Source organism: Carex rostrata, chromosome 4, assembly GCF_964058835.1.
Source record: "Carex rostrata chromosome 4, lpCarRost1.2, whole genome shotgun sequence".
Classification (NCBI taxonomy): domain Eukaryota; kingdom Viridiplantae; phylum Streptophyta; class Magnoliopsida; order Poales; family Cyperaceae; genus Carex; species Carex rostrata.
The window spans coordinates 9,397,636-9,469,724 of record NC_135921.1 but is presented as its reverse complement, the minus strand read 5'-3'; the positions used below and the strand labels follow the sequence as shown (position 1 = coordinate 9,469,724).

The window sequence follows — 72,089 nt, the reverse complement described above, 5'->3', positions numbered from 1 at the left end:
GGTTTGGAGTATCTGTTATATTCCGAAATTTTAAAACGTGATTAATATCTAAAATGATATTTACACTGAATAAAAAAAATTTCTAACTAAATTAATGATTGATTAGATGGTCTGATTTAATTTTAATCGAATCTAAAAATTTCGAAATATAAACAAACCATGAATTAGGTACATTCGAATTATAGGAGTTAGAAGTAAAACGATTTAAAAATATAAACTAAAAATTGGAGATATAAATGATTTATGAAATTATGGAACGAAAATGAGAATCTGAAAATAAAATAAAATGAATTCATGTGAAGGAATAAATAAATAGAGTTGGAATTAGTAGATTAAATGTACAAATTTTCTTATGAATAATTTTATATATAAGTTACAAATTCTATTTAGGTATTACAAAGATGTGATTTGATAATTATATGTATATATATGTATATATATTATTTGATATTTAGTTATTTGGATTTTAAATATCGAATTATAAACACGTACTAATATTCGTATGACATTATAATATTTTTTATGAACCTTCGATTCGAAATTTGGACGGAAACATATTTTTAAATAAATTAAATGAGTACATATTGATTTCTGGATTGTTTGAACCATTTGATTTCATCCCAACACGAATTTTGAAGCAACCATCCCCTCTTTACAAGTCTTGTAATCAGATACGTTTTTCAATTCAATTAGATAATAGAAATTTTGCAACATAATTATAAGTAAGAAATTATTTAAAATAATAATAATAATAATAATAATAATAATAATAATAATAATAATAATAATTTTATCAAAGACGTTGATGGAGTTTGTAAATAAAATTTTTGTGAGTTAAGAACAAGGAACATTCCAAAGACTTGTATATATATATTTTGTTATAAGCAAACCTCGTTAGTCTGATTAGGGCTGGCAAAAAAATTCGAGGTTCGTAATTCGATTCGGGTTTGATTCGGGTTTGATTCGAGTTTAATTCGATTCGAAATGGGTTCGAATTGAAACGAACCAAATCAAGTTCGGTTCGGAATTAATTCAAATCAAACTCAATCCTAGCCTGGTTCGATCGAAATAGGATTCGTGATTTTTTTGTGGTTCGAATCTCATAAAATCACCGGCCATTCATATAAAAATATATAAGTTAGAAAATAAAAATAAAAAATAATTGTCTCCAATCATATGAAAATTGAGTTTCATATTTGGTTATAGGCCCAAAACTTCAGCCCATTTCAATGAAAGTGCTGAATGTTGATCACGTGGTGGCTGCACGCAGTGCAGGTAGGGGTGAAAACGGAGCGGATACAGAGCGGATAATGCTGATACCATATCCGCATCCGTCGGATAATGAGCGGATACGAATACAGATACGGATAGTAAACAGATATCAAAATTCAAAACCAAATCCGCCTTAAACGGATACGGATACGGAACGAATAGTACACGGATACGGATTCGAATACGGATATAAAACAAATAATGGTCGGATAATTAAGATATATAAACTTCTAAGATACAAATATTAATTAAAAAATTAAATATTAATATTAATGATAACTATAAGTTGAAGGAGATGGGGAAATAATGTATTGATATAATATATAGACAAAATAAAGGAATCATAACACAAGATTGATGTGGTGTAGTGGTTAATCCTTAGTCTTTAAAGCTCTTTAGAAAGAGGGAGAGAGTTCAAACCCGGTTGGGAGCAATTTTGACAAAGATGTGCAAATTTATTTTCAGTTTACATCTTTGATCCGGGTCTGGCCCAATATTACTTTAATAGTTAAATATAAATATTAATCCGTAGACTGGGCTTGGCCCCATTGTCTGGTATATCAAGTAGTATTGAATAGTCCCACAAAGAGTATTGTTCAAAGCAACATATCATATATAAACAAAGGCATGCAGAGCTGTTTCACGGTAGCGCGAAGAGAGGAAAATTGAAATTGGGTTTGGTTTCGGATAGTGCGGATGTCCGTTTTGTTTAGCCAATCCGGATTTTATCCGTATCCGAATCCGCGGAATTTATCCATCTTAATAAATTATCCGGATTCGTATCCGGAACTATCCGCTCCGTTTAAATACGGATTCTAATCGGATTCGGAGCGGATATCCGTCGGATAATCCGACTCCGTTTTCACCCCTAAGTGCAGGGCACAACTGTCAACAGCACATGCGGACGCGGTCCGGTATGTAGTTCAGTTATTTAGTCCCACATCTTGAAATCAACAAAAACAAACTGCTTGGGAGCCTATAAAACAAGTGGAGACTGTTTCAATAATTCACTTGACTGGATTCACTCCGGATGAGTAACTGGAATGGATTTCGTATTATAACGGATATCCGATCCATACTGCAAAATTATTTGGATCCAAATTAAATATATTTGCTATAATTCGAATCATTTTCGAACCAAACCAAACCAGTTCGAATTTGTACCGAACCAAACCCGAACTAGTCTATTCAGTTTGAAATCCAGTTTCAATTTCGAACCCGAACTCGAACCTGGGGTAGGTTTCGTTTGGTTGGGTTCGTTGCCAGCCCTAAGTCTGATAGGTTAAAAAGATTGTTTCATTTAAATATCACTAAATTAAATTAAATCCTTTTTATTTGCTTGAGAGATCCCAAACCGTTCAATTACATTAGCACTAATCTCAAAGCCTCCCTCTATAATTCCTGCCTTGACAGCTAGCCTCCATTCATGCCTTTTTTTTTTTTTTTTTTCATTTATTTTTGGCGAACCGTATCCCTATCTCTACTCTATTTTGAATTATATTTTCTATTTCTTTGATTGTCTTCTTTCCATATTTGTTTGACAACCGGACCCCACCCAAATTAATACCTCCTCCTTTTCCTTCCTGGCGAAGGAACCATCTCCCTCTCTTCGCTATTTTCCTCCTCTGCACGACCCTCCCACGTTGCCTATCACATCGCCATTAAGACCCGACCCCCTCTTGTACTCTCTTGACCAAGGCTCGTCTTTCACTCTCTCTCTCTCTTTTTCCCCCCACTGTTTCTCAACTCTTCCAATCCGGTTAGGATTTTCTTGTTGCAAATTATTTCGGAGCTTGTCCCCATACTCAACTTTCCTTGCTGCTGCCTTATGCGCGAAGCTTGAGGCGAGGTCGAAAGCAAAGGAGGAGACGACTTCAACCACTGTCATGGTATCGACATTCGCCACAACGTGAGTCGGAAGCACGATTCGAATCAGAAATCTCTGTGCTTGGTTGTACGCTCGTGTGGATCTCGAGACCGGTTGGGAAGCGAGGGGAGAAGGCAAAAACCGACTACGACTGCCGACTCTCACCACGACACGGATTTGGAAGCAAAGCCGGTAACTTGCTTGTACCATTCTTGTCATCCCTCTTTACATTTTGTTTTGCCTTGTGATGGCACGAGGGCATCGACCCTTTTTGACTTGACTTGTATATATGCTGTGCCATGTTATCTCTCGTGTTTGTAATTTTTCTCTTAAGCCGTGTGTGACTTTGATTTGAAGAATCGATTTTGATTCTTGGTGTCAATCTTGACTTGGGCTCTTCTTATGCCTTCTTCATCTAATTTGTCCGTGTATTCTTTGCTTTAACTGTGGGTGTGCTACTGATCTCGGTACCAGTGAATTCACATTACTGGTACACCCTTTCTAAAACTGTCAGGGGCCCTTTCACAAATTTATTTAATTGAGGGGCTGAATTGTTAAAAATATGGTCCTTTGTCATAACACTCTATCCTAAGGACTTAAAGATAGATTTGGGAGTTTGAATTGTTGGACCCGGCCTTAATTTGCCCAAACCGAAAATAAATCGAAATGGGTTTGAGCTCTGTTTTGTACCAAAAATTTATATAAAAATGACAAAAAGTATAGAATAGAAAATTTTCAAATATGGTTTGAGGCGTTAGTTGTAGGTAAGATATTTTATGAAAAGAAGAAACTGAAATTTTGTGACTTGATGTAATTACCCTAAATTAGAGGGGCCGAATTGTAAATGGGGATTTTTAAATTTGTGAAGAGGTGTTCGGCCGAATAAGTTATATTTTGAATTGGGCCTTGGGGCCACTTAAATGCTTAATTAAAGGTTCATAAAATAATTAGCAAATGATGACATTAGCTATAATAAGTAATTTGTACTTATTAAGATGCGAATATAAAATGTAATATGAGGTGTGTAATTATCATGACAAATAAATAAGATCATTATAACTCTTTATGTAAGGAATTGTATTTAATTAATAAAAGTATTATACAACATGAGAGTTGTAACTTATATATATAAGAAAAATTTAATTAAATAAAGACATGGCAATTATATTGATAAAGCTTAACTCTAGATAATGAATTTAAACCAAATTAAAACACTCAACACATTAAACTAAAATAAAAGGTTTTTAAAGTTAAAATGATTCTTTTTAAACATTTTTCGAACTTGTACAAAAATTCGTTGCTAATTAATAAAGAACAATTACTTGGCAACGAAAAATATTCGTTATGGACTTAGATTCAAAACGGCTAATTAAACGTAGAAATTAAATTAGTTATAAAAATAACGAACTACGCGACTTAGAAATAAATTAATTAGAAACACGCAAACTAATTAAGGGTTCCGTTTTTAATTTTATAAAATGAATTATACATCTAAAATATTAAATAGTTTAACTATATTAAAACGGATTATAAAATTTGCAATAACCATTTAATTAGTATATTTTATTAAATATTAGCATTAGGGATTTTAGTTATAAATTAACTTTCGAAACTGAAATTCGATCAATTAAAATTAATTGTAATTCGTTTAAAATAAACCAAAGTAGATAGGCAATTAGAATATGTTAACTAAGTAAATTCCGTTAACTAACCGTAACTCTCGAGCAATTATTTTTAATTGCGAGTAATTCGACATATGAATTTCCATAAGCAATATATCTTCAAATTAAATTATTAAAAATATAAATTAATTTAGGATTAAATTAGATTAATTTAGATCAAAGTGAATAATCAATATTCGACGAACTCATAAGGAAATTAAGATTAATGCTAAGCTCAATGGCATGAAAGTAAAAAATTAATATATATGCCTAACCAGATCAGTTAGACTGACTGAATCGGTAATTTTATAAAATTGAAATAATCGAGAATTTAACTTGCACATTAACTGGGATGAGGGTTAGAATAAAATTAGTGCAGATTTTAATTAGTTAAAATTACGTGATCACAGATCAGTCGACTCCGTACAAGTCCGACCCGTGGACAGATCCGACTGACCCACAGTTCGGAGCATACGCGGAGCACGCTGATTTTTAGCGACAGAGACTCCAGCCCCCTCAGGTGTGGGATATCTGAATTATTTTCTTTCGTGGGCGTACTCTTACCAGTTGATCCATCTGACCTGACATCCGCACTTTATTTTAAGTAGTTGCATTAAAACTGTAAAGACTGTTTATCCTTTTCTGCACTATAGGTAGAATTGCATAAGCCCTGAAAAACCTGAATTTACTGTATTATAAGAGTAGAGTAATTAAATAATACTATATTTATATTATTAGAATATTAGGATACTAGTTTGTCTTCTTCTCGTGGAGACTATATTATTATTATATTACGTGCATACGCATGCATTGGTGAGAGCTGAGCAGAACCGAGTGACTTCGTTCCGTCTTGGTGTCACTTGGCATGGGACGGCCCGACAACCATTGAGCTGAGGGTCACTTGATCCTTGGATGGCTTTAGGATTTATATTATATGTATAAACTTGATTATGTATCATTTTCGATCATTTTACTATTTGACGTGAGCAGTTCCGTTCTCGAGTTTTGTGGCACGATACGATTCGGGAATTTATTCCTTCCCTGCATTAGGAGCTACTTTGCCTAGAACGGAAGTTCCCAAGGTCCAATGCGGGTCTCGAGGAATGAAGTGCAAGTGCACAAGGTCGACGAGCCTTGGTGAACGGGGTTTAGCTCGAGTCGAGCCCCTGATTCCTATTGGTCTGGCCGGACGGTAGAGTTCTCTCCTGCTCATGAGGGAAGAGATTAACTTTTTACGACTTGCATTGTATGATTTCTCCTATTTGATATGTTTGGGTGATGAATCGTTAGACGAGATGACACACCGAATTTTGATATAACCATCGGCTAGTGTGCTGTTCTTGTGGGGCAATGCTCGATATCACTAGGCAACGTGTATCATTGTACTCTGATCACAGTCCTTGGATTATATTGTTGGATCTTGTGATCCTATTGGCACGGCATGGGGTGATTTACTATATCCATATTACTATTATTATTATTGTATTTGGGCACACAGTGCAAGGAGTACTGGACTTCGACTTGATTATTATCCGTTATGATATTTTGACTTTGGGTTTATTCCGCATGTTGGCATAATAGAATAATCGCATCATGACATCATTCAAAGGTATTATAAATTATATTAGATATTAATATAGGTTCACACATGTGCATATTTTAATTGTATTCATTTTATAAATAAGAGTGCTTTGACCGTAGAGGATCCCTGAGGGGGATAATTCTGGGTCACATACTGGACGATTCGTCGCTCACCCATAAGTTGTTTCGTGGGTTTTAGGTACAGGTTCTGGCGGTCCGCAGCAGGAGATGTCAAGAGCTGTCCCTGAGGGCCACACCACTTGACCTAGTTAGGGTTAGGCTTTTGATTAGGTTTACGAGTCTCGTATTTCCTGTGTTATATATACGGGCTCGATAGATCATGTATCCCCTTCTATAGATGGTGTTATTTGGATTCGAGATTGATTGAATTATATGTTATGTATGTGTATGTTTATTTATTTGCTATGTGACTGATGTTTGATATTTATATTATATTGCTTCCGCTGCTGTTTGATTTATTATTTATGATTAGCCTTGCGTGCTTAATGATTAATTAAGCACAATGCGAGGTTGACCACATCTTAATCCAGAATTCCTAGTTTGGGGTGTGACAGTATCACTCTAGCCGCCTCCAACTATAATATTTTCTATTTACAGATCTAGAGAAAGCCGTTGTTGTTTGTGCACTCCAACTTTGTTAGGGTTTCGACGAAGGAGAGGCAAAAAATAAGATAAACAATATTATGAGGAAGCTTAATTGTATTATTTGAACTTCATTCTTACATAAAGTACAAATGACATAATTTATAGCAACATAAATCTCTAAAAAGAGATACTATAAATGACATATCCTAAAATATCCTATACTAAAATACTAATTCTTCCTCCTTAATATAGCTTGCCAAATATAGCCTACTATTTCTAACATTCTGCTAAATCAAGCTTGATGAAAATATATGATGAGATGAGAGGCATACATAACAATCCTCCCCTTGACTTGAAATCTCATCCTGAAACAAAACCCCAAAATAAACCCCTAAAGCACATCATCAACTTGAATTTCAACTGAATTAGCATAGCCTGAAGAACTATCACCTTTGTCCGCCTTCTGTTTATTCTTGAGCTTGCAACAGTCGGCCTTGATGTGTCCTTTCTTCCTGCAATAGTTGCAAATTAGGTTCTTGTGCTTAGAGCTCGAATAGGTCGATGATGAAGTCAAGTTCTCCCCCTTTTCTCTTCTCTTCTCGACAATCAAGCCAACATCTTGATGGCCATTCTCGGCCCTTAACAAATCACTATCGATGTTGGACTTGACCAACAGATTATTATTCACATCCTCAAAGGCGATTGATTCCTTGCTATAAAGCATGGTTTCCTTAAACCCTTGATAAGACTTAGTCAGTGAACACAATAGAACCATAGCTTTATCCTCATCGTCCACCTTGATACCAATTCTCTCCATGTCATTGAGAAGTGTAGTATATTCTGAAATATGGACCTTAACGGATGTACCTTCTGCCATCTTGAAAGAATGAAACCTTTGCTTCAAACGCAACTGGTTAGTGACCGATTTTCGCATATAGATCCCCTCTAACTTCTTCCATGCATCAGCTACTGTAGTCTCTGAAAGGATTTCTTGAAGAGTTGAATCACACAAACACAATTGGATTTGTCATTCATAATCTCCCAATCTTTATCTTTAGCCTCCTCTTCCAACTCTTTAGGCCTACCCGAAATTGCGGCCTTTACGCCTAAATTGGACAATATCGCCTTCATCCGAACTTGCCAAAGCGCAAAACTACTTGTGCCATCGAATTTCTCAATATCAAATTTGGTCGACATCTCAATTCAAAATTTCAACCCCGAATCAACAAATCTCCGAATTATTAGAATTGCCAAACCACAACAAAAACCAAATATTTCTAATTTATCCAAATTAGAATTACCAAAAACTATGCTCTCCGACCCAATTATATCAAAGACCAACCAAATTTGAATAAAATAACAAAATCAAACCTTGGTCACAAATATTGGTTTCGGAAAAGCAGTCAAGTTCAGAGTTGCGGCTCACGAGAGATTTTGGCGTGGTCCACCAAATGAAAGTTGCGCACCAGATCAGAGGAATTATCGCGGCTCACAAATTCACCAAATGATGGAGGTAGAACGACAGAACTTGGAGTGGCGATCAACAAACCCTAAGCGGCAGCGGAACAAAGAACCCTGAAAATCACCGATCGATTGCCGGCAACGAAGATGGCTCTGATACCAATTTGTTAGGGTTTCGACGAAGGAGAGGCAATAAATAAAAGAAACAATATTATGAGAAAACTTAATTGTTTTCTTTGAACTTCATTCTTACATAGAGTACAAATGATATAATTCATAGCAACATAAATCTCTAAAATGAGATACTATAAATGACATATCCTAAAATATCCTATACTAAAATACTAATTCTTCCTCCTTAATATAGCCTGCCAAACATAGCCTGTTATTCCTAACATCATGCTAAATCAAGCCTGATGAAAATATATGATGAGATGAGAGGCATACATAACAAACTTCAATATACACAATCAATCTCAAGCTTATTCAAACAATCAACCAACTCCTAGAGTGATTTTGCGTGATCGAATCATTTACTATTTCCAGCCTTGTGCTCATCTTGCAATCCTTTAAGTCCTTGCGACTTGGGTTATTCTGTTAGGGCCGTGTGATTTCCCATAAGAATTATAAGGTTTCACCGGTTCCACCTTGTACTCCTTTCTCATTGGGTAAAGAAAGGCGCGCCATCAAGAAGGTCGCGAGCCCCAGAGACGTAGGCGTTAGTGCCGAATTCCGTAAACAACTCTCGTATTAACTGTCTCTAAACTCTACTATTTACTTTACATTTAGTTTAAGACAGTTATTCTAGTTTCCGCCAATAATAACTTATAGACACGCTAGATTATTATTACTTAGACCAAAAATATAGAAAAGCCTATTCACCCCCCCTATAAGTGCCTTTGGGACCAATAATACCTGGTCTTCTATTGATGATGTGTTAGTGCTTATTCACTGCCCAAAATTTCTAGATAAGCATTTTTAATTGTAGTTAGTGCAGTAGTGTGGTGTATCTTGGAAAAAGAGGAATGATATTTGCTTTAATAATTCATTAACCCACCCTTGTAGGAGTACTGTAATGACTATTGTTTCTTGGACAGGTACTCAAAGTGAGAACATTCAAACTGCAGCTAACAAGTGGATGCCTCAGGACCTGGACGAAGTGCCCATCCAAATTGTTCCAATGGAGAATGACAGGCTGGTGGAGATGATTTCTGATGCTTCTGATTAAGCGTGTTTTGTTAATCATAGCTTTCTATGACTAGTTTAGCCCTTGAGGGGGCTTTGACATTAGTTCTTTTACATTTATCCTTTTGGCGATGCAGTGTATGCTTTTGTAGACCTGGTTGCTGTGTTTTGTGCTAGGAAACTGTTCCTATGCTTTGTTGGTGTGTTAAACGTTTTCTGATCTTTTTTATGCTTTGTAAAACTCATGTTTCATGATAATGAAACAGGCTAAGACCTTTATTAAAAAAAAAGAAAAAAAAGCAAGGCACAATCACATACTGGGTGCAATATATGCTTTCATAACAACTATACAGGTTGCTTGCTTTTAACCAAGGCACAATCACGTGAAGCAAGCCTTAATTACACAAACAAGGCACAAGTCGGTCATAATATCAATTATCAAATTGAACGTCATAATTTCGGGTAATTTGCACAACAACAAACATCAACCGAGACGAAAGAGAATTCAAGCACAACAGTGCACGGCACAAGGAAAAACAACCCAACAAATTGCCTCCAGGAAAATCAACACCCCAGTGAGGTCAATCAAATCTGCCATAAACCCGATACGACATCAATCAAACAATAAAACAAGAAATTAAAGGAATACCTCGACTAGAAATTAAAGGAATACCTCAACTTGATTTTCCAATCTCAGATTCGTTGCTATCCTCTAATCTCCTCGACTTTGCAACAGTAATGACCACGAAGAAAATAGAAAAGCCGACGACTAGCTGTGAGCGGTGGCGACAGAAAGAGAAGGGTGGCGCGGGAAGAGAGGCGGTGATGACGGGAAGAGAGGGGTGGCAACGAGAAGAGGGCGAGAAGAAGGGAGATGCAGAGTGGATAAGAAGAAGGCGAGAAGAAGGGAGAGGTAGGGTAGACGGGTGTAGGGTTTGGGTCTGGACTCGGGAGGGAGACAGAGACGAAGGGTTTGAGGTTCGCGCGGAGACGAAGGATTTGGGGTTCGCGCAGGGACGAAGGGTTTGGGTTTGGGGTTCTGGCGCCTTATTTTTTTTTACCCTAAAATTTCAGCGATAAAAAAAACAACTTTCTACGACCGGTCGTATCGCCAGTCGCAGAATCTCCTGGTCTCCAGAGAAGTAATTTTTTTTTTTGGAAAAAATAGACTTTTTGCAACCGGCGTCAGCACTGGTTGCTGATACCGGTCGTAGAAAATATGTTCTGCTATAGCGATTTAAATTGTACATTTTAAGTTACTATAATTCTACAATGTAATTCTAAAAATGAATACATAAAAATAGAGATATTTGAACCCTCCTATATACTATATATTATCATATTTATCAGTTATAAATTAAAATTTTCATATTAATATGATAATCAAATTAATTAAATTAAATTACAGTTCAGATTAATAAATTCGGTTGATCGAACTATTCTGTTAGTCGATTTATATTTTTAAAAATTGAATAAACTTTTAGTTAAACAAATTACAATTCGTTGAACTGAGCCAACCATGAAGTCATGATTCATGAACACCTCTCTACAAAGTACAATTCTCCACGGCATGTCAGCAACGCTTTATAATTTAAAAAAAAAAAGGGGGGATGTTGACAATGTAACGGTTACATAATAGTTGATGATACAAGGTATTATACTTAAATAGTTTCGCACTAAACTTAAAATATTAGGTATTTAAATTTGCCTATCATGTGTTTATAATTGAATTGTTAGGGTTTTATATAGTCCATCAAAATATAATAAAATATAAACCAACAAACATTAACGTATAAAGTTCTAGAAATAACAATATTTATGCTTTAACTAACAATAAGGACATGATTTATTAAACAACAATATAGTTATAATAATAAATGAACAAAATATTTTTAAGCAAAACAAAAGATAAACAAATCCAACAATACAAAAGTATGATTCATTTTCAATAGTATGTTACTCAAAACATAATTTAGATTTGTTCTAAAAAATTATGAGAATTGCAATTTTGATTATATCAGGTTTTAACTGGCATATATTTAAAATCCATAACCGATATGTTCTAACACCCTGTTTGGATGGAGAGTAGAGGAAGGAATGAGAGGTAAAGAATAGAAGGGAATGTAATGTAATAGAAAGGAAGATTAACATATTTAATTTCTTCGTGTTTGGATGATTAATGAGAGCAAATAAATTTAACTTTCATTTCTGTTTTATTTATTGTTTGGTTGATTAAAATTTAGAATGTTAATGAGAAATTCGATGACTGTTATAGATTTTAGGAAAAAATCTTGTATAAGAATTATATATATCAGATATAGGGTTGGGCATTTGTGTTATTTTTTTTTTTAAATATTTGTAACAAATTTATTTCCATTCGTTACACCCCAATTTGGAGGAGAAACCAATTCTATTAATTATAATGATATAAGGTTAAACCTTTCATCTTCCGTACCCTTTACCTCCAACATAATTTTATCAACCAAACACGATTCAACGGAAAGTTTTTGTTCCTTTCCATTCCCTCCCTCCCTCCACTCTCCATCCAAACAAGGTGTAATGAGTTTCCTATCTTGATTTCAGCATGTTTTAATGTTTAACATGGGGGTTTTCGACAGCTTACCCACTTCTCTTGTTTCTACCTTCATTTTCTGCGACTCAGACATATTATATATAGTTTTTCTATGATCATTTGTTACTCTTTTCATTTTTTTGACTTGCATAAGAGAACTTTCCTATGACCTCAAATTCTTACTGTGCAGAAACTAGAAAAAAAAATCATTTTAATAGAACCAAAGTGATATTGCAATCAACAAAATGTTCTATCAGATTTTTATTTTTCTTTTGAGAAAACTTTTATTTGAACAGCCGGAGGTAAACATAGAAAGCATATTCTCTGGGGTATTACATGGTAGAATAAGTTCCCAGCCAAGCCGAGATAATTTCAATAAGGGGTCCGTTTTAAGATTCATGTTAGGTTAACGATGCATATCTCATTCTACATGGTAGGGTACCCCAGTGGGTCTGAATTTGATCCGGGACGATATGACGATAAAACAATTAATAACTGTCTGTACTAATTTTAGATTTATGTTTTACTAATTTAAGATAGTTTGTTTCAAGTCCAGTGAAAATGTATGGACGAAAGAAATTGTAAGCCTCCTATATAAAGGAGCAAAAATGTAAGAGAGAGAGAGAGAAAAACCAAAAAGAAAAACAATCCTGCCTCCTATTTTTGGAGAGAGAAAAGAAATATTCAAATATAGTGATTTGTGTGAAAGTTATTAAATTCTTATTACTCTCATACGGATCAAGTTTGGTATCAGAGCAGGTTCTTACCTGTGTATGGTATTCACAAGAAGTGATTACAAGGCGACCGGCGAATCTTTCAAAGAATTAAAAATTCACCGATGACCCCGAAAAACAACATCTCCATCTGTTACAATGTCAGAAGAAACTACAATAGCAGATTTAGCTAAAGCTGTAGTTGCATTGTCAGAACAGATGAAAACTGTTCTTGACTGGATTGCCCGGCAAGATGAAGAGGATTCCACAGAAACAATAAAGAGCCCTGAAACGGGTCCAAAACACAAAAATAAGAAGCCTCATCAACGAAATGAAGATGAGTCTACACAGCTAAAACCTTTCAAGGTGGAGGCTAGAATTGATATTCCGACCTATGATGGATCGATAGATGCTGAAAAACTTGACTCTTGGTTAAGTCAACTTGAGACTTACTTTGACCTCTATGGTTATAGTAGTGAAGCCAAAGTCTCATTTGCAAGACTAAAACTGACGAATCATGCCTTGACATGGTGGAACTCTTTTCTCGCTTCTCATTCTGATGAGAAGGTGTCATGGGAAAACTTCACTCAACTCATCCGTAAAGAATTCTATCCGATGGGTTTTGAAGAAGATCGTTGGAGTCGTTGGCACAGCCTTCGACAAAGACGAGATCAATCCGTGCAAGACTACACCACAGAATTTAGGCGTCTGGCCATAGTGTCTCATTAAATGAATCATCAGCATTGATGAAATACATCTCCGGCCTACAACAACAAATAGGCACAGAGTTACGTCTATTTCCCGTGAAAGATGTGTCCAGTGCAAGTTCAATTGCCATGACTCTCGAGAAGAAGAATAGTCGTGGAGATCGAGCCTTTGGTAACACAAAAATTGGCTCGTCAAAGCAAAAAATGAAGAATGTGGTTGCCTCATCTTCAACAACAAAACATGAACAATATTGTGATTACTGTAAAATCAAGGGCCATACTAAAGAAAAATGCTGGAAGGTGCATCCTGAATTGTTTCCAAAGAAGTGGCAGAAAGGTAAAGCTACTGCTACAATTGTTCAAAACAATGAGCCAATCATTGTTGATTAAGTCCAACATGCGGATCCTAGCCTATCTTTGATGGCAATGCCGAAAAAGATAGACTCGGAATCGTCAGACGAGATTGACAAAAGGGAATAGCTCTTTATTTTGAAGATTCAGGTGAAACAAGAGGTGATCAGTGCCATTATTGACACTGGAAGCCAAAATAATCTCATCTCTGAACAACTAGTCCAAAAGTTGGGATTAACAACAACACCACATCCAAAGCCTTACCCATTGGTCTGGATACACATGGAGAATGAATTACAAATCAGGCGACAGTGTACATTTAAGTTCGCTGTTACAAGTCAGTACATTGATGAGGTGACATGTGAAGTGGTACCTCTCGAAATATGCCAGGTCATACTTGGGAGCCCATATTTGTGGGATCGAGATGCTATATTCTATAGAAGACGACAACAATACCAGTTCACGAAAGATGGTAAAAATTACATATTCTCTCGTGAAAAAATAAACCAAGGCTGATTTGATCACAGCTTGTCAAGCAAAGAGGATAGTTAATGCCTCGCAAATGTTCGTATTACTTTTAATTCGGCCCTTTGAAAATGAATCTAAAGCCGAAGTTCCAATGAAGCGGGACTTACAAATGTTGTGTGGGAAATTTTCAAGCATTTTTAATGGTTTGCAAGGTCTTCCACACAAAAGAGAAGTGGAACACGAGATCAATCTCATCGCCGACTCAACTCTGCCAAATCTTGGTATGTATCGGTATTCAGTAATTGAAAATGATGAGATTAAAAAGCAGGTGTCCGAGTTACTTGAGAATGGAGTACTCAAGCCAAGCAATTCTCCATGTGGCTCACCTGTGGTTCTAGTTCCAAGGAAAGATGGAATTTGGAGGATGTGCATCAATTATCGTGCACTCAATAAAATTACGGTGAAGAATCGATACCCACTTCCTCGAATTGATGATCTACTCGACCAATTAAAACATGCACGCTACTTCACCAAGTTGGATTTGAAGTCCGGCTACCACCAAGTTCGAATTCGAGAAGACGACACATGGAAAACAGCATTTAAGACAAGACAAGGTCTATTTGAATGACTAGTCATGCCGTTTGGACTTTGCAATGCCCCTGCCACCTTTATGAGGCTTATGAATGACATATTGAGACCTTACATTGATAACTTCGTCATTGTTTATCTTGACGATATTCTTATTTACAGTCCTACTTGGGAGGAGCACCTTGAACATGTTCAAAAGGTGTTCGAGCTGCTACAAAGTCATCAACTTTGTTTGAATGAGAAAAAGTGTGAGTTTGGGCAACAATCATTGATGTACCTCGGATTCATTGTTGGGAATGGAGAATTGAAGATTGACCCAAATAAGGTGAAGGCGATACAAGACTGGCCTAGACCTTCAAATGTGACAGAGGTCAGAAGCTTTATGGGAGCTTGTCAATATGTCCGAAAATTCATACGAAATTTTTCGGTCATTGCTGCTCCTTTACATGGCTTAACAAAGGCAAATCGACAGTTTGAGTGAACACAACAACATGATGATACATTTTGCCTTTTAAAGGAGAATATATGTAAAGCACCAGTTTTAGCTTTACCAAATTTGCAAAAACCTTTTGAATTGGAGGCTGATGCATCAGGATATGCAATGGGAGCAGTTTTAATGCAGGAAAAACGTCTTGTTGCTTACTACTCTGAAATGTTTCAAGGATCGCAGAAGAACTACCCGACTTATGATAAAGAAATGTATGCTCTACATCAAACTATCAAACATTGGCGTGTTTATTTGTTGGGCAAAGAAACAGTGGTCTATACTGATCATCGTCCTCTCCAATATCTCCAAACTCAATCGAAGTTACAACAAGCTCGTCATATGAAGTGGATGACATATCTACAACAATTCAATTTGGTCATAAGGTATAAAAAAAAGTGCACAAAATAAACTGGCTGATATGCTTTCACGTCCACCAGTTGCATCTATTTGCCTATCTATAGTAATGGAGATTCAACCAAGCATGCATGATGACTACAAGCAATTATATGCTGAAGATCCTGACTTTAGTGAAGTCATTAAAATTATCAAAGCCGACAAACCTTCAGAGTTTACCTTTCGAGGTGAATTGCTGTACAAAGGTTCACAATTATGTGTTCCTAAAGATGCAGATCGACTCAGATGGTTACGTGAAGCTCATACTTCAAAAGTGGCAGGACACTTTGGGGTCAACAAGACTATACAAAACCTACAACGTTATGTCTATTGGCCACAAATGCAAAATAATGTTGCTCGTTTCATAAGAGGATGTGTACTATGTAGTACTTCAAAAGCATCCAACCGAAAGCTTGGACTCTACGCACCATTGCCTGTTCCAAGTCGACCATGGGAAAGCATTTCGATGGACTTCTTAGGAGGTCTACCGAAAACAAGACGAGGACATGACTACATATTTGTGGTAGTTGATCGTTTCTCCAAAATGATATGTTTGATTCCATGTAAGAAAACAATAACTGGCGAAGAAGCTGCGAAACTCTTCTTTCGACATATTTGGATACACTTTGGACTACCAAGTTCCATTGTGTCTGACCGGGATAGTCGTTTTCTCAGCAAATTTTGGCGATCACTCTGGTCTATGATGGACACAAAATTGCAAAGAAGCACTGCTTTTCACCCCCAGACGGATGGACAAACAGAAGTTGTCAATCGAACTGTTGTGCATCTACTACGAGGTTACAATGCCCGACACCCCACTAATTGGGACGAAAGTTTACCATACTTACAATTTGCTTTCAATAGAGCAATCCATAGCTCTACTAATCGATCACCATTTGAAGTGAGTTTGGGATACTTGCCGCAAAGCCCTTTTGACATTGAATTTACTCTCAAGTCAAATTCGGAGACGACTCGTGAAAATGACGAGTTGAAGGCTCAAAAGTATCTTGAAAGCATACGACGAGTACATAATGAAGTTGAAAAACAATTACAGAAGACACAGCAAAAATACAAAACTCGACATGATCGACATCGTACAAAGGCTGATTTTCAAGTTGGTGATCTCATATGGTTGCACTTGGGAAAAAGACTAAAAGGGGAAGGTAAGAAACTGAAGCCAATTCGCTACGACCCTTTCAAAGTCATTCGTAAAATTGGTGATAATGCTTGTCAACTTGATCTACCACAATACATGGAAATGTATTCGGTGGTCAATGTTGAGAATCTGAAGTCTTTTGAGCCATCAATGTTAGATGACGAGTCAGAAGAAAATTTGCCTTCAGTAGAAGATCTGGTGATAAGTCCAGAAACAAAATTATTGAAGGACACCATTCTTGAAAAGAAGACCACTGAAACACGTTGAGGAGTTCGAGTTGCATACCGTATTGGTAAAAAAGACCACAAACCATCAGTGTCTAAGTGGTACTCAAGAGAAAAAGGAGAAACTGAATTTCCTCATCTTCAATTTTAGCTTCATCAGAAGCTGAATCCTATGAAAGGGGAAGTATTAATTCGAGACGATATGACGATAAAACAATTAATAACTGTCTGTACTAATTTTAGATTTATGTTTTACTAATTTAAGAGTAGAACTAGGGTGCTCTCAAGCTCACCAAAGTGTTTGGTGAGCTTGACTCTAAAATCCATCAAATCGATTTCAAATGACGAATCCGAACCGTTGAAACCCGCCTACCTTACGTGTGATGCGTCTACATGTGAAATTTTTAAACATTCGAATTAGTTTAGTATAAAGTCAATCGGTCAAAATTAGATAGTTAATAAATTAATTTTAGTGCATTCATTTTTTGAATGTTTTTTGACCGCTTGACTTTATACTAAATTAATTTGAATATTTAAAAATTTTACATGTAGACACATCACACGTAAGGTAGGCGAGTTTCAACGGTTCAGATTTGTCATTTGAAATCGATTTGATGGGTTTTAGAGTCAAGCTCACCAAACACTTTGGTGAGCTTGAGAGCACCCTAGTTCTACTCAATTTAAGATGGTTTGTTTCAAGTCCAGTGAAATGTATGGACGAAAGAAATTGTAAGCCTCCTATATAAAGGAGCGAAAATGTAAAAGAGAGAGAAAAACCAAAAAGAAAAACAATCGTACCTCCTATTTTTGGAGAGAGAAAAGAAATATTCAAATATAGTGATTTGTGTGAAAGTTATTAAATTCTTATTACTCTCATACGGATCAGAATTCATCAAAAGTAATAGACAATTAATCAACATTGTCGATTTTAATCGGAGTGATATCATCAGCAACATTAAAGTGGCCAACTAATCGTGCAAAGAACACCATTTGCTGCTCCAGTGTAAATTTAATATTCTCAGCCTGTTCCAAGACAGAAGGAATTGTCATCAGTTCAGTAACCCATCTAAAAGAAATCTAAACCTGTAAAAAAAATAGTTAACACAGTATAATTTGCACATTTCTTCAAGTACCTTACGAAATCCATGTTGTTCCCCTTCATACTCGATCAAAGCAACAGGCACTCCTTTATCTTTCAATGCCTTGTGAATCTTACGGGCCTGATCTGGTGGAACAACCTGATTAACACCATTTGCAACCGATCAAAGTATAGAAATTAATGAAACATCCACTGCCAGGAAGAACTTTTATTTGGTTGATTTTGTCAGAATGAATTGTTCATGTATTCATACCTTGTCATCGAGTCCTTGGAACAAAATCACTGGACATGAAAATTTATCAACGGAGTTGATAGGAGACCTCTCAAAATATTCTTTTTCACTCCCTGGAATAATCCAAGGAGAACTTAGAAATGTTGAAAAATTGAGCAAAGCGCATTAACGTGCATCACAAAAGTTTTGTGGAAATATACTACTATTGCGTACCTACAAGGATGTCAATATAGCATGATTCAAACTTGTGTGTTTCAGCTCTCAACAAAGACAAGTCCGCCACCTGCTCTTTTTGCAAAAGAGAAGAGTGTGTAAACCAGAAAATAATAGAATATAAAAGGTTACATTTTTTAAGATTATTTTTCACATGTTAAAAGATTACATTGGATGGTAACTTACACCATACAAAGAAGCACCGGCCTTGAATATATCCTTGAAGGCAAGACAAGCAAGAGTTGTGTATCCCCCAGCCGACCTGCCCATTATACACAGTCTTTCTCCGTCAACTTTTCCTTGTTCGACCTTAAAAAGAAGCACGAGTTGACTGTTCAAATTCAGATTTCAGTACTGAGATTCACACTCTACAAAGAAGCTTTATACAAAGCCTACCAAAAATTTAGCACAACTGCAGCAATCATTCACATCCACAATGCCCCATTTGCCCAAGAGTCTTTCCCGGTACTCTCTCCCATAACCTTCATAAATGCAATGCATTTATCAACAATTAGAAATCTTGTAAAACAGGTGACGTAAACGATACAATGCTAACCTGTGCTTCCGCCATAGTTAACATCCACAAATGCCCAACCTCTGCTAGTCCAGTACTGGATATTTAGGTCTAACGTACTACGTGCTTCTCCAGTAGGTCCTCCTGTAAAATGTTTTAAATATCAAAAACATGAACAAATGTACAAAAACAAAATTATTACAAGAATTAACTTATTGAAAGAGTATGGTAAATTACCATGGGTTTTGACCAACAATGGTGGTTTTTCATCCGACGGAGCTTGAAAGTCACCATTAGTAGGGGGGTAGAAGTAAGCATAGGCATTTTGACCGGCGATTTCTGTAGGGAACTCAATGATTTCAGGGGTACTAAAGTACAGTTTGTATTTGGTTAAATCAGGCGAGGATGACCAAACAATGGAGAATTCTTTTAATTTCGATAGCTTCTCATCCAAAGTCACCTATCAAGGATAAAATACAATTTTCAGCACAGTTAACCAAAGTTGCACATTACTCTACCTCCTAATGATTGTTGTACCTCACAAGTAACATTAATTTGCAGACCAACAGTATCTTGACCCTTAACTACCAAAGCATTATAGATATTAGGTATATTCCCCAAGGAACAGGTAAATATCAGGATCTGGGTCAAACATTTGAGCAATATGCTTATTATTTTTTAGTGGAAACCACAGAATTATACGTAGTAGGTTTCATAAATGTAAAATTTGCAAACTTTTTCTTATCTTTTGCATAGGACCCAAGCAAAAAGCAATGTTCGATAGCAATCTAATCAATTTTAATAAAAAATAAATAAAAAAGATGAAGAGAAAATAACATTTTGTTTAGTTATTAGTTAGTCCCATCTAACTGACTGAACTCTTATTCAATCTTTTATTCATTCAATTTCAATGAGTTCAGTCAAACTTTCTTTATTTTTTTCATATAGATCTATTTTTATATTCTGAAGGAAGAGATTCAACATTAAGTTCATATCAGAGAAAAGTAATCAGTTCTTGATATTGGCAAATGCAACTGAGAGAGAATTGGCCACAGGGTCCATTTTAGACAAAAAAGAAAGAAAAGAACAGTTGATACAAACAAATGCCCTGCTATTTGGCATTTAAGGAATGTAACAAATAAAGTCAAAATTTGAGCAGGGCACTAAACAATAAAAATGCAAATGAGTTGAAAATTGGCATTGACATTTACTAAAAAAACAAGAATAAGAACATTAATTTTCACTCAAAAAGAGCTATTGCAACTTGTGCAATCTAAGGAGTCAAAGTTTAAAATAAACCTAACCTTAGCAATGGACAAGGGGTAACTTGCAGATGCACCTTCCACATAAAAACAGTCCTTTCCAGAGACCTAAATGAAATAAAGTTGCGGTAGCTGAACAATATAGGACATTAACTGATTTATAAAATACATGCACAATGTCCCAAGAAAATTAAAAAGTTCAGGAACATACAATGTTGGAGACATCAGAGAAGAGAATGTCGAGCAATGAAAAGGAACTGGATTCATGATCCAGAATCCCAAGGTATGATCGACCGTGTTGCCTGCACAAGATTTTTCACAATTCATGGATAATATACCCCAAGAAATGCAAAAGGCAAAGAAAAGAAAATTGGAACAAACAGTTCTCAATACCTGTAACTGCACACTATACGATTTACACCACCATTCTCGAGAAAATCATAAGAGCTAATACCAAATACCCAAAGGGGCCGAGTGAACTCAGCATTCAGCGAATATACTGGAACCGCCTCATTTTTGTCTTCAACCTATCCCCAAAACAAGCACAGGAAAAACTACTTACATATTGTTCTCTTCTAACATCACTAAGTCTTATTATAGAGTGGCAATGAATAGGCTCAAAACTTTCCAAAATAAGGCGGAACCGATCCAACCTGCCCAGGATTACAATGATTCCAGATACACCCAACCTGACCTGACTAAACTAAAAAAATTAGATATTGTACTTTGGTCATCGCTATTGGCACAAGTTGTGAGTCATAGTTGGCCTTGGGCCCAGTTAAAATACGAAACAGTTCAAATCCCAGTGCGGAAAAAGAGGTGGTTTTCTTATATTCTCCCTCCAGTTCATACAATAGACCTAACCTTAAAATTGCTTTTCTTTCCAGTCTACAAACATCCTTATTTTTAGTTTCCCTTCTACATCTATACAGGCAAAAGGTAAAACAGGTTCATACGGATGATGACCTATTAAACCATACTGAAATGTGTCAACTCAGGAAAGACCTGACTCAGACCCAACTGACTAGTCCATTGGGCCAACCATAAAGAGGCTGAGTCAGGTTAGGGTCAAGAATCACCATCTTTATGATGATCAGGAAATGGTAGTTTATTATATACTATCAGAAACTTTTACCCATTTGTATATGTTCCAAAAACCACTGCTTCTGTCAGAAATGAAGAACAGCTCTCCTACAAGTTTACATGTATCAATCAGAACTCTCACATTACATATGCCAGACAAAATGGAAAAGGTTTTCTGTTATATGATAGCACCCACCGTTTGGTGACCATTTGGGCTCAGTAGGAGACTCCACTACAGTAGGATGAGCACCAGCAACGCAGACCCGTTTGCTTATTTCTCTGTAAAGAGAAGATTGAAAAAGAAAAGAAAATCAAAATTGGTAATTGTATGCAACTCAAAGCTAGACAAGGGTCATGCTTATGGTGGTGCTTTGAGTTTAATAAGATGAATTAGTTCCAATACTAAGTCACAGAGAATTAAATCCAGTAGCTAGTTAAAGTACCCGTTTTCAGAGAAGTAACCAACCCAAATTTGTGATCTATCCCAAGGCATGTTCGGGTGGCTCCATTCCATCCACACTATTCGTTTTCCTCTCGGATCAATACGTGGAAAAGCATAGAAATCATTGCCACCAATGAGTTGCTTCGGTTCTTTCAAATCCACACACACACAAAAATACAAAAAAAAAAAACAAACAAACAAACAAAAGAAACGAATAATGAAGTCAACCACAAGTTTTCCTTTAATTATTCAGGTAAAAAGAATCTATGTACTGTAATTTAGTCTCACCTTGAATGCCTCCATCTGCAAATGGTATAGCAGAAATTGCAGTAACTGGGTTCAAGGTGCTCTCTCGACAATCTGAAATTTTTTGAACATCAGATGCTACAATTGACGATTGTAAGCAGAAACGAAACTATGTAATTTCATACATTTACTCACCTTCCATTATAGTAACATATCGATTGAAATGAGGATCAAAGACCCCATCAGCATAGTGCACTAAAGGTCCTCCATAATCTGGAGTAAGAGGTACCGGAGATGAGCCTGTTGACAAAAGCATTTCAAGAAATTAAACTCCTTTGAAATTTTGCTGTTGCTTGGAAGCAAATTAATCCATAAGGAAATTTATATCCCCTCTACCTCCAATCGAATGCTTGTACAGACGTTGATCTTTATAATTTGAGAATACCAAAGTGCTATCTTTGATTGCAAGAGCGCCCCCACCATACTCTTGCGCCAGAGTCCGAGCTGCAAAATTTTCGGGTATAAGATCCACAGGCCCGTTTTCTGACTCTCCTGGTTCCTTAACTACAACTGCACGCCTGTAGCATTCCGAATATCAACAAGGTTACTGAGTTTATATATTTGACTGACAAAAATGATGCCAAGTTTTAAGAAGCTGCTATGCTAAAAAAAAAAAATTATCAAAATCTTTGCTCGGAGAATAGAAAGCATCTCAGTAATGGACCCAATAGTCCATACTATATTACAAAGTAGCTAAGGACTGGAAACATCCAAAGTATCATTTTAAACATTTTCACAACTTCAAAATTGCCCATTCTAGAACAATTGTGATTAGCTTTCTTCAAAATGAAAAACTTATACTGTATTATAAAGTAGTTGTTGTTTATCTTTCTAATCAAACACCAACAAGGCTTATAATATTAGTTGGCACAAGGATTTCCCAAGGTGGCATTCACACATTTCTGACAAGCATATATTAGAATTGAGATTAGTATATGCTGCTATGTTTTCGTCATCTTCACTTGTATCTTATAAATGCGTGTTTCCTAAATTATTCTACTAATGCTGACAGGTCTAACTTGCTGTTCTTAAGCTAATTGGTAATAAGGGGTTTAGACAGAAATTTTGGTTCTTCATTTAAAACTTTGTTAAGTTGTAGATATAGTCATATATGCCTTTACGGGACTAACTACATGGAGAGATCTTAATAAATTATGTTTCCAGAGGGGTATTTGCAAAAGTTTGACATCTTGAGGCTCTCTTATTATCTCTGTTTCCAATCAACCGGGACCATTGCCAACTGGTCCGGTGCTACTACAGTATCAACAACAACTCGAACTCAAACTTGGAGTAGCAGGAGGATGGCTCTGTGCCTGATTTTAATCATTGCTTTTGAGTTTTAGGTGGTTAATGCAATTGACGGGCGGGGGGGAATGCTTGGTCTAGTGGGGGAATTCGCATCCTATCTCATATTTTGCGTGACTTTTTGGAAAATCTCAACCGTTCAAATACAATATGCATGAATATCAAACCTCAAATAATACTGGCCCCCAGCGCTATCGCCGAATAGGCACCGGACACGTCAGTCACGCAAAATATGATATCTCAGAGGATACGCACTCCCAGTGGGGCTGGCTTCATACTCCGGTATTAGTGGGGTTGAGAACCAGTTAGGTTAAGGATTAATGGTAGCTAGTTAGACATTTCATAAGTAGAATAGGATGGTAATATTTCTTTCTTTTTCCTGTATACGAGAAAGTATCAGTTTCCTTTGTCAGCATAAGAGATAAGCCTTTATAAATAAAAACGATAGCTAGTTAGACATTTCATAAGTAGAATAGGATGGTAATATTTCTTTCTTTCTTTTTCCTGTATGTACTACTAGAAAGTATCAGTTTCCTTTGTCAGCATAAGAGATAAGCCATTATAAATAAAAAAGATATGCATTTCTAAGAGTGTCAATTTATTTCCTTCCCCTGAAAACTATATATCAGTATTGATAATTCATTTACTGTTACAATTTTTGCAGCTTGGTGACTTACTTTTTGTACAGCAAGTACCAAGATATGGAAAGGGTAGCATATAACTTCTCCAATAAGGTTAATTTAGTTCCACAAATAGCCTATCCAAGTCTGGTATTAATTCTTCTGTAGTTGTACTTAAAAGAGATGCACGGAGAATTACAAACACTTCCATAAGTTGATGCATGGGCATCTGTTCTTTCCCTTTTTTCAAAAGCTAGGGTTTAAATGCTGCAGTTTGCCCCAAAAAGCATTTGGAAATTATATAGCCTTGCTGAGTTGGGAACGAGGTCAACGTAGGTATTATCTTCGCTCTTTAATACTACAGAATGATTTTGCATGTAGGGACCTTACAAGTATATTTGGTAGAGGAAAAGATATGGTTTTCCTAGCAGCTTGTGCAGTTATAAAGCAGATGGAGTACTTATTCCCCCGTAAGTTGGTGTGGTACTGGTTTGGGCTAACGGTACGTGCACAGAGCTTGATCATATTATAAGTTGTCCATGGCTTTGGTAACTTGTATATGATAATGTAGCTCAAAATGTGTTATAAATTATTGCATATTCCTTTATATAAAACTTAGACCATTTTGAGCCCACTAATTTCCAAAATAATAAATAAAGAAAAAGAAAAGTGTTCAACAGCAAGGAATTTTGCTTGAACAAGTGTTCAATATTAGTTTCTTAATATTGTTACTTATACTCAAGTATGCCAAATATCACGTTTATATGTTGTTATTTTCAAAGGAACACGGACCCACCCATCAGGGAGTTCATATCCTCTGAGATAACTGAAGATTTCAGTTTATCTAAAGCCGGGCCATATTTAATTCGGTGCCTATTCAGAATGCACGGGGCAGTATTATTGTTGCTTTGAGACTCAGGCAGAAAAGATATGACTAGATTTTCCACATATCAACTCAAAATTTTGAGATATCTCAGGGGATGCGAACTTCCCCTCAGGCAAGTTTCTTTAGTGCTATAAAGGAGGTTCAAATTGATAAGACTTATTTTCTTTTTTTGATGGTTGGATAAGACTTAATTTCATTGACCTGATAATAGCATCGACTAAAATTTAGATGACTCAAAAGTTGACAATCCACAAGGACAAGGGTCGCCATTGTTTTGACCCCGAACAACATTTGGAAAACAAGAAAAATATAAAAATAACACAGTGGGTACCCTTTCTCCTCCGGGCGTGACTCGATCCAGACTAAGCGGCCATCTCCAGCTAAGGCGAACCCACCGAGACGCTTCTCGGCGCCGGACACCACATCGGCGGTGATCGGAGACTTCCACGATCCGTACGGGGCCGTCATTTTCCCGGCGCCGGTGTTCTCCACAGATGAAGACATCTCGGAGAGGGAAGAGATGCAGCGCAGTCGTTTGATTAGGAATGGACGGTGGATACGCAAGAGAGAGGGGCGGAGAGTGGATGTCAGAGTCAGAGTCAGAGTGGTCCACCGAGATATGGCTAATGCCATTTATTTGACTTGACTGTCACTTGAGTGGGGTTTTGGATGGGTTTTTCTGATTATAATATTTGTCGGAGAATTGTTTTGGAGGTTGGGCCTCGTTATCTATCTAATGAGGCCTGTTGTGATTCAAACTGCCTTACATGGACCTAGTGTATTGAAAAAAATCCGAGGGTCCAGACCGGAAACGGCCGAACTGTGGATCGGACCGATCCTTGCTAGACTTTCAGATCGGACCGGACCAGACTAATTCAAGGGATGGATCTAGCAAGAGTTTGGGCAGGATTTTTTCATTAGACCTGCTCAAACCCGTCCCGCACTAATCTAAGATCTGCCTAGACCCGGACTGGACTAATCCAAGACCCGCCTAGACCTGGATCGGACTAATTCGGGCCGGACTGGACTAAACAGAAACATACCTGTTTCGGCCAGAAACAAACCTATTTACAGTCCACTACTTTTTTTTTTTTAAAAAGATCCAGACCGGACCAGACCAGACTGATCCGTGTGAATTTGGACCATGGATCTAGCACGAGTTTGGACCAACTCCTTCAAATTAGACCCGCCGAATTCGGTCCGTGCTAACCCGTAGACCCGTGCGACCCTCGGACCGATCGGGTCCGAACTGAACCAATCGGACCCGACCCATTTTCAATTCACTACATGGACTAGAACACGATCTATCACTCTGAATTGATTAAATAAAGCATATTTGAATTGAATTGAAATTTTTATAAGAAGGTTAATGTGATGAGGAAAATTCGGTCTATTATTACTTAAAATATCCCATAAATTAATTTGTAATTAGTAATTGAGCCGTAGCATCGTAGTCCTCTATGCAACCCATAACACCGTAGCCTTACTCAAAATTGATAAGATGAGAAATTGTATGTCTTTTGTTACAAGTAAGATGTTGAATTTTGCTTTTATTTGCATGTTTGTTTAATTTTCATATTAGTAATGTGATTATATATGTGACAAATAAATGTGTCTTAGTGTTTTATTTAATAAATAATAAAAATAATTATTATGTAAGCATTAACTGTTATTTACCCGCTACCGTTTCGTTATCCGACAACTACAACAGATAAGAGTAGGGTACAGATAAGACAATTTGTAACGGGTGAGGGTAGAGTACGGGTAAGAATAATTTGTGATGAGTACGGATATGAAAATGCTTTTACCCGATCTTTACCGTACCCATTGACACCCCTAAACTAGGAGGAGAAGAAATTGATGATGGTATCGGAAGTTCTCAAAAGTTTCGTTGATGCTGTTGTCGATTTTTTTTTTTTTTTTTTTTTGGATCAAAGCCCTTAGGCGAATTTTATTGCATCAGAACGGTTACAAGTGTAGCTTTAAAGACACAAATTCCTTCTTGCAACAAGCTGAAACAAAGGAGAAGGAGAGAACAAAAAGGAATCTATTGATCTTGTAAATGTTGGAAAAAACTTCCTAAGCTACATTTGCAAACAAAGGGTAGGTGTAACCAGAGAATGCGAATTGTTCAATTCGCGCCCTATTCGACAATAAGTGGGCCTTCTGATTTCCTTCTCTGGGAGTGTAGATGCATACATATTTTTCTCGAGATGCCAAAAGATAAGCCATGTCCGTCAGTTGATTGTACGATCGCCAGTCAGCCGCATGCAACGGCTGGAAGTTTCTACCTTTGCTCAAAGTTTCCACCAGGAGTTCAGAGTCTGAAAGAAAAATGCATTCATCCACCTGAAGTTGCACTGCCGCTTGAATTGCCATTTGTAGTGCACATGCTTCCATGTGAAACGGAGAAATTCCATTTGAATAGCTTTTCATCTCATACATGATAAGAGTATCATCTTTATGCAGAATGAAAGCTACCCCCCCTTTACCAGAGTCATCAAAGGAACCATCAACATGCGCTCTAAAACCTGTTAGGTTAGCCTGGAGATTTGTTAGAGTGTTACGGACAGGGGGTTGTCTTCCAGGGTAGAGAACAGCACCTAAGACTTGACTGTATTCGTATGCTTCTGAAGCCTTAATTGTACTTCTCGGTGAACAGCTCTTTTGTTGGAAGATCGCTTCACACCTGGATTTCCATATGCACCAGGCTAAAATCATGAAGGCGGCGGTTTGGTCCTCGTCCAAGTTCTCCCATAAAACCGAGAGTAGACCCTTGAGGCTCTCACTCTGGCTATGATCTGCACGTAGACCCAAAGCCGAGCTAAACCAGGTAGCTCTGGCGTGCTGACGGAGGAAAATCGTGTGATGCGTATCCTCTCTTTCTGCTCCGCAAAGTTGACACCCAGGCTCAATGGAGGAGATCCTTCTCGACAGGGATGCCGCTGTTGGTAATGCGCCTTGAAGTATTTTCCAGAAGAACATTCTGACTTTGGGTGGTATTGCTGAAGTTTTCCACACCTTTTTCCAAAGTTTTTTCTCTGACTCTGTTACCTGTTTGTTAAAACCCGGTTGTATGGTTGTGAGAAGGTGATATGCTGCCTTGACTGAAAAGATCCCATTATTTGACCAGGTAAACATCAACCTGTCCTTTGCCCCTGGTCTCAGAATAACTTCCTGGTGCTCGCTAGCAATTTGGTTGGCAAAATCCACACCCCCACACAAAGCCAGCATAGGTTCATTCCATGTCAAAGTTTGATGGTTGAAAAGGGCTGCCACCTTAATCTGATGCAAATTCCTTGTCGTAGGTACCGTATTCTCCCATCCTGAGAACCAAGGTTGTGCGAAGGCATCGCATGTCTGCCCGTCCCCCAGAGCCCAATGCGAGAAGTTTCGCATTATGCATTTATTCTGGACTATAGCTTTCCAAAGTCTAGTGCTACCTGAGGTTCTTTGCGTCACCCAGAAAGGAGATGTTGGATGGTATTTTTCCTTAAAAATCCGAACCCATAGAGCATTAGAGCCAGATGCAATTTTCCAGATAATTTTCAGAATCAAGGCTTTGTTTGTATCCTCCGGGTTGCGTAGGCCTAGGCCTCCTTCCAATTTCGGGGTTGCCAGGACACGCCATTTTACAAAACAGATTGATTTTTTGTCACCTTTACCCCAGAAAAATTGTACACACTTAGACCGGATCTTTTCCAAAACCGATTTATGCATGAGTGTAGAACTCATATGATAAATGGATAGGGATTCAAGCACTGATTTAAGTAATACAATTTTCCCTGCAGGGGAGAGTAGTCGTGCCTTCCACGAGTGCAATCGGTTATCGATTTTTTGCAGCAATGGGTTGAAAGATGCTGTTGTCGATTTTGAACACCAAGAAAGAACGACCTTAGGAATTTTGTATCCTCTGCATTAACTTAAATTTTGGGTTAATGCATAATAAATCTGGACATTAATGTTGGCACTAATATTAAAAGTGTCATGTGTGTTATTGGTTCGAATTTTGGTTAGAAAATCGAGATGTTAAATTCAAAATTTGAGTTAATGCATAGGATACGAATCTCGTTCTCAGTACCGTCAATTCGTTTATAGCCAAATCTGATCTCTTTTATAAGAATTTGACCACGTGACTTTTTCCTCTTCAAACTATGTCATCTCCATCTTATTACTGATTAGAGAATTTGCGTTTTTCCAAATTCCATTTCATGTTAGACAGTAAAAATCGATGTTCTGCTGGTGAAAGTGTATTTGGCTTGTTCAAATGCGAAATGAAATTTAGTATTAATTCCACCCTTTTTGTGATCAGAGAGTAGGAGTGTCAATGATACATTGATACCCTTTTAACAGTTTACCCTAGAGTAGGAGTGTCAATGATATATTGATACCATCTTAACAGTTTACCCTACTCGTATTATATAGGATAAGGTGAGTGTGAATAAGATTTTTTTTCATTAGCTTATAGGATATGAGAATAGATAAGAATTTTTTTTCGTTAGTTAAACTGGTAATGATACTGGTAAAAACTATTTCGCACCTATTACCCTATAGGGTAATTATATAAAATAAAATTATATGATAATGTTTGGACAATAATTAGTGATAGAAACAATTCAGTTGAAATTGATTATATAGTAATGTGATTTCATATGTGTGAAATGAATAAGTTTTGATGTTATATTTGTAAAATATATTAAAATTAATTATATATTAGTATTATTCGATATCCACTCTATAATTTAACGAGTAAAGGTAGGATAGAGATCAATTTTTAATGGATAAAAACAGGTATCAATAAAGTCAATTTTTAATGAATATAGGTATGAGAATGTTTTCACTCTATTCATATTGTATCTATTGACACTCTTAGGTTATGGGAGGGGGGAAAATATAGCAAACTCGAAATTTGAAATTGACAAATTTTTTACGGATTAAGATCAGACATGATATCCTCATCAAAATGAAGATGATTATGAAAATCTGCAAAAGCTCATTTCCTCCGTTATCATCGTTGAGTAGAGTAATAAAATATTTCAACCAACATTAATGGCCCCGACTATTCAAAACGGTTGAAGAGCTTGCACATGAGGCGATAGTTCAATGGAGTTACTCAAATCACAGAAGATAAGTCTTCATTGAGGAGAACACATAAGATTTGTTTTTTTTTTTTTGCTACCTTTTAATTTAATTTTGATTTTCATTTCTTGACATCTTTCTTCATCTATTTTCTTTTTCTTTTTCCTCACTAATCTATCTAACTCCACTTTGAAAATATGTAACAAATTACCGTTAATAAAATTGAAACATAACTCCTATTTTCATTCAAAAGAATAAATAAAAAAGGCTCCGACTAAAAATTCAATTTCTTCTCCACTTCCTTCCAATGAGATTTCTATCTTTTCTCCTTCCTTTTGACTAAAAATTCAATTTCTTCTCCACTTCCTTCCAATTAGATTTATATCTTTTCTACTTCTTTTTATCTTTTATTTTTTAAAATTTTTTCCTTGCATAAAAACTTAGTTCGAATTTTAATAACATCAGACGGTAAATGATATGAAGTGTAAGGAGTATGTTATAGAGATGTATAGTAAATTCTTCTTCCTACACAGATCAATTTGATCATGAAAATTTAATTTTAGATGTCAAGAGTATTATATTCTTTGCTATTGAATTGAAATCAATTCCTAATAAATTTCTTTCGGATTTTTTTTTTAATAAAAACACAAAGAAAAATCACCGGACTGTTCTCAAATATGTCGTTTCCCTACTAAAAGCATATTGATTTCTAATGTAAAAAAAATATCATTTTTATTGACACCAATAATTTTATACAATTATCACTCAATAAATTTATGGCTCTACTATACATTTTTGGATAGATAGATGGTGTTCTGAATTTACTCTAGCATCTCTATATCCATATCTTTTTAGTATTACTTCAGATCATCATTTATTAGTTATTGAGACTTTTAGAGATAATTGTTTACATATATCCTTTACACGACAATTAACTGATATTCTATTGGGTGAGTGGCATAATCTGCCCACTTAGCTCATTGATTATCACTCAAATCCAAGTTTGAATGATACATTATTGTGGAGATGGTCTACAGTTGGTAAATTTTATGTACATTCATATTATGTTTGGCTTAAATATGTATACCAAATAATGAGTTTACATCTATTTGGTCTTCAAAAATTCCTTAAATTTTTTTTTCTTTATCTCCTTAAGAAAAATAAGATTGTTACAAAAGAAAATCTTATTAATAAAGAATGGTGTTACATTTTGAAATTTTAAAACTTGTTTAAAATTGATAAATCGATCATTTGACTTAAATAAAAAGTTTAATTAATTTAACGATCGTTCAGAAATTTTCTGACCGACTAAAACGAAACTAAAATTTCGTAATATAAATAATGTATAAAATAATGTATAATAAAATTTAGAGATTTAGAAATAAAATAAAATATAGCACTATATAGTAAATTATAATTATTCGGTAAATTGGAAACTTAGAAAATCCGTTACAATTCCTTTGAATTTTTAGAAAAGAAGAAATTGATTTAATTGGATTCGTGTAAATAAATAAGTAATTGAATTTCAAATAAAAGTATAATTATACGAAATTATTCGTACAAATAAATTATATAAATTATAATTCTCGTTCATTTAGAATTTATAGAGAACTAATGGAATATATATAATTATATAAAAAGAGATCGAATTATTCGAATCTTAAATTGAGAGATAAATATACGAATTATATGTACAAATATAGTTACAAAAAATATTATGAAACTTCGACTCGAATTTATAAAAGAAACGGACCATAAATCAATTAAATGAGACTATACTTGAATTTCAGAATTTTGTGAACCCTTAGATTTATTTCAACACGGATCTTAAATGTTGTAAATTAAATGTTGGAATTTTATTAACCACCCATCCCACCTAGCACGAATCTTGAAGCACCCCATTAAACCCCTCCCCACTCTCCTTCCTCTCTTTCCCTCTCTGTTGGCGAACCCCGCACAACAGACCCCCCCAGCCCCTCTCTTCTACACCAAAAAAACAGGGGGCTCCGCCCCCTCCCCTTCCGCCGCTGCCACGGCCAGCCCGCCGCCCGCCGCCCCATCTCACTCTCCTTCTCTTCTCGGTCTGACCCGCCAGACCCGCCAGAAACCGCCTAGGATCCGAAACCCTAGAAATGAGGGTGTGCTCCGTCCAGGTGCTGCCTCGGTGTTTGCTTGGTGCCGTGCTGGTGGTTGTGCTCTCTCGATCCTCTCGTGTGTTGAGAATTTCTGCCATTGCTCCTCTTTTTCCATTCTCCATTGGTTATTGTTAATTACCCGACCCGTTAAGGATTCGGTGGTACATTCCGGCACTGCCTCTGTGGTGCTTCTGATTTCTCGGTGCTTGCTGAATTTTGGTGTGACGGCTAAGAAGCAAGGTGCTTCTTTGGTGCCGACCAGTTTCCACCTCCCTCTTTATTTCTTGCTATTCCGGGTAATCGTTTCAAACTCGACTCTAAATTGCCGATCTTGTGTCTTGATTGAGTGTGTTGACTTGTTGAAATTTCCGTTGCTCGGGTTGTTTTTTTTCCCGGCAAAGGCACTGCCTTGTTGAGACCTCCCCTATTCTGACCTGTTGCCCTTGTTGGTTAGCTATACGATGCTAATTACCCAAATTAATGAATTGTTGTGATGGTTTTATGTGTGGCCGAATCCCCTGTTGAGTGTTGCTGTGACTTAGCTGTCTAGCCCGTCTTGTATGTTTACCATAATATTAAACTGACAGGGCCTATAAATAAATTAACTAAAATGAAAGGTTGAATTTCAAAGGATATGCTATTGTGTGAAATTATATTGATTGAGGACCAATATGAAAAAGATGTGAATTTATATGAATGATGGCCGTGACTTTGCGGTTGGGATATACTAGAATTGAATTGAAATGATTATAAATGAGCCGAAAGGTATAAAAGAATTGACGAATTTAAAAGACGGCTTTTGAAATTTAAGTTTTAATAATGTAACCGAATTAAACCAAGTATACGTATAATATAGGTGTAGGCTCAGTCGAGCAAGATATCGCGAGGCAATTCGAGACGCCTGATCTTTAAATTAAGCGGTACGCTCGTCATACTAAGGTGCGGGATTCTTGGACTTGTTTGATACTTTATTTTCAGGAATTAAACTGTTTATTCATTTGTCATGTTGAATGCTTAATTGTTGCATATTTTGGAATTCATGATGTATATTGATTCTTGCATAAATGAGAATGATTTGAATTGTTCGGTTAAGATTAATTGGCATGTTGGTATGGTTATTATTTGATTAGTTCTATTAATTGTTCTTGATGTGAATGAATCTGCCAGGCCGACCTGTTTAGGTGGCTGGATAAGGTAACGGTGACCTATCCGTTGACCTGTGTTTATGAATCTGCCAGGCCGACCTGTTTAGGTGGCTGGATAAGGTAACGGTGACCTATCCGTTGACCTGTTTAGGTGGCTGGATTAAGGTGACGCTGCTGACTTATGCGTTGACCTGTTATGAATTTGCCAGACCGACCTGTTTAGGTGGCTGGATTAAGGTGACGCTGCTGACTTATGCGTTGACCTGTTAGAATTTGCCAGACCGACCTGTTTAGGTGGCTGGATTAAGGTGACGCTGCTGACTTATGCGTTGACCTGTTAGAATTGGCCAGACCGACCTGTTTAGGTGGCTGGATAAGGTGACGGTGACCTATCCGTTGACCTGTTTAATGAATTGTGCAAAGCTGATAGCTGATTGTGATTCTATTTGAATGAAATTGCAAAGTTGAGCGGTATGGCTAACTTTGATTCCGTGTGATTGTATTTGTGTCAAGTTGACCTGTATTGGTGACTTGTAACCGGACCTTAGGAAATGGTTAAGCCAAACAGCAATTGCAGATGGGTGTCTGATAAAGGGTCCAGCTTGGTTGGCCATCTGTAGGCGTCTGTAACCCTACAGATGTGGGTTTGATAACGGTTCAGCTCGAAAGAACATCTGTGGTTGCTACCAGTCATAATGAAATGAGTTAAGCCAAAATATATGTTGTGTTTTGAAATCCATCTTGGAAATTCCGTAAACTGTGTTTCAGGTTGAATTAACTGTTGTCGAGCATTGGCATTCTGTTATTTATGATTATACATATATCTGTTTGCATTGTTATTGTTTGGGTTTCATTTTTTGAATATAGAGTTTGATTGCAAGTCCAATAATCTAAACTGTGGCAAATTTCGCACTGAGGATTTATTCTCACCCCCTCTCCCCGATTATTTTCAGGTTCATTACACGGACGCAGCAAATGAGGATATTGGTAATGCATATAAAAGATCCACTGCCTTGCGTGTATATGTGACACTAGATAAATACACGCGGCAGGCTGTCAGACCCGGTGGATTTGGGGTGTGACAAATGGCAAGGGAATACATCATGCCCTTTTTGTGGTGCTTTTGAATCAACTGATAATCTATTCGTATCTTGTCCATTTACTTACTGATTATGGCTTTGGATTAGCAACAATTTTATTTTTGATGGTTCTACCATGGATGATATATGGTGTCTAAATGCCCCTATACCTCTTAAAGATAAGCCATTGGTTGAACTTGTTCGCGAAGCTATCTTGTGGTGTATTTGGCTTGAACGAAATAAAATGTGCTTTCAACAGACTCATATGCCTATTTTGAAGGGTGTGGGTACTAAAATTATCTCATGTTAGCCACATTTTGGTGTCAGACTTTAAATAATGGGTCATTACTCAATTTGTCTTTAATTTTACCATTAGACACTAATGACATGCTTTGCCATGATTTGAGTCTAATAGGAACCTAAGGGGTCAATCAGGCATGTGGATCAAAGGAAGAGAATGGGGCCATGCCAGCATTGATGGATCAAGGAGATTCATCCCTACGCATGGGACAGAATTATTGGATGATTTACTTGCTTGAGTTACTTGCATTGCTTTTCTGATAGTTACTATTATGTTTGATGTGCTATGTGTGTAGCTGTTTGGTTTTATGCATATGTTGTTTTGTTTAAATGGTTTAGCCTGTGTGGCTTTGTTATTTTGGTTTAGGTGTTGTATTGGCATGATCCAATTTTTGTGTTTCTGGATTATACCAGTAAGTTTGTAAAAGTTTCTTCCTCCAGTTATTTGGAGTTGGGAGCAACATACTTGATTTCTAATGGTTACTATTATGTTTGATGTGCCACCTTTTAATTTTATTTTGATTTTCAATTCTTCAAATCTTTCTTCTTCTTTTTTTCGTTTTTCGTTTTTCCTAATCTATCTGACCCAATCTAAAAATATATAACCAATTACAATTAATAAAATAGAAACATAATTCCTATTTTTACTCAAAAAAATAAATAAAAAATGGCCCCAACTAAAAATTCAATTTCTTCTCCACTTCCTTCCAATTAGATTTCTATCTTTTCTCCTTCTTTTTGCCTTTTTTTTATTTTCTCCTTGCATAAAAACTTAGTTCGAATTTTATTAACGAGTATGGCTAATATAACATCAGTGTCATTTCAGTCTATATAACACAAACTCCAAAACCTATCAAATTGAGTTCAAATGGTGAATCCAAACCGTTCAAACCAATTTACTTTATGAGTGGTCCGTTTACATATAAATTTTTTATATTTTCAAGTTAGTTTAGTATCAAATCAAGCGGCAAAAAAATTGAAAAATGAATGTATTAAAATTAACTTAAAAAGTCAAACATTTGACCGCTTGACTTGATATCAAATAAACTAAAAAACTTATAAATTTTACATGTAAACGCACAACTAATGAAGTAGATCGGTTTGAACGGTTTGGATTCACCATTTGAACTCGATTTGATAGGTTTTGAAATTGGTATTATATAGGTTGAAATGGCACTGATGTTATATTAGTCATACTCTTTATTAACATCAGATGGTAAATAATATGAAGTGTACGGAGTATGTACATAGATCAATTTGATCATAAAAATTTAATTTTAGATGTCAGAGTATTATATTATTTTCTATTGAATTGAAATCAATTCTTAATAAGTTTCTTTCAATCAGAGGTTAATTTTTTTTTATATAAAAATAGAAAAAAAAATCGCCGGACTGTTCTCAAATATGTCGTTTCACCTACTAGAAGCATATTGATTTCTTAAATGTAAAAAAATATCATTTTTGTTGACACTAGTAATTATCCACCAAGGCTATGACTGTCATGCAGGTCTCTATCTTTCCTGAAATCTGCAGGGTTAATAATTATCACTCAATAAATTTATATTATATTCATTTCTGCAATTAATTCTAAATTTTTTGTACTTCATAGTTTCAAATTTCAAATTTTATGTCCATGCAATTGTCAACTACAAAATAATTAAAAGCTAATGTGACATTTTTAGCTAGATTTTATTAAAATTAGTAATTGTTTTTCATTAATACAATTAAAATTGCAATTTTAGTATTTGCAATTGCTTTCGGAGTAGGATAGAAGTGCTTGAGCTCGAATTTGTTCCTCCATCTTATGCTTAATTAATTAATAATGATTAAATTACAGTTTCAAGCAGCAGTCCTATATTAATTGAATGCCTGGAAGTGGCTCCCAAACATTCCATTAAATCTCAACTTCCCAATTGTTTGCTTCCATACTTCACATAAATAAATATACAGAGAGATCAAGAATAAATATATATATATAGCAGCAAATTCATGATCTGCAATCAAGGATTAGGTTCTCTCCATGCTGAGGTCTAACCCCGGCAGGGCCGCCTCGGAGTAATTACAAACTTCATGAGGCCAATTGTGCAGTGAATTCCGTTGCGTTCACCGCATGCAAAGTAGTGAGGCTTTCTCTTTTTGAACACGAACTCAAATCCACTACCTCCGCCTTGAATCACGTTGCCGACCATCCTCGACTTATTAAGATTGCACGCTTGATAGCTTCGGAGATTGTTCATCAGGTAGACGCTGTGCGGGTGGGTGACGTTGGTTGGAGGATCATACATGAACACTGCGATTCATTACAAGTCATCGTATTATATCAGTAATTTGCATCTTGCTTGAGCAAACAATATGGATCTTTTTTTTTTTTTTTGCACTCTGTGCTCTCTTTTCTCTTCAATATGTTGAGTTTAAGAGAACAATTATATCATGTATTGGCAGAGGGATTCTGACTCAAAGAAAATATATAAATTGTTTGTATTTCAATATGATATGTTTTGGGAAAAAAAATAGAAATATGCATGTAATAAAAAAACAATGTAAATCTATGTTCCATCCTAAAAAAATGAGATATGTTTTATATATACATTCATTTATAATCCTTATGCAAAAATTTATATAATTACATGTGCATTTCTTTACATGGGAGGAACAAAGCTTACCCAGAGTATCATTGACATGGAATGGGGCATTCTTGATTGCCCAGTCAGTGTAGTTGTAGCCGAAAGTCCAGTGCATGTTGTCACCGACGATAAACCCCGCATTTACGGTTGACATCTCTGAGGCAAAGATCAAAGCAAGAACTAACACTATTCCAGCCATACATGTGCTGCTTCTTAGACCCATTTGTGTCAACTCTCAAAAGAAGAGATGAGATGAATAAGCTCAATTGAGATTTTTGATGGAGGTAACAAACCACAGATGGGGTTTTTATAGGAAGGGGTTAATGACAAGTCAAAGCCTCCCTGTGAATTACTTCGGTCCTAATTTTGGTTGGTCAAGGTGCACTGCCCGTTTGGACCGGGCAAGTAATGGAGGATCCATTATACGACATAAAAAATGCACGAGCCACTTGCACACTTCAAAAAGTTGCGTTACTTCTGGTCCAGATGTAAAGACCTGTCTCGTTTTCAAGGGAAATCTATTCCACTTTTATTCTCTTTGTTCTAATTATTTCAGGTAACTTAATAAGTTGTTCACAAGTGGAGGATAGCATGTAGTCCCTGCAGCAAGCAAAGGCATGACAGAGTGTATAAGGATCAGCAATGATTCACGGGAATTATGTCTATGCAAATTAATAAACAAACTAAACATCCTAATCGGCAATATTTCTGGAAATTTTGGAGAAAAATCAATGTTTATAGATCTCTAACAATAACCCTCCCTGATTATATATTGTTGCTAGTTTTGTTCTATACTAAAACTGCAAAACATGATGTTCCAACTAAAAGTTCTGTATATTATTACAAATTTTTTTTAAATTATAAGATGTTTATGTAATGAGGAGAGTACAAATGTCTCTATTTTTTCGGTGTTTCTATATTATGCCTCCACTTAAATAACTTATTAATAATTTAAAATTTTGTAACTTAAATATCAAAATAAAAGTGTTAAATATAATTATATCATTTTGTACATGTAAAAAAATAATATAACAATTCAACTTTATTTGGTTGTTATCAAAAGTTTTGCAAAATACAATGATGTAAATAAGTTACAGACGTTGTATTGATTCAAATAAAAATAAATCCGAAAGTAACAATTGTTATGTGGATTCAGAGAAAATAATGTTAATCTATTAGAATATTAAAAAGTAGATAATGGAGGTACAATATATGAAGATATTTAAACTATCCTTTCAGTAATAGATTAATTGATTATTTTTATAAAGAAAATTGTTTTCATAAAAGAATAAGGATATGATTTATAATATTATGCCATCTTTCTAATTATTTTTATTTTTTTCATGTTCAATTTATTTCTGGTTAAATTTATCATGAACAGTATATATTCCAAAATCAAAAGGGAATAACAGTTTCCTAAATAAATCAGTCGAGTGCTTTGAGTGACGAAAATAAGATGTAAGCATTACTTAATTATCTGATCTATCATGGAGTGTGAAAGCATGCTTCACTTATCAATTAAGTGGATTTGTGCTTAATTATAACAGTGTTAGGTTGTTGGGCGGTGGACTTCTCTCGGACTCGTTGTTCTCTTTTGATTTTCTTATACATTTTTTTGACACGGTGTGCTAGAGTCTACAAGCTCATCATTACGCTTTGTGTAAATTTTTACAATTAGTGGGCACAATGAGTTTTGTCAGTTTGTGGGGTCGACTTGCTTTAATCACGCTTTGTAAAGCTACCGGTCAAATGAACGCACAAGAAATAATTGATTGCCCAATCGTTACGGTCGCTTGAATCAAAGTCCATCGTTTAAGATGGTAAATCTACAAAACTTACTTTTAATCAAAGAAAAATAAATCTGAAAGTTACCCTAAAGAAATTAAACTTAATTATTGTTGCTTAGTTTTGTCGAGTTCTCTTAGGAAGCAACTAATCAGTCAAATCTTATAACCTTGTGAGATAGAACCGGAATTGATGTTTTTCATCTGTACATATGTAGTTCCATTTTATTAGAATTACATTTCTCAAATTTTTTTGGTGAGTACATCAACACTAGCTTTATTTCTCGAACAAAGTTTGTTCTCAAATTTTAATTAGAATTTAGTGGCAAATTTATTAAATTAGATTGAATTATTAAACTTTTATGAATAACTAAGAATAATTTTTTTCTTCCTTTGTAGCAGTCTATCAAAAAATTCAATTGTAAAAAAAAAAAAAAATTAGTGGCAAACTCTTAAACTCACCCTATCTATTTTCATATCACAAAAAATAAACGGTGCACATCTGTAATCTTAAACGATCCAATGGCCCGGGCGGCCCATGAGCACTTTAGACCCATTTGATTGCCGAGAGAATATCTGTATAGGATATATAAACAAATTAAATTTAAAGGATCGTTCAAATATTTCTATATTTATATTTTTATATCTTTATGATATCTTTATTTTTAATTTTCATATTTTATAAACTAAATCTTAAATGTCAAAATAAAATGTTGGATATCATTATATCTCTCTATGCTCTTACAAAAATTAATGATATTTCAATTTTATTTTAATTATTATCAAGAGTTTGCAAAAATACAATAACGTAAATAATTTTTAGACGTTATTTTTTCAAATAATTATTCATATAAAAATAAAATTAAAAAGCAATAACTTTTATTTGTATGTAGAAAAAACAATATATATCACATCTAACAATTTGTTTTTGAATATTATAAACTTAAAAATAAAGAAATAATATAGACAAAAAAAAAAGACAACTTTTCTTTTAAATTAAAAAGCTCGTAAGCAGATCCTTTGTATTTTTGGACCAAATACTTGATAGTTGATAATCATACATACAGCATTTTCCCCTGTAATTCATTCCAGTGCCTATAACCACCTCGCTCTCTCTCCGTTTGGCCAGATTCCGAAATTCAAACATTTTCTTCGAACGGTTCCGCTCTTCTATCAAATCCAAGCCCCGGCGGTACTCCACACGAGTCGAGAGAGGAGAATATCGACGATGGGGCCTCCAGCTGCGCGAACCATCTCGCAGGAAGCATTTGACGAGCTGGTCAAGGAGAACATCGACGATCTCGGCATGGATCCCGACGAAGCCCTAGAAGATGCTATCCAAACTCTGACTCTTCAAGGCGTCGATCTATCCGGTAAGAGAATGTTAACTGTTAGTATTCCCGATTAGATCTCTTCCACACTATCTTCTTCCGATCTGTGAAAGCTGGCGTATTAGATTCAATTCTCACTGTCATAACAGGCAAATCCTATATTCCTATGAAAACTTTTAGTAAGGTTATTTCCATCCTGCTACCGTGACACTGGTGGTATTTGCCACCAGCTCCAAAACTTATCGGATAGTAGGCTTCAAACGACGAATTAAAATCGTTCAAACGTGTTTACATGCAAAATTTATAATTTTCGAATTATTTTAGTACCAAGTCAAATGGTAAAAAAATGATGAAGAATGAATGAACTTAACTTAAAACTCCTACATTCGACTTGCTAGACTTGATACTAAATAAATTCGGAAATTTAAAATTTTTGCATGTAAATACACCACTCATGAAGCAGATCGGTTTGAACGGTTTGGATTTGTCATTTGAAGCCGATTCGTTGGGTTTTAGAGTTGGTGGAATTTAGGCTGAAATACCACCAATTTCTTGGTAGCCAGTGTCGTAAGGTTATGATATATATTTTCTAGTGTACTATGAAATTATATGTTCTGATTACTGGATTTAGGAAATTTCTACTCTCTTTCAGTTGTCTGAGTTGCAAACTGTTCATTCTGTTTTCTGGTGTTCAAAATATTTAGCAAATGAACTGTTCTGCTGATTTTCTTCATGTTTTGAAATACTTTATCTAATAATTGCAGGGGTTATAAAATGTGTTCCTGGAACAAGTAATGTTGAAGACAATCTGGTCATCCAATTAATGAATGAACTGAAGAGCATTGTTACCTCTTTGGAGACTTCCAACTTATCTAGCGATGACCAGAATGGCGAGAAAATTGTTGTGTTGCTAAATAAACTATGTGGACTGTGCTCTGTTACTGGATCTGAAAATGCAACATTAGCTGCTAGGAATGGAGGAGTTGAAGCACTGACCTCTCTATGTTCTTCACTTGATTGTAAATTTGAAAGAGCACTTGCTTTGGGATTGAAAGCATTGAGCTTAATTGTGTGTGGTATATTTTCTCTTTGATCATCATGTGAGATGAAAAAAAACACGTTATCTAACTTTTCTTGTATTTACTACCCCAAGTTGTCTGTTCTGTTCTTGTATTTACCTATTAGTATATCAGCAAAAAATACAAATTGTTCTTATAATATAAATAACTTAACTATGTATGACACTGATGATTTTGTAATGAAACACGTAGTCTACCTTTGTGGATTGATATATTTTGTAATGTTAACTATCTTTCTCCTATTGATATTATTAATTTGATGTATTTTCAAAATATCTAGGCTTGTTGCTTTACCTTTTAACTAATTTGGATGCACAGACCTTCAAAGCTCTGAATCGTATCGTCGGTGTGGTGGCATCAGAACTGTCATGGATATTTTACATGGACCACCTAGAAGTTTAGATATTCGAGAAAGTTCCTTTGCGGTGATTGCATCAGCCTCAACTGGGAATGAAGTTGTGAAAGAATCATTTATGGAGTTAAAAGTGGATCAACTCTTAGTTGAGGCTGTGAAGGAGGAGTCAAATAATAATATGCAAAGTTTGTATGATGCCATACGTGTCATTCTAACTCCAGATGATCCCAGGGTGGCAGCATCACAGGTAATTGCCTTCATAATTTCATGTTACGCACCTGTTATTCTAAAGAATTGTCAAGTAATTTGATCTACATGCCAGTGTTTCAAGTAGCCTCCATTTGGATTTGCTGTGTTGAAAAAGTTGAAGAACAAACCAATAAATCTGCCAATTAACCTAATCTGTACATTATATGTCATCTACTTCCAATTCTATGTACTACCAATCAAACATAACTGCTGCATAGACCGGATAATAGTTGGGATGTTAGTATCAATCAAACATAACTGCTGCATAGACCGGATAATAGTTGGCATGTTAGTATCAATATTTTTTGAATTGAACAAATATGACCATAAGATATTGGTAAATGGAATTGCATGTGCATTTATCTGATAAAAGCATAACAAAAACTTACCACTGCATAGTTTCTTATATATATTTTTTCTCTCTTTAGCCTGAAAAACACTAATTCCTAACTTCTATTATAAAATAATTGTTTTTGTGAAAGCAGGTATTTGGGTATGCACGAACTTTTGCAAAAGTTGGGATGGCAGATGCTCTTGTAAATGCACTGCGCAAGGGTGTGGGTTCTTCATGCTTGCCTTCAGCTTGTGCTGCTTTAAAGGCTGTTGCTGTAAATGTAAGTTCGATTATTGCCCCAAAGTTATAATCCCTCATCTTCCTATAAGTCTGCATCAGGGTTCCTTTAGTACCAATATTACAAAATAACCTGTGGTGTTTCATATCTTCTGTATTGATTTATTGTTTGATATTGTCTATATTGTCTATATTGTTCGGTGACCTTATCCTATTTCATCTCTTTCTTTGGAGAGCACACCAATCACATTGACATCTTATTTAACTGTTCTTTCCACAGGATGAGATTTGCAAGTCAATATCTGAAAAAGGTGGGATTGATGTAATATTACAATGTATTGATGAAAGTGGACAACAGGGAAATAGAGTCATTGCTAAATCTTGCTGCTCCTTGTTGTCAAAGGTCTGTTTTTTGGAATAATTGTTTCGTCACATGAATATAGCAGTTTTGATATTATTATTTTTTGAGGTATCTTTTAATTTTTTTTTTTTTTGCAGCTGGCAGCCAGTGATGCAAACAAGATTGCGATTGTACAGAAGGATGGGATCGAAAAACTGATTATACTATCATCAAGATTTTCTGACGATCCATCAGTTATACAAGAGGTAATATTTTATAGATTTTTTTCAATGCTTGAAATTCTCTACTGCAATCTTTCATAGCGCCCACAAAAGCACTTAAAATGATGTCCAGGGTTGCAGCTATTTTCTGTGTATAACAATATATGATATTCTGAAATCAATATACTATGGGTATATCTGGCATTAGAAGATTATTCTGCGTTAAATCAAATAAATTCTGCTAATAATCCTACTTACTATATGCAGGTCATGTCAATTATTACTGTTCTGGCACTAAGATTACCAGAGAATGCAGCTCGTGCTATTGAAGCTGGATTAGGAGATCTGACAATTGAATCCATGCAAAAATACCCCACTTCACATCAGATGCAGAAGCAAGCGTGCCTCATGATTCGCAATTTGGTGGTTAGGAACCTAGAAAACAGGTATGTTTTAGATTGACAATCTTTTCTTGTAAAGGTGTCCTAAAAGAGATTCTTGTTTGTTTGGCTTGATATGCTTTAGTCATATGGCAATAGTATTTCATTTGAGTTATGAAATATCTGGGTTAACCTAACTCTTAAATTAAACTTGTTAAAATTCATTACTATGGCAATTTTGAGAGTAAACAGTGTTAGATGGTATGTACCAGTAATAACTGATAATGATCTAGGTCAAACTTGTGAATTATTGCCTTGGGACCTGATTGCGTTTCAATGTACTTAGGACTATCCTTTTGAATGGTGGTGTCGAGAAGCTGATAAGGAGAGCAAAGGGAATGCCGGGATGCAAGGATGCTGCTACTGATGCATTGAGGGATATTGGATTGGATGATTACAATGTCTAATAGATATCATATTAAACTTTGCTAGATCTTAGCAAACAAAGATATTGCAGATGTTTTACTTGGCACTTTGGCTAAGGATGTGAGTGTACAGTGTGCCCTTGAACTGCTAATTGCCACAAATCATTAGCAAGCAGCGTTGGTTTTTGGCTAGTTCTCTTTATTGTGCATTTTCATTAAAGTAGTTTTAGGACAAAACTTCCAGATTTCTGATATTACCAATGTTTATTTTTTATTTTTTTGTTAGTTCGGTATTTTTATTTTCATCTAAGTGTTCTTTCGCAGAACAATGCAAGGTGCAATGCAACCTGTGCCGCCAGATTATGCCTTATTGTTGTTGAAAAATATTCTTGATGTGCGTTCATTGATTCATTTACATGTCTCCAGATATTAATTGATTAATTTTTTTTTTATTCATTTGCATGTCTCCGGATATTAATTTATTAAATATTTTTAGAGCTTTTATTAAAGGATAAGGCTAAGGTGCTATGGGTTGCATAGAGATCTATGATGCTACGGCTCAATATTTGAGTTTTCAAAATTCAAATGGTCGATCTGAATTGTTCATCTTGTTTTCCATATTAATGTGTTTGGAAATCAAATTTTATATTTTTTGAAAATTATTTACTATTTTTTTAGTTACGTAGAAAATTAAATATCTGAATGGTGCAGAATTTTTTAGATCAACTGATTTTCTACCTATCTAAAAAAAATAGTAAAAAATTTAAAAAAAATGTAAAATTTGGTCTCCAAACACATATTAATATGGAGAACAAGATGAACGGTTCGGATCGACCGTTTGAATTTTGAAAACTCGAATATTGAGCTGTAGCACCGTAGGTCTCTAAATAGGTAAATTACTTAAAAGTTCAGCAAAATAAGAATAAAAATAAGCACGGTATCAATATATAACAAAAGCATTTAATAATAATCTTTTCTTTCATGGTTGTGATCTTAATAAAATGTAAGAAGATTAAACCAGATGAGCATGAATTTGCATGATCTCACTGCATCAAACCTTTTTCCTTAGCAACAAGTTGGTATCTTCAACAATTAGATATAATAGTTTGAGCAAAGTTAGGGTGTGATGTGCTCACTAAGAGAGTTTGGTGAGCATAACTCCAAAAGTATACCAGATTGGCTTCAAACGACTAATCTAAACCGTTGAAATCCATATACTTCATGAGTGATGCATATACATGTAAAATTTTGAAAGTTTCAAATTCATTTGCTATAAAGTCAAGCGGTCAAAGAGATGAACATTTTATAAGTTATTTTATAAGTTGTTTTTTTTATATTCATTTTTCATCATTTCTTTGACCGCTTGACTTTGTAGCAAATAAATTCGAAATTTTCAAAAATTTGCATATACGTGCATTACTCATGAAGTACATGGATTTTAACGGTTTGAATTTATCGTTTGATGTCGATTTGATACACTTTTAGAGTTGTGCTCACCAAACTCTCTTGGTGAGCACATCACATCCTAGCTTTGCTCTAATAGTTTTAAGATCCTTGTATTTTGACGGCAATTAGCAAAGCGGGGACCAATTTTAAATTTTGGACTACTACATCTACAACTATAAATTTGACTTCCGTATCTCTTTTGTCTTAATATATTTTCGATATTGCACCAAAATTATATTATCCAAATTATATCATTTTCTAAAATGAACGCAAGCTTCAGTCGGAATATTGATATAAATATCATATTGAAATATTGATATTAAATATACCCTTTGAACAATGTTTCACTGCTACAGAACAACACATTAGAAACGATTTCAAATTGCCATCAAAAACGGTTTTCCTACCGTTGTTAGTGCACGTGGCCCCGATAGTAAAGGTATAGCATTCAACAACGGTTAGAAACTGCTGGTGAAAATGACAATCACCAACGGTTCTTAGTAGAGAACTTGGTCATTGATTTTCTTAAAAGTAAATTTTTTTATAGAAGAAAACAATAAAAGATTGATTATAAACTTCAACTCAACTCAAGTTTTGAGACTATATACAACGTTTTTTTACGCTGAAACTTGGCTGTCTCGAGTTGAACCTAGGATTGATTGTAGATCTTGAGCTTTTTGAAAAATGGTTATACCCTGAAATCAAAGCTTCGTGTGAAAAATTGCACCCATTTAAAATTTTTCATCTCCAATCGCATTCTCGATGAATATCTCGTCTCCCTTACCCTGTTCCTAGCTCACTTCATTTACCTCGCCCTTGCATCTCTTAAGGCAAAAATGTGTTGCTATGAAAGAGAGTGACAAAAATCCTACAGAAAATTCATAATACAACAATCAAACTAATCGAAGAAAGAGAGAGTAAAGATTCCTGGAGGGGGGCGGGGTGGGGGACTGGGGGGCCATCAGGGGCAACTTCGTGAGAAAACAATGAACTTATCGGTGCTGTGAAATAGGACGACTTATATATTAATTATAGGAGTTGGCTACGTACGGTGCTACGTGTAGCATAGAGGGCCTCCGTGCAACGGCTTAATACTTGAGTTTTCAAAATTCCAATGGTCGATCCGAATCGTTCAATATGATGTTCATATGAATATGTACTTGCAAACCAAATTTTACATTTTTTAAAATTTTGTTTACTATTTTTTTAAATAGATAGAAAATCACTTGATCAGAATGAGAATTTTCAGATTAAGTGATTTTCTACCTATCTAAATATATAGTAAAAAATTTCTAAAAAATGTGAATTTTGATTTGCAAGTACATATTCATATAGAAAAAAAATGTGAAATTTTTTTACTATATTTTGAAGTACAAAATTCAGAAAAATGTAAAATTTCACATTTTTTACTATTTTTTTTAAATATGTACAAAATTATTGTTTCTAAATCATCCAAAAACACTGATTTTTGTATCTAACTAAAATAATAGTACAAAAATTCCAAAAAAAAAAAATGAAGTTTGATCTCCATAAATATTTTAATGTTGATATTGTGTTGAGCGATTTGGATCAACTGTTTGAACTTTAAAAACAGTGATCAAAGATGTGAAACACAACAAGACACGAACCATAAAAGAAAAATAAAAAGTCCATTGAATGGATCGCAAAATATTATGTAATTAACTCTTTTCTTTTTGTATCATCAGACTAGATAATATTCCGAAGAAAACACAAAAGAACCCTCAATCACCCAACCTAACACTAATTTGGTAAAAAGCGTAACACACAAAGCAGCAGAAGAGTTTTTTTAGAATGTCCGAAATGCTGCTTCTCGTTTTCTCTAAAATGGCACAGAAATCATAATCAAAATTAGAATGAGAGTCAGATTTCTTTTTAAGAGAGGCCTGAAAAGAATTATCTAAGTATGTTGTAAAGTGCAATGGTGAATCTGTTGGAACTGTTGCTGCATTTGTTTCCACAAAATAAACTCAATTATGACTAGGTTTGTGTTATTTCATTCATTTTATAATGGTTGCGAAAGCAATTTACTCAAGAAGGAAATTCAATTGCATTACAATGTCTTAAATTTAATTTATTAATTATTATAAAGTTATTATAAATTTATCATTAAAAATTTATATTGTTTATGGGTTTTTAAAGTTATTGATTTTCTCCAATAACTTAATATTGATAACTTTAAAATCCAAACATGACATGTATGTATTTTTTCAATAAGTATATATTTAATTAATTATTTGCAAATACTATATATAATTCTTGAGAAATATAAATTGTGTGAGCCAATTAAACTTAAGGGCCCTGGTAATTGTCCCCCCACTCTCATCCCCTCATTATCCCCCCAATTTTATTTGTTCAATTTCATCAATATTTCTCATGATCTATAAGGAATTTTGCGAATCTAAAATTACGAACGTCTTCTACGTAATTTTATCTTTCAAATGAGATCAGTGATGACATACTTTCGAGTTCGTCATCACGCAAGTATTTATACCTCGTCATTTAAGTATTTATACATAGTATTTTACACATATAACACTACTGACATTTAAAAGTATTAATATAAAGTATCACAAGTATTTATACCTATGCACTGAAGTGTTTATATCTATGTGGTCAACTATTTTTGTTAGAGAAAGGTTGACGCATGGACGATTGGGGAAGGTTGATGCGGAGATGAGGGGTCCACGATTGGGGATAAATACTTACAAGTATAGGTATAAATACTTGCACGATTAGGTATAAATACTTGTGTGACGATGAGCCCAAAAATATGTCATCATAGATCTCATTTGAAAGATAAAATTGTGTAGAATACGTTTGTGGTTTTAGATTCGCAAAATTCCTCATAGATCGTGAGAAATGTGGGCGACATTGAAAAAAGAAAAAAGAAAACCCACCTCTAAAAACGTGTATGATTATTCTTTCCATGTAGTTTGAGTGGCCCTCCTATTCATATAAGTTAGACATGCAAGTATTAATATCCTGGTTTGCAAGTATTAATTTATTATCTTTCAAGTATTTATACTTATGAATTTAATTAAACTTGAAAGACCACAGTGTTTTGAATAAATTTAATTAAACTAGTTTGTTAAGTTAGTTTATGGAAGTTAAACACGATTGAAGATAAATACTTACAAGTATAGGGATAAATACTTACAAGTATAGGCATAAATACTTACACGATGAGGTATAAATACTTGTATGACGATGTGCCCGAAAATATGTTATCATGAATCTCATTTGAAAGATAAAATTGCGTAGAATACGTTCGTGATTTTAGATTCACAAAATTCCTCATAGATTGTGAGAAATGTGAATGACATTGAAAAAAAAAAAATAATCTCTAAAAAGGTATATGGGGGTTTAAGAAATGGGGAGAATGATGGAGGATGAGAGTGGAGGGATTCATATAATTATTCTAAACCTAAACACACGAAGAATGTGGTACCTAATATCAGATATGTTAATTTGTCTCATACAAAAGCTGAACCGCGTGACCATAATGCTTATTTGTGCATCTTTGTTGAGAAATGTTACAAACAAGATATCATTATTTCTCTATCCAGAAAATAATGGACTGTCCATTTCTCTGTGAATGTTAACAAAGAAAATATGCCACAATCATCAAACAAATATCACATGATTTTTTTTTATCAATTTCAACAAAATAATTATCTAGATCATCAAAAGGCTCCATATTGGCAATTTTGCAATTTTTAGTTCTTTATTGGCAGAAAAAAAAACTAATGCTTAATGATTAATTGAAACAAATATATGACCATATCAAATTAAAAGGAGAAATTTTATGTATCATATTTACAATATTTATAATATCATATTTACACTTCTAAATTTCAAATTACTCTTTGTTGATTTTTCTATTAAAACTTATTTTAAATATATATAGTACTAATTTTATTCCTTATTAAAAAATAAAAATATATAGTATGTGTGAGAAAATTATGTCGCCTTATAATTGATTAATTTTTTAGAACAAATGATTCATTCATCTACTTGTGACTCATACACATACACATTTATGTATATGCTTGTGTATGCATTACAAGTAAAAAAATGAACTGCTCTCAAAATCTATCAATTAGAAAACTTAATACTTCTCTTAAATAGGTTATATTTTTTATCTTTAATAAAAGTAAATATATGCTTTATTGTTATAAAATAAAGGTAAACAAACATAAACAAGAATAAATAAGATAGAGAGGACATAAAAGGTGACAATCTCTTCATTTATATATTTCTCATGTATGTACAATACAATATTACAAAGCCTCTATTTATAGGTAACAAATTGTAAATGAAAAAACCATCTAAATAAATGGAGAAATAAATTTCAATAGTAGCGGCCATCAATTCCAATAGTAGTGCATGGAGTAGTGGGGAATAAATTGAGGATTAATATTGAGAGTTACAAAATGAATGGACCATCCACTATTATATTCATAACACTCCCCCTTGGATGTCCATTTAATAAGAATATACCTCATTAAAACCTTAATAGAAAAAACCATATGACATAAAAACCTAGTGAAGGAAAAATAGTACATTATTATTTTAAATATGCAGCTAAAACCTTACCAAGAAAACCCAGTGGAAAAAAATCATGGTTAAGAAAAATATGATGCATATTAACTCCCCCCTTCATGACAACATCAATCAAGATCTGTAAATCAATGAACTCTAATATTATGAACTAAATTTTCGAGTATGGAGCGCCTTAGTGAATAAATCTGCTAGATTTTCACTTGAACAGATTTGTTGAACATTAATAACATTATCATTTTCAAAATCATGTGTGAAAAATAATTTTGGTGAAATATGTTTTGTTCTATCTCCTTTAATGTATTATTTCTTTTGCTAGAAATACCGTAAACTGCAGAATTATGCAAAAACACTATTTACAGGGAAAAAACGAAAACCCATAAACACAAATTTTCGGTTACTCAGTTTCACAAATAAGCAAAACTGAAATACCGTGAAATTCAGAAAAACACTATTCACCGATCCCGTAAATCTACTAATCAACAACCCGCAAGATTATACATCAACTACGTATAACTTTCTTTTCTCAACCGAAACACTATTTGGGAGAGAAAATGAGAAAGAGAGAAAATACCGATTCGATTCGACACGAAACGATACGAGTGAATTAGTGAGTTTCTCTCTCCATGTACCCCTCTATTTATATACTTTTGAGGAGGTTCGCAAAAGACCGAAATACCCCTCAACATATGCCTATTTACAAGATATGCCATTGAATGGATAAGGATGATGACATGTCATGTGGATAAGATCGATGACGTGTCATGTGGATAAGAATGACATGTAAAAATACCAAAATGCCCTTGGCCCGAATTCAATTAACATCCATATAATTATTCTGAACAATTATATTTCTTGCGGTTGTTGTTTCAGTAACTTTTATACAACGTGTCCGACATGTTTATAAATTAACCAGTGGTTTTGCTTTGTCATCCGTATGACATTTATATATTAATTATAACAAGTATGATTAATTATAATCATCTTACTATTGATCATAACCAATTTATAATCAATCACAATAAGATTCTCCGATTAACTCCTATATTGTGTGACCCGATAGGATCTGTGTTATGTTGGTAAATAGAATTAAAACTGTTTTAACTTCTATAATCATGAGAGGCATCTGGCAAAACGCATCATGACCATCCAATTACACAGATGATGCTGTACAGTACAATATCACGATCCAGTAAATAATTTACTTGTGTTAATTCTTTTGTCACATAACTATCAGATTAGTTTCAAGGTAGGTGTGTGTCATCCTTGTAAACTTAAGTTTTTCTTGATCTTGAGCATATTATCAAATATGATTACTCTTGTAATCATACCGCGCGCTGATAATCTTACTATATCAAGGGGCCCAGTGATGCTATAGCTCGTACAAAATACGAGGGACAATAGTACTTTTGGTAGACCATCACTTCCTCAGCATAAGTTATGTATACCGAAGAGCTACCGTTATAGCTACTTTTTACAAATAGCGTTAGGTAACAGTCACAGATACATCTCTTATGTAGGAAAGATGAATACCTCATACTTTAGAACTTAACACTGAATGAAAGCATTAATGACACGAACATAATTTCGTATAATGTTTCATTCGGGGTCTGTCAGATATCATGTTCCTAGAACATATATCTATGTGATTAAAATGACAACTCCTTGTCTATGGTCTGTAAAACTTGACTATCATTTAATCCACATACTAACCTTATCGTGGTAATTAGTGTTCCTGCTAATTACCTCGGTCAGTGACTTTTAGAGTATTACCATCTATATTATGAAGTTTCACAATTCCAGTCATGAACTCGAAATGATTCATAAATGTAATAATACTAAAGGCAACAAAATGATATTAATCATCTAATTCATGAACAAAGCTTTATATAATCAAAATTATCATATTATTGATTTCTAGATTATTACAAACTAACAATATCATGTCATTCTTATATCCATATTTTAATAAATATTCACTTAGACGATTATAGCATATGTGTCCATATTACTTTAATCAATAGAAAGATTTATTCAATTTAATCGAATAATGTTCTTCATATCCTATATTACATGCTTCAAGCATCTTAAATTATTCAGGGATTTTCATATTAATGTCATTATCAAACGTGTCATATAAATAGGTTATAACAACAACCATTAGACACAAATCAAGTCCTTCATGTATTGCCAGATTAGTTAATTACCGAAAAAATATTACATCCATCACATGTGAGTATATCTCAAAATTTCACCTTTCTCATTTTGTTTTTGCAAAAATATCAATTTCTATCATTCATAGTTTATGCCTTCAGGTATTGGGACTACAGGTCCAAAACTTTTATTATTCAAGAGAGTTTAACTCTATCTCAATTGCGTCTTTCCATTTGGGCCAATTATTTATTTTTCGACATTCTTTAATAGACTTCTAGCCATGATCCTTGATATTTATTATATTTAGCACTATATTCTATACAAAAAATATCATTGATATCAATTTTATCTCGGTTCCATCTTATAACATTCATGATATAATTTATCGAGATCTCTTTATTTTCATGAATTTCAAATACCTGAGTTTCTGTTAGAACTCCAATATTATTTATAAATTTAATTATCTTAGGGAGCTTTATCTGAAATTATCATATCTCCGATTTGACCATTTTCATTCTTTGCTCCTTTTCTTTTTCGAGAATTTTTATCTTTGAAACCGATTGATCTTCCAAGCTTCATGCGTGTTATAATTTCATTAGTCTGTCCAATAGAGACATTGACTTTAATTTGAGCATTAGCAGCTGGTACATGTGATTTGGTCACTTTCTTTGAGTCTGTAATTGTGTCTAACAATTTATTAGCTAATATTTGCAAATGAATTATCTTTTGAACATTTGGTTCACATTATTCAGTATAAGAATCAAAATAAGACAATGATAATTCATACTAATATATTTTTTCCAGCTGATAGTTTTCTCCACTAAGGTTGGAAATTTTTATTCATCAAAATCACAACTGTCAAAATTAGCCATGAATAAATCCCCCATCAATGGTTTTAGACACTCTATTATATATGGAGATTCAAATTCAATATAAATTTCCAACTTTCTTTGATATCCCATTTTAGTGCGTTGTGGTGGAGCAATTAGAACATATACTACACATTCAAAAATTATTATATGGGAAATAATAGGTATGTGACCAAAAACCAATTATAATGGGAAGCTTTATAATAGCTAGTTGGCATGATGCGAATTAGTTTTGTTACATGTAAAATATCATATCTTATTTTTATATACGAACATCTACAGGATATTCAACATTAATTTCGACATTGTCTAGACGTATTTTCATAATTGGATAATCATAAAATTATGTTATTTAATCAAATCAATTGAGCAAGTAATCTCGCAAACTCTAGGTTGCGATTTGATAACAAACATACATGTGATCATCTTGTTGATGCATCAATTAAAATCATAAAATATTCAAATGGTTCACATGGTGGATATAGTGTGCCACTAATATCACATTGTATACGTTCTAGAAATAAAATCAACATGGCCGGCACTGGTGCTGGGCAGCCAGGGCGACCGCCCCGGGCTCCAAGATTCAAGGGGCCTCAAAAAATAAAAATGTTTGTGTATATATAAAAAAAATTGTATATATTAAAAATAAATAAAATATTAAGGCCCAAAGTTTGTATGTATAAATGGCTCAAATTTTTCTATAAATAAGTATGATTTTTTTTATAAAAATTAGACCGGCTAATCGCTTCCATAAATACTTTAACACCATATGCTTCTAAGTCGTTTTTGCATTTTAAAAGTCTAAATAGTCGATTCAAACCGTTCAACATGATATCCATATTAAAACGTGCTCGGAGACCAAATTTTACATTTTTTTTTTACTATTTTTAAGGTAGGTAGAAAACCATTGTTTTTATGGTTCAGAATCTTCTGAATCAATGGATTTTCTACCTATCTTAAAAAATAGTAAAAAAATCCAAAAAAAAATATAAAATTTGGTCTCCAAGCACGTTCTAATATGAATATCATATTGAACGGTTCGGATCGACTATTTGGACTTTAAAAATACAAAAATAACTTAATAGACATATGGTTTCATAAAAAAAATTGTATATATAAAGGATCCAAAATTTTCTCCCGCCCCGGGCCCCAAAAACTTTAGGACCGGCCCTGAAAATCAATACATACAAATTTATCATATTAAAGAATCTTCGGATTCTTTGAAGAGTGTTCACATTAATTCTCTATTTTTTTCGCATAATTATTGATCCGGAATGACTCAACCAGTCATGCCAAACTATAAATATATTCTTATCTGTAAATTGCTAGTTTACAATAACATGTGCTTCAATTATACTAATATATGAGCAATACAAGTCGGAGGATAACATATGCAACTTGTTTTCAATAAGCATTTTTTTATACATATATTCAACATTAGTTGTCTCAGCATAATATCCATTTCAGCGGATATTCTTAAATCTTAATAAATTTTTTTGAGACTTGAAAAAATATAATGCAACATCAATATAAATTTGTGTTCCTCCATGTAACAACAAGATAACTCTTTTGGAACCTTCAATCAATTTTGTACTACCCAAAATAGTACTAATATTGACTTCTTGAGTTACTAAATAAAATAAATAATGTTATGCAACGAAAATTAAGCTTAAAAAATGGACAAAAATATGTAAATAATTACCAATTAAGGCTTGTCATGATCAATTCTTAGTAGCTTAAAAATTTAGCTTTGGCTTTACATAATCAATTATTTATTTATTTATTTGGCCAATAAATAAATTGCTACTTACCTAATAGCATATCAACAATTAAAACTTTTATCAGACTTTATGATCAAGTAACTCAAAGAAAAAATAAGTCTTATATCAAAAAGTCCCAAAACCACAACACAATTATAGGGTCTAGATCAACAAATTTGAACAGATACCATGTTTACCAATCCTTTCAAAATAAAGCTATTATGTCCTTCAAAAATACTATTTTTTATTTATTTTCAAAGTTATACATATTTGAGAAAGGGAAATAAATAATTTATTGTACTATCAAAACAATATATAGGTTCATTATCGGTATCATTGTTAACCAAAAAGAATATTCATTTTGTTTTATTAAAACAAAAGAGAAACAAGAAATCATAAATACCATCTCAGCAATAAAAGAATAAATAAGTAGTTAAACTTATTGTCTTATAAAAGAAATTCAATAAACACTAACTTAACAATATAATTTATTAATTTATTTATTTTAGATAATATCATTACTAATCTAGTGATTTATTTTCTTTTCTAATGAAATGAACATCATTCAAATGAGTAACATCAATTTGACTAAGATCGAGATCATATTCACAAATATTTTTTTTTTCTTACTGATGCTTAATATAGATTAATATGATGTTTCAACATACTACAGGTACGTTAACGTATGACATATATAACCAATGATAACATGAATTTCATTTTTTATTATTCTTTCAATTTTTCTCTTTCTTATTATCATTCCACTTCTGGTGGAATTGTGTATTTTAGGATAGTCATTATGATGATAACTTCGATCTTGTCCATATTCACGAGTTTGTCCAAAAATATTATTATTGTATATGACTACATTCACTTCAAGAAATGAAGCATAACCAATTAAAATATTTTGTTCAATCATACTCAGAATATTTCTTGAATCTTTTTCAGGAATATTACATTACTAAATAGAAGTTTCACATTATATAAACTTTATTAAAATCTTCTTCAAGAACATATATTGAAATCTTCTCATATTAATTTTTGTGAGTCACATAAATCTTATTCAGGAAGATTACTTGAAATGTTTTTCGTTTTTTTTTAAATCTTCTTCCGGAAGAATAAATTATTGAAAAATAAAATTAATATAAACATGACATAAATTTTACAGATCATATAATATTTCTTAATATCTTCTTCAATAAGACCTTAATATCATTTGAAATATTCTTCAAGAAGATTAAATAAAAATATGAACATCATATAAAATTTGTACATCATATAATTCTTCTTCGGAAGAATTTCTTAAAATCTTCTCATATTAATTTTCTATATCATATATATCTTCTTCAGGAAGATTTCTCTAAATCTTCTTCTTCCGAAAGATTAAAAAAAATACACTTCATATAAAATTATATGAACCATACTAAACATCTTAAAATAAATGTACATAAATTAATAAATTATTTCATTTAGCAATTACTTATTGGAAGTATTATTTATTTAAATAGAATTGAAAAAAAAATATCAAAGTTATCTCGAATCTTCAACTAGTAGAGTTCTCGTGTTGATAACGTGTTATAAAATAAAAGTAAACAAACACAAACAAGAATAAATAAGATAGAGAGAACATAAAAGATGACAATCTCTTCATTCATATATTTCTCATGTGTGTACAATACAAGATTACAAAGCCTCTATTTATAGACTACAAATTGTAAATGAAAAAACCATCTAAATAAATGGAGAAATAAATTTCAATAGTAGTGGCCATCAATTATAATAGTAGTGTATGGAGTAGTGAAGAATAAATTGAGAATTAATACTGAGAGTTACAAAATGAATGGACCATCCACTATTATATTCATAACATTTATAAATTTAAATGAGTTTTAGTAGAAAAGTCAACAAAATGAATAAATTTGTGATTTTTTAAAAAATAGGTAAATATGACGTTAGGAATTTTGAAAGGATAAATGTGTCATTTTGAGATTTTTGAGGGGTTTACAAGAAATTGCCCCTGTTCAAGTGATGTAAAGACCAGGAAATAATCTGTTGTTATTCTGATTCCAATCGTTAATTTTTGTTGAAATTCATGCGTGAAAAACTAACTTTGTTGAAATTAATGCATAAAACAATTTAAACGGTTAAAATTGAAATAACATGTTCAAACTGTTAGAAATTGAAATGACAGGTTCATGTTATTCGGGTGAGGATTTTAACAGCAAAAAATGGCTCAATGCAGCAATTAGGTGAGATAATTTTTTCACTTAGACCATTATGTCCATGTTTTAAGAAGGAAACTAATATAACAGTATATTACAAGATCATAAGCATTAATGGAGCATCACCTCTTAGTGAAAATATTTTCTTCAAATAAATTCAAAGATATACATATGAAATCAAGGATATTGCATTTCCCTTTTCATTGTTACAAAATATAACGTTATTTTTTTAGAAAAAATGGCCCGTTTATTTTATATTAAATATTGAATTTCTGCATTTGGAATTTTATATCCTGATTTATGTTGTTATTATTTTTCAACATCATATAAACATGTCTGATTTTTATATATCTTTTTTTTTTGTACAATTCAAAATTTCTAACTGGTCCTGTTTTATTTTATTTTTCTTTTGATTTTGTGAACTACATAATTAATTATTGAAGATACACACATAAGTAATATTATGAAGTAAATAAGCTGATTTCAAAAATTAATTTTTAGGGCTGCATGTCTTTGCTTCTCTTGATGGAACTATTATCTTGAGAATCTAAGTCTATTTTATATTTTTTTTATATCAAGAATGAGTTTAACAATAGATCAATCAACATATCACATACAGATTTTGAGCTGTTACAATCTATAATGTAATAGCATAAATATAACAACCATTAATCCTAAAAACTTCATTTTAACAATAATAATTCGAATAGAGTTTTCGATAAAAAAATTATTATTATACTAACCATAAAACTAAAAATTTAAAAACTAGGAAATTCATTTAAATTAAGCATAGTAGTAACATTATTCTCAAAGATCATATTAAGATCTTCATTGACGGCCAAATAAATAAAGAATTATCAATTGATTATACTCAATTAATGAGATATCTATTAAAGAAGGAGTAAATAGTCATTTTTAAAAAAATTTCTAACCTCTTTGCTGCTTTGAGCCAAAACTTAGCTGTTAAAATCTACGCCCATGTTATTCCTTGAGAATAACAGCAGATCATCTCTGCATGGAAAGATTTAAATTAAGTAGCATCGAGCTCATAGCTAGCTTGCACTAATATGGCTTGTATAAAATATCTTAGATCCTTTGTTGTTTAATTTCTGTACTTGAGTCGTACGACTCGTACCAAGACCAATCTCTTTCTTTTCTTCTTTTGCATTCTTTTACAAGAATATATATGGAACTGTACGTGAGCCGTATTTATAGAAAATAAAACAGATGATATATGCTTTATAATAGCGAGAAAATTTTGGTATATTGGAATATATTTAATTTCTTCCTTTTTCTTCTTACAAAATTAGAATTTTTGGCACATAGGATCCTAGATCTGATTTGGTATTTAGAATTTTTTTTCTATTCTCTTATCTACTATGTAAATTAACTCTAAAAAACCACATCTCAGTAGCTTGCTGCAACATAAACACAAGTAGGGGTGTCAATGGGTACGGTACGGATCGGGTGGAGGCATTTTCATACTCAAAATTGACTTTACTCATACCCTACCCATACTCATTAAAATTTTACCTTATCCTACTCTACCCTTACCTGTTAATATTATCGGGTAACGAAACGGTAGCAGGTGATAACGGATAATACTAATATAATAATTAGTTTTATTATATTTTACAAATTAAATATCAAAAACTCATTCATTTCACAATATGTAATTGTATTTTTAATAAAAAAAATAAAAATGAATGTGCAATCAGTTCCAACTAAATTATTTTTTATAAATGAAGAAAATTCAAAAACACGAATATCTCCCTACCTTATTAAGGAGCTTAATGTCTAGATCCTGCAAGGGTCATGATTTACTGTTTTTTTGGTGAAATGATGCCCAGCCATTGAATTTTCAGATCACACATAATCTGTCTTTTTTTGATTAAATATACCCTTTTTCTGTGTAGAAATCTAAATTTAGTGGAAATTATACCCGCTACATGTATTGCCACACAATATAATACAACTAAAGACGCTGAAATTTTTTTTCTCTTCTCGCAAATCTCCTTCTTCCCCGATCAGACCAAAACCCTAGACCCCGCCTCCCACTGTCTCTCCTTTCCTCCTCTCTTTCTTTGTTAGTTCCTCTCCGCTTCTCCCTTCATCCCGACTTTCTTTCTCCGGTCACCACCCCCTCCCCCCGATTCCGATCTGGATAGGATCTGTTCCTCCCAGCCCCACACTCGGTTCCTCACTCCGCCGCTCTCACCATTTCACGATTCGTGCTCAAGGTAATATTTGTGGAGCAAGTAACTCCATTTTAATTCTTCCCTTCCTCCCCTCCCCCTCTTAATAGATTTGTGGAGCACACACTAAACGGCAACCTTCCGAGCAACGGTGCAACCGGCAATGCATCATGATGCGTGGGATGACGACCGGGCGAGGTAGATGAGTCAGAAGTGGAGAAGATTGACTTCACCATGATGCAAATAAAGAGGCAGCAGTCCTCTCCTCCATTTGCATCAGCTGCTCTCCGATTAACGGTCGGTTCAATTTATCCTTTGTTTTTGCTAAAAGAAAAAAAAAATGAATACGCCTTAAACTGAAAATTGTCCAGTTTATATTCTTCAAGGTGGTAAAGGTCATGGGTAAATCCAAGGTAATTACTTTTTTCTTGTACACATACAATTTGGGTTTCTTCCTGTATTCTTGTGTGTGTTTTTGTTGAAAATGTCTGCATCGAAATAACATTCATTTTATTTAACAACAATTTTACAATTTTACATTAATCCAAGTAGTCCATTACTATGAAAAAGTAAATATCTAATACAGATGAATTAAGTGGTATACGTCCAATTTTCTATTTTTACATACTGATGACGTGGTCTCCTTGATAACTTCTGTTTTATGAATTTTCTTTTATTTTATTATTTTAAGTTTTCCCCTTGGACTCGAAGGTCTTGCAAGTTAGGTTAAATTAGGATGGTCAATACTCCATAGGGAAGGCAATTTTGTGTTCAGGTTGAATTTCATATCTTGGGTCATTCATATCCAGATCATTTTGAAATTTGGCTGTAGTCACTCTCAGATTTGACATTTCGATTGGTTCATCCCCTTACGGGTTTTCAGGCTTCTTTTGGCTCAGGGTTGTGTTCTACTAATTAAATATATTGTCATAACAGAATTGGGTGGGAGATATGAATAAACAAAGAACAAGAAAGGAACTATTTGGGAGAAGACAACTGTTGGCTCAGGGTTGTGTTCCTTATTATCAGACAACTGTTGGTCAATGTAAAGTGTTAGATTGGTTTTATTAGTTAATAATTAGGTTCCTTTGGGTTTATTTATCAAAAGTTTGCTGGGTGGGACTGTGTTCATATAGATATTTTGTGTAAGGCAAATGTTGTCACCCTGCGTAATTAACAGGGAATTTGTTCTTCATATCAGTTGGTCGCTCCATTCCTCTTTGCAAAAATAATAATAGTAAAGATAGAGACCTAACTGTAAAAAAACCTGGCCATGGCCACTGATTGTGATTTTGGTTCATGTATTCTCATAAATTAAATAAAAATAAGTTGATTCTATTGATCTTCACATTTCTACATTTTCTCTATTTGCAGATGTAGGTTTTCTGCATCTTCACATTTCTGAATTTTATATACCTAATTGTCTTTTATACAAGGTGAGAGTATGACCAAATTACTGGTAAATTTTGCAAGGAGAGGCTTTCAAATTGCTAAAGCAAAGTTGAGGAGGAACTTTTAAAAAAGAGTTGTAAATTAATTTATACAAAATTCAAAATAGTACGCTAAAAAATGCCAAAATTGAGAGGCTTTCAAATTGCTATGCATAGTACCGTATCCTCAATACATTACCTTAACTTTGATGGGCAATAACAGTAATAGAGCACTGGAACATCAAATTTGTGTAAAGCCTGATTTCTATAGCCTGATTTTTTTATTACCTTTTAGATTCTTTTATATTATAACTTTGCAATCCTCCTATGTAATGTTTGCTCTGGTATGTATGTATCAGTATATCAGACCATAACATCTTGGTCTTTGTGCATATGCTTTGTGATATCAGTCCAGTCTGCCAAAATCCTTGAATTTTTCATCATTTTTGCCTACCTATTTTATTAAATTTTAGATAATGGCCTCAGTATAATCATCATAGGCTTTATTGAGCAGGGCAATTCATATATAGTACCCTCGGAGGGTACTGTATTTCTCAAATACCAGGGGCATTCCTATATCCTTGGATATTTACCTTGGCCATTTCACATTTTTTATTATACTAGAATTATAAAAATCTGGTCCTGTACTATCTAAATATTACATATCTCATGACGAAAACTTATCAATCCAACAGCACACAATTTGCTATTATTCTCCCGCTCGAAATGTAGCTAATGAATGGCAAATTCATTGGTGCTATTCAATTGATAATGTGTTGCTCACTTGTATAGCTATAACTTTATTGCCCAGTAGGTCAATAAAGGAGGTTGTAATGATAAGTTATGGTCGTGGCAGCTCCCTTACCGGTACCAGCTTGGTGCCAATTTGGGGCTGTTCAGGTTGAGTACCTATATGGCTTCAAAATTTCTAAATTCACGGTGATCCAAGTACCATATAAGATACAACAGTAAATGAGCCTAGAAAATTGACGAACAAATGAAGCAATCGAGATGCTCAATGCATGATCTTATTTCTTGAATGTGCACATGGAGATAATCTTCTTCTTCTTTTTTTATAATTTGGACTGCTCATGCAATTGCAATTTTATTTCTTAACTTGACAGTTTTGTAATCTATATATACTGGTTTGTGAATAGTATGAAGACAAATTTCCAAAAGCCAAACCTTAATCCATATTTTAGCTATATATAGTTTTTTGTTTTATTATTTTATTTAACTAGGACATCAGCGAGTTGGATGGGATTGAATTGAAATTACTTTCATTTCTACCCGACCCAGTTATAATATCTCAGGGTACTGTACTGCTATTAATGTTGTACCCTATGTCTTGACTTTTCTCTGTTGCTACTTTCTCTGATTAGTGGGCCCTGCTGTCTGTGTAGCTGGTGATATTGTAAAGCGACGTGTTCTGTGTTTTAGCAAATAGTATAGGTTAATGGTTTTGTATTTTAGCAAATAGTATAGCCTGTGTTGTGTGTTTTATCTACTAACCTGATGTGTTCTGTGTTTTAGCAAATAGTATAGGTTAATGATTTTGTAAAGCAATGTGTTCTGTGATTTTGTAAAGCAATGTGTTCTGTGATTAAGACTTGGAAATACTCGATATGTACCGGTACTGGTACGAAAGAATGAGAGGGTGATTTTATATTTATTGTTCTGATGTTAGTTTTGTGTTCATATTAGAATTTCAAAGTAGCTCATAAAAAATCATTTTTTTCATTCCATTTTGTTTTTCCAAATATATTTTATTCATTCTTAGTTCTTAAACATTCATATTATTCATTCTATGTTGCTCCTAAAAAAATATTTAATTTGCTCCCGTTGTTGTGCACGGGCACGATTACTAGTAAATAGTATATATAGATAGATAATAAAACATATGACATATATGCTTCGTAAGAGAGAGAGAAAATTGATATATTATTTGACTATTTTAATTTCTCCATTTATGTTTATTTTTTTCCCAATAAAAATGGTATTTTGGCACATCCGCACCGCACATGAGGATCCTATATCTAATTTGGTATTTAGAAAATTACCCTAAAAATTTACTATTTTCATTTGTTGGTTTTACCTACTAAATCAACTCTAAAAAACCGCATCTCCCTAGCTGCTGCAACACAAGCACAAGTTATGGAACAAAAAGTTCAAATTGTTTGTTTTACCTGACCTCTCTAATAAAAAACAGTTTTTATGCTTTTATGGCTTACCAGTAACCAAAACATAGCACATTACATCTACACAGTCTCATCAATATATATAAATCCTGGTTAATTCTTTGTCTAGATCTGTGTTTGTCAGATCTTATACACTAGTTCTAGCCTTGATCAGTTTCTTTGCATAGCATCTTCAACCAAAAATTAATTTACTTGTACAATTAGTGATTTTTTAGAAGGAAAATTATGATGAAACTTTTATTGAGAAACAGTACTTTAGTGCAAAAATACAACTTATTTCAATAAACTTGTTAATGTAACAAAATATTGTCTAACTTGTTATGCATTAGTAATGGTTGTAAACAAATTGCAAAACTGTTTTAAGATGACCCGCAGACATTGAATGCGATAAATATTTTACTAGAACATTGTTTGCGCAGTACAAACCATTACAATTACTAAGATAAGTTTCCTTTCATGGACAATTAATTTGTAAAATATATGCATAATTTTTTTTACACGTGTAATTGAATATATTCTCGTGTTGCAGCAGGTAGCACTCCATATCTACTCTAATTGTTTTTTTTTTTGGACAATCTTTTAGGTTTTTTTTTTTATTTCTTTATTTTATCTTTAGAAAGGGTGTGCCAGATTTTCAAACATCCATTATCAGCATCACTTACAAACCATAATATTTGTTCTTCATATATTTGAATGCACAATATAATTTAATGGAATATGTTAGATATCAAAATCGTTTCAAATATTCTTAACAAGAGAACAACAAACAATTAGCGTTGTGATCTTTAGAAATATTTACCAATACTTTTTTAAAAACAAATCAAAGAAAATCTAGACATACAACAAAATTGTGGATTAAATCGGCCGCGCAATTTGAACTTCACAATCTAATGTATTTTGAACGAAATATAAAAACATAATCCCTTCAATAAAAAAAAAAATTCCATCAAAATTGAAGTAAAAACATAATCCCTATTATCTTGCTATATAGAGTCACTACTAGAGTCCTCCAAACACTTTCAATTGCAGGGTTGTATTAGGGTTGTAAATGGCCTATTATCTTGCCATATAGACACTACTAGAGTGCTCCTAACACTTTCAATTGGAGCATTGTAATATGGTTGGAAATGCCTTATTACCTTGTTATATACAGTCACTACTAGAGAGCACCAAACACATTCAGTTGGAGCGTTCTTTTAGGGTTGTAAATGCCATATTATCTTGCAATATAGAGACACCACTAGAGTGCTCCAAAGACCTTCAATTGGAGTGTTGTATTAGGGTTACCAAGGCCCTATTATCTAACAAAATGGAGACACTACTAGAGTGCTCCAAACACATTCAATTAGACTGTTGTATTAGGGTTGTAAATGTCCTATTATCTTGCCGTCTAGAGACACTACTAGAGTGCGTCAAACACGTTCAATTGGAGTGTTGTATTAGGGTTACCAATGCCCTATTATCTTACAAAATGGAGACACTACTAGTGATCCAAACACATTCAATTAGAGTGTTGTATTAGGGTTGTACATTCAATATTATCTTGCCGTTTGGAGATACTACTAGAGTGCACCAAACACCTTCAATTAGAGTGTTGTATTAGGGTTACCAATGCCCTATTATCTTACAAAATGGAGACACTACTAAAGTGCTCCAAACACCTTCAATTGGACTGTTGTATTAGGGTCGTAAACACCTTTTAATAATGTCATATTGAGACGCCAATATGCTCCAAACATCTTCAATTGGGGCGTGGTATTACGATTGCAAATGCCTTATTATCTTGCTATATAGAGTCACTACTAGAGTGCTCCAAACACCTTCAATTGGAGTGTTGTATTAGGGTTGTAAATGCCCTATTATCTTGATGTATAAAGTCATTACTAGAGTCCTCCAAAAACTTTCAACTGCAGAATTGTATTAGGGTTGTAAATGCCTTATTATCTTGCCATATAGAGACACTACTAGAGTGCTCTAAACACCTTCAATTAGAGCGTTGTAATACGGTTGGAAATGCTTTATTATCTTGCTATATACAGTCAATACTAGAGAGCTCCAAACACCTTCAGTTGGAGCGTTGTTTCAGGGTTTTAAATGCCCTATTATCTTGCCATATAAAGACACTACTAGAGTGCTCCAAGCTCCTTCAATTGGAGCATTGTTTTAGGGTTGTAAATGCCCTATTATGTTGCTATATAGTGTTGCTACTAGAGTGCTCCTAACTCCTTCAATTGGAGCGTTGTTTTAGGCTTGTAAATGCCCTATTATCTTGATATATAGAGTCACTACTAGAGAGTACCAAACACATTCAGTTGGAGCGTTCTTTTTGGGTTGTAAATGCCCTATTATCTTGCCATATAGAGACACCATTACAGTTCTCCAAACACCTTCAATTGGAGCGTTGTTTTAGGGTTGTAAATGCCCTATGATCTTGCTATATAGAGTCACTACTAGAGTGCACCAAACACCTTCAATTGGAGTGTTGTATTAGGGTTACCAATTCCCTATTATCTTACAAAATGGAGACAGTACTAGAGTGCTCCAAACACCTTCAATTGGACTGTTGTATTAGAGTTGTAATCGCATATTAATCATGCCATATTGAGACGCTAATAGAGTGCTGCAAACATCTTCAATTGGGGCGTGGTATTACGATGGCAAATGCCTTATTATCTTGCTATATAGAGTCACTACTAGAGTGCTCCAAGCACCTTCAATTGGAGTATTGTATTAGGGTTGTAAATGCCCTATTATCTTGCTGTATAAAGTCATTACTAGAGTCCTCCAAACACTTTCAGCTGCAGAATTGTATTAGGGTTGTAAATGCCCTATTATCTTGCCATATAGAGACACTACTAGTGTGCTCCAAACACCTTCAATTGGAGCGTTGTAATATGGTTGAAAATGTCCTATTATCTTGCTATATACAATCAATACTAGAGAGCTCCAAACACCTTCAGTTGGAGCGTTGTTTTAGGGTTGTAAATGCCCTATTATCTTGCTATATAGAGACACAAATAGAGTGCTCCAAACACCCTCAATTGGAGCGTTGTTTTAGGGTTGTAAATTTCCTATTATCTCGCTATATAGAGTCACTACTAGAGTGCTCCTAACATCTTCAATTGGACTGTTGTATTAGAGTTGTAAATGCCCTATTATCATGCCATATAGAGGAGACACTACTAGAGTCCTCCAAACACCTTCAATTGGAGCGTTGTAATATGGATGGAAATGATTAATTATCTTGCTATATACAGTCACTACTAGAGAGCTCCAAACACATTCAGTTGGAGCGTTCTTTTATGGTTGTAAATGCCCTATTATCTTGCCATATAGAGACACCACTAGAGTGCTCCAAACACCTTCAATTGGAGCGTTGTTTTAGAGTTGTAAATGCCCTATTATCTTCCCATATAGAGACACCACTAGAGTGCTCGAAACACCTTTAATTGGAGCGTTGTTTTAGGGTTGTAAATGCCCTATGATCTTGCTATATAGAGTCACTACTAGAGTGCACCAAATACCTTCAATTGGAGTGTTGTATTAGGGTTACCAATTCCCTATTATCTTACAAAATGGAGACAGTACTAGACTGCTCCAAACACCTTCAATTGGACTGTTGTATTAGAGTTGTAATCGCCTATTAATCATGCCATATTGAGACGCTAATAGAGTGCTGCTAACATCTTCAATTGGGGCGTGGTATTACGATGGCAAATGTGTTATTATCTTTCTATATAGAGTCACTACTAGAGTGCTCCAAGCACCTTCAATTGGAGTGTTGTATTAGGGTTGTAAATGCCCTATTATCTTGCTGTATAAAGTCTTTAAACTGCAGAATTGAAATACGGTAGGAAATGCCTTATTACCTTGCTATATAAAGTCACTACTAGAGAGCACCAAACACATTCAGTTGGAGCGTTCTTTTAGGGTTGTAAATGCCTTATTATCTTGCCATATAGAGACACCACTAGAGTTCTCCAAACACCTTCAATTGGAGTGTTGTTTTAGGGTTGTAAATGCCCTATGATCTTGCTATATAGAGTCACTACTAGAGTGCACCAAACACCTTCAATTGGAGTGTTGTATTAGGGTTACCAATTCCCTATTATCTTACAAAATGGAGACATTACTAGAGTGCTCCAAACACCTTCAATTGGACTGTTGTATTAGAGTTGTAATCACCTATTAATCATGCCATATTGAGACGCTAATAGAGTGCTGCAAACATCTTCAATTGGGCGTGGTATTACGATGGCAAATGCCATATTATCTTGCTATATAAAGTCACTACTAGAGTGCTCCAAGCACCTTCAATTGGAGTGTTGTATTAGGGTTGTAAATGCCCTATTATCTTGCTGTATAATGTCATAACTAGAGTCCTCCAAACACTTTCAACTGCAGAATTGTATTAGGGTTGTAAATGCCCTATTATCTTGCCATATAGAGACACTACTAGAGTGCTCCAAACAACTTCAATTGGAGCGTTGTAATACGGTTGGAAATGCTTTATTCTCTTGCTATATACAGTCAATACTAGAGAGCTCCAAACACCTTCAGTTGGAGCGTTTTTTAGGGTTGTAAATGCCCTATTATCTTGCTATATAGAGACACAAATAGAGTGCTCCAAACACCCTCAATTGGAGCGTTGTTTTAGGGTTGTAAATTTCCTATTATCTTACTATATAGAGTCACTACTAGAGTGCTCCTAACTCCTTCAATTGGAGTGTTGTATTAGGGTTGTAAATGCCCTATTATCTTACAAAATGGAGACACAACTAGAGTGCTCCAAACAACTTCAATTGGACTGTTGTATTAGGGTTGTAAACGCCTTTTAACCATGCCATATTGAGACGCTAATAGAGTGCTTCAAACAACTTCAATTGGGGCGTCGTATTATGATTGCAAATGCCTTATTATCTTGCTATATAGAGTCTCTACTAGAGTGCTCCAAACACCTTTTATTAGAGTGTTGTATTAGGGTTGCAAATGCCCTATTATCTTGTTGTATAAAGTCATTACTAGAATCCTCCAAACACTTTCAACTGCAGAATTGTATTAGGGTTGTAAATGCCCTATTATCCTGCCATATAGAGACACTACTAGAGTGCTCCAAACACCTTCAATTGGAGCGTTGTTTTAGGGTTGTAAATGCCCTATGATCTTGCTATATAGAGTCACTACTAGAGTGCACCAAACACCTTCAATTGAAGTGTTGTATTAGGGTTACCAATTCCCTATTATCTTACAAAATCGAGAGAGTACTAGAGTGCTCCAATTGGACTGTTGTATTAGAGTTGTAATCGTCTATTAATCATGCCATATTGAGACGCTAATAGAGTGCTGCAAACATCTTCAATTGGGGCGTGGTATTACGATGGCAAATGCCTTATTATCTTGCTATATAAAGTCACTACTAGAGTGCTCCAAGCACCTTCAATTGGAGTGTTGTATTAGGGTTGTAAATGCCCTATTATCTTGCTGTATAAAGTCATAACTAGAGTCGTCCAAACACTTTCAACTGCAGAATTGTATTAGGGTTGTAAATGCCCTATTATCTTTCCATATAGAGACACTACTAGAGTGCTCCAAACACCTTCAATTGGAGCGTTGTAATACGGTTGGAAATGCTTTATTATCTTGCTATATACAGTCAATACTAGAGAGCTCCAAACACGTTCAGTTGGAGCGTTGTTTTAGGGTTGTAAAGGCCCTATTATCTTGCTATATAGAGACACAAATAGAGTGCTCCAAACACCCTCAATTGGAACGTTGTTTTAGGGTTGTAAATGTCCTATTATCTTGCTATATAGAGTCACTACTAGAGTGCTCCTAACTCCTTCAATTGGAGTGTTGTATTAGGGTTGTAAATGCCCTATTATCTTGCTGTATAAAGTCATAACTAGAGTCCTCCAAACACTTTCAACTGCAGAATTGTATTAGGGTTGTAAATGCCCTATTATCTTGCCATATAGAGACACTACTAGAGTGCTCCAAACACCTTCAACTGCAGAATTGTATTAGGGTTGTAAATGCCCTATTATCTTGCCAGACACTAGTGCTCCAAACACCTTCAATTGGAGCATTGTAATACGGTTGGAAATCCTTTATTATCTTGCTATATACAGTCACTAGTAGAGAGCTCCAAACACCTTCAGTTGGAGCGTTGTTTTAGGGTTGTAAATGCCCTATTATCTTGCCATATAGAGACACTACTAGAGTGCTCCCAACACCTTCAATTGGAGCGTTGTTTTAGGGTCGTAAATGCCCTTTTATTTTGCTATATAGAGACACTACTAGAGTGCTCGTAACACCTTCAATTGGAGCGTTGTTTTAGGGTGGTAAATGCACTTTTATGTTGCTATATAGAGTCACTACTAGTATGCTCCAAACACCTTCAATAAGAGTGTTGTATTAGGGTTGTAACTTCCCTATTATCTTGCCATATAGAGTCACTACTAGAGTGCTCCTAACTCCTTCAGTTGGAGCGTTGATTTAGGGTTGTAAATGCCCTATTATCTTGTCATATAGAGACACTACTAGAGTGCTCCAAACACCTTCAATTGGAGCGTTGTAATACGGTTGGAAATGCTTTATTATCTTGCTATATACAGTCACTACTAGAGAACTCCAAACATCTTCAGTTAGAGCGTTGTTTTGGGGTTCGTAAATGCCCTATTATCTTGCCATATAGAGACACTACTAGAGTGCTCCAAACACCTTCAATTGGAGCGTTGTTTTCGTGTTGTAAATGCCCTTTTATGTTGCTATATAGAGTCACTACTAGTGTGCTCCAAACACCTTCAATTGGAGTTTTGTATTAGGGTTGTAAATGCCCTATTATCTTGCCATATAGAGTCACTACTAGAGTGCTCCTAACTCCTTCAGTTGGAGCGTTGTTTTAGGGTTGTAAATGCCCTATTATCTTGCCGTATAGAGACACTACTAGAGTGCCTCCAAACACCTTCAATTGGAGTGTTGTTTTAGGGTTGTAAATGACCTATTATCTTGCCAACAGGAGACACTACTAGAGTGCTCCAAACACCTTTAATTGGAGAGTTGTAGTACGGTTAAAAATGGCCTATTAGCCAGCCATCTGGAGACACTACGAGAGTGCATCAAACACCTACAATTATCGTGCCATCTAGAGACACTACTAGACTGCTCCAAACATATTCAATTACAGTGTTGCATTAGGGTTGGAAATGTCCTATTATCTTTCCATATAGAGATACTACTAGAGTGCTTCAAACACCTTCGATTGGAGTAGTGTATTAGAGTTGTAAATGCCCTATTATCTTGCCATCTTGAGGCACCACTAGAGTGCTCCGAACACCTTCAATTGGAGGGCTATATTAGAGTTTTAAATGCCCTATTATCTAGCCCTTTTATCTTGCCATATGGAGAGACTACTAGTGTGCTCCAAACACCTTCAATTGGAGTGTGGTATTAGGGTTGTAAATACCCTATTATCTTGCAATCTTGAGACACAACTAGAGTGCTCCAAACACAGTCAATTCTAGTGTTCTATTTTGATTGTTAATGCCCCCATTATGTTGCAACCTGGAGACATTACTAGAGTGTTGTATTAGGGTTGTAATGGCCCTATTATGTTGCCATATAGAAGCACTACTAGTGTGATCCAAACACCTTCAATTGGAGTGTTTTATTAGGGTTGTAAATGCCCTATTATCTTGCATTTTTGAGACACTACTATAGTGCTCCAAACACCTTCAATTGGAGTGACGTATTAGTATTGTAAATGCCCACTATCTTGCGATATGGAGACACTACTAGAGTGCTCCAAACATATTCAATTAGAGTGTTGTAGTAGGGTTGGAAATGCCCTATTATCTTGCTAACAGGAGATACTACTAGAGTGCTCCAAACACCTTTAATTTGAGAGTTGTATTACGTAAAAATGCCCTAATAGCTAGCTATCTGGAGACACTACTAGAGTGCACCAAACACATTCAATTGGAGTGTTGTATTAGGTTTACCAATGCCCTATTATCTTACAAAATGGAGACACTACTAGAGTGCTCCAAACACATTCAATTAGAGTGTTGTATTAGGGTTGTAAATGCCCTATTATCTTGCCATATAGAGACACAACAAGCGTGCTCCAAAAACCTTCAATTGGAGTGTTGTAGTAGGGTTGTAAATGACTCATTATATTGTCATCTGGGGACACTACTAGAGTGCTCCAAAGACCTTCAATTGTAGTGTTGTACTAGGGTTGTTAATGCCTTATTATATTGGCATATAGAGACACTACAAGAGTGCTCCAAACACCTTCAATTGGAATGTTGTATTGTGGTTGTAAATGCCACATTATCTTGCAATATGGGGACACTACTAGAGTACTCCAAACACATTTAATTGGAGTGTTGTATTAGGTTTGTAAATGCCCTATTATCTTGCCATCTGGAGACACTACTATAGTGCTCCCAACATATTCAATTAGAGTGTTGTATTAGGGTTGTAAATGCCCCTATTATCTTGCCATATAGACACACTACTATAGTGCTCCCAACACATTCAATTAGAGTGTTCTATTATGGTTTTAAATGTCCTTTTATCTTGTCATCTGAAGACACTACTAGAGTGCTTCACCTTCAATTGGAGTGTTGTATTACGGTTGTAAATGCCCTATTATCTTGCCATATAGAGACACTAGTAGAGTGCTCCAAACACATTCAATTAGAGTGTTGTATTTGGGTTGAAAATGAAATATGTTATATATACATTTTGTTTCTTGAGTTTAATGTTTTACTTTAGAAGTGCTCAAGAAGATGCTCTTAATCTTGAACCATAGAACTCGAAATCATAATAAACATATAACTCTAAAATGTTCACAATCTTGATAATTAGCATGGAACA

At 34.4% G+C, this 72,089-nt stretch overlaps 3 protein-coding genes and 1 long non-coding RNA gene across 4 annotated transcripts; 2 read left to right on the top strand and 2 right to left on the bottom strand.

Moving 5' to 3' along the window:
• Positions 1–2,883: 2,883 nt before the first annotated feature.
• LOC144553025 (uncharacterized) lies at positions 2,884–6,829 on the top strand. The gene is made up of 3 exons (XR_013511302.1): positions 2,884–3,331; positions 5,211–5,320; positions 6,581–6,829. It is a non-coding gene; the product is annotated as an uncharacterized LOC144553025 (long non-coding RNA).
• Positions 6,830–18,087: 11,258 nt separating this feature from the next.
• On the bottom strand, positions 18,088–25,951 carry LOC144553130 (dipeptidyl-peptidase 5-like). Its single transcript, XM_078301230.1, has 18 exons — positions 25,586–25,951; positions 22,780–22,961; positions 22,579–22,683; positions 22,426–22,497; positions 22,139–22,286; positions 21,892–21,974; positions 21,748–21,803; positions 21,006–21,139; positions 20,824–20,914; positions 20,655–20,720; positions 19,588–19,810; positions 19,393–19,494; positions 19,233–19,318; positions 19,023–19,145; positions 18,837–18,906; positions 18,645–18,736; positions 18,426–18,530; positions 18,088–18,315 (listed from the first exon to the last, which is right to left on the bottom strand). The coding sequence occupies exons 1-18, from the start codon at positions 25,885–25,887 to the stop codon at positions 18,202–18,204; spliced, it is 2,154 nt and encodes a 717-aa protein (XP_078157356.1). The 5' UTR covers positions 25,888–25,951; the 3' UTR covers positions 18,088–18,201.
• A 10,935-nt stretch (positions 25,952–36,886) lies between these two features.
• On the bottom strand, positions 36,887–37,905 carry LOC144552603 (blue copper protein 1b-like). Its single transcript, XM_078300592.1, has 2 exons — positions 37,656–37,905; positions 36,887–37,282 (listed from the first exon to the last, which is right to left on the bottom strand). The coding sequence occupies exons 1-2, from the start codon at positions 37,837–37,839 to the stop codon at positions 37,023–37,025; spliced, it is 444 nt and encodes a 147-aa protein (XP_078156718.1). The 5' UTR covers positions 37,840–37,905; the 3' UTR covers positions 36,887–37,022.
• Positions 37,906–40,474: 2,569 nt separating this feature from the next.
• LOC144553129 (ARM repeat superfamily protein) lies at positions 40,475–44,801 on the top strand. Its single transcript, XM_078301228.1, has 8 exons — positions 40,475–40,773; positions 41,496–41,807; positions 42,129–42,412; positions 42,900–43,028; positions 43,266–43,388; positions 43,484–43,591; positions 43,814–43,992; positions 44,273–44,801. The coding sequence occupies exons 1-8, from the start codon at positions 40,629–40,631 to the stop codon at positions 44,391–44,393; spliced, it is 1,401 nt and encodes a 466-aa protein (XP_078157354.1). The 5' UTR covers positions 40,475–40,628; the 3' UTR covers positions 44,394–44,801.
• The last annotated feature ends 27,288 nt before the right edge of the window (positions 44,802–72,089 follow it).

Coding starts and splice junctions, on each gene's coding strand:
- LOC144552603 (XM_078300592.1), bottom strand. CDS start 37,839: ATGGGTCTAAGAAGCAGCACATGTATGGCTGGAATAGTGTTAGTTCTT. Junction 37,283..37,655: donor CCATGTCAATGATACTCTGG/GTAAGCTTTGTT, acceptor AATGAATCGCAG/TGTTCATGTATGATCCTCCA.
- LOC144553130 (XM_078301230.1), bottom strand. CDS start 25,887: ATGGCATTAGCCATATCTCGGTGGACCACTCTGACTCTGACTCTGACA. Junction 19,146..19,232: donor GCAGTTGTGCTAAATTTTTG/GTAGGCTTTGTA, acceptor CTTCTTTTTAAG/GTCGAACAAGGAAAAGTTGA. Junction 18,531..18,644: donor TCCAAGGACTCGATGACAAG/GTATGAATACAT, acceptor GGTGTTAATCAG/GTTGTTCCACCAGATCAGGC.
- LOC144553129 (XM_078301228.1), top strand. CDS start 40,629: ATGGGGCCTCCAGCTGCGCGAACCATCTCGCAGGAAGCATTTGACGAG. Junction 41,808..42,128: donor ATTGAGCTTAATTGTGTGTG/GTATATTTTCTC, acceptor TTGGATGCACAG/ACCTTCAAAGCTCTGAATCG. Junction 43,993..44,272: donor GTTAGGAACCTAGAAAACAG/GTATGTTTTAGA, acceptor CAATGTACTTAG/GACTATCCTTTTGAATGGTG.